The 71,126-nt window shown below is 36.9% G+C and overlaps 6 protein-coding genes, 1 long non-coding RNA gene and 1 pseudogene across 11 annotated transcripts; 4 read left to right on the top strand and 4 right to left on the bottom strand.

The window, feature by feature from the left end:
* The first annotated feature begins 948 nt into the window (after positions 1–948).
* Positions 949–5,701, top strand: LOC125253613 (oocyte zinc finger protein XlCOF26-like). The gene is made up of 2 exons (XM_048167660.1): positions 949–3,996; positions 4,182–5,701. The coding sequence occupies exons 1-2, from the start codon at positions 3,939–3,941 to the stop codon at positions 5,078–5,080; spliced, it is 957 nt and encodes a 318-aa protein (XP_048023617.1). The 5' UTR covers positions 949–3,938; the 3' UTR covers positions 5,081–5,701.
* Positions 5,702–27,904: 22,203 nt separating this feature from the next.
* On the top strand, positions 27,905–29,272 carry LOC125252117 (annotated as a pseudogene).
* Positions 29,273–34,387: 5,115 nt separating this feature from the next.
* On the bottom strand, positions 34,388–37,587 carry LOC125253149 (gastrula zinc finger protein XlCGF52.1-like). Its single transcript, XM_048166956.1, has 2 exons — positions 36,186–37,587; positions 34,388–36,080 (listed from the first exon to the last, which is right to left on the bottom strand). The coding sequence occupies exons 1-2, from the start codon at positions 36,241–36,243 to the stop codon at positions 34,930–34,932; spliced, it is 1,209 nt and encodes a 402-aa protein (XP_048022913.1). The 5' UTR covers positions 36,244–37,587; the 3' UTR covers positions 34,388–34,929.
* Positions 37,588–37,724: 137 nt separating this feature from the next.
* Positions 37,725–39,766, top strand: LOC125253171 (gastrula zinc finger protein XlCGF7.1-like). 2 transcript variants are annotated; one of them, XM_048166996.1, is made up of 3 exons: positions 37,725–37,847; positions 38,095–38,211; positions 38,363–39,766. In XM_048166996.1, the coding sequence occupies exons 2-3, from the start codon at positions 38,154–38,156 to the stop codon at positions 39,175–39,177; spliced, it is 873 nt and encodes a 290-aa protein (XP_048022953.1). In that variant the 5' UTR covers positions 37,725–37,847; positions 38,095–38,153; the 3' UTR covers positions 39,178–39,766. The 2 variants fall into 2 exon arrangements, with proteins under 2 accessions (XP_048022953.1, XP_048022952.1); XM_048166995.1 differs by having other exon boundaries at positions 37,798–38,211.
* Positions 39,767–46,119: 6,353 nt separating this feature from the next.
* LOC125253178 (gastrula zinc finger protein XlCGF49.1-like) lies at positions 46,120–47,857 on the bottom strand. Its single transcript, XM_048167004.1, has 2 exons — positions 47,730–47,857; positions 46,120–47,624 (listed from the first exon to the last, which is right to left on the bottom strand). The coding sequence occupies exons 1-2, from the start codon at positions 47,785–47,787 to the stop codon at positions 46,939–46,941; spliced, it is 744 nt and encodes a 247-aa protein (XP_048022961.1). The 5' UTR covers positions 47,788–47,857; the 3' UTR covers positions 46,120–46,938.
* A 1,440-nt stretch (positions 47,858–49,297) lies between these two features.
* LOC125253173 (gastrula zinc finger protein XlCGF7.1-like) lies at positions 49,298–58,865 on the top strand. 2 transcript variants are annotated; one of them, XM_048166997.1, is made up of 3 exons: positions 49,298–49,426; positions 49,674–49,790; positions 49,942–51,339. In XM_048166997.1, the coding sequence occupies exons 2-3, from the start codon at positions 49,733–49,735 to the stop codon at positions 50,754–50,756; spliced, it is 873 nt and encodes a 290-aa protein (XP_048022954.1). In that variant the 5' UTR covers positions 49,298–49,426; positions 49,674–49,732; the 3' UTR covers positions 50,757–51,339. The 2 variants fall into 2 exon arrangements, with proteins under 2 accessions (XP_048022954.1, XP_048022955.1); XM_048166998.1 differs by adding an exon at positions 58,303–58,865 and having other exon boundaries at positions 49,307–49,790; positions 49,942–50,685.
* A 2,394-nt stretch (positions 58,866–61,259) lies between these two features.
* Positions 61,260–64,097, bottom strand: LOC125253153 (C-type mannose receptor 2-like). The gene is made up of 5 exons (XM_048166961.1): positions 63,831–64,097; positions 63,653–63,691; positions 63,198–63,569; positions 62,248–62,595; positions 61,260–62,080 (listed from the first exon to the last, which is right to left on the bottom strand). Exons 2-5 carry the CDS (start codon positions 63,687–63,689, stop codon positions 61,716–61,718), a joined length of 1,122 nt encoding a protein of 373 aa, XP_048022918.1. The 5' UTR covers positions 63,690–63,691; positions 63,831–64,097; the 3' UTR covers positions 61,260–61,715.
* Positions 64,098–64,780: 683 nt separating this feature from the next.
* Positions 64,781–69,638, bottom strand: LOC125253179. 3 transcript variants are annotated; one of them, XR_007181372.1, is made up of 5 exons: positions 68,725–69,638; positions 68,518–68,625; positions 66,507–66,596; positions 65,591–65,705; positions 64,781–65,500 (listed from the first exon to the last, which is right to left on the bottom strand). It is a non-coding gene; the product is annotated as an uncharacterized LOC125253179 (long non-coding RNA). The 3 variants fall into 3 exon arrangements; XR_007181374.1 differs by having other exon boundaries at positions 68,518–68,592; XR_007181373.1 differs by lacking the exons at positions 68,518–68,625; positions 68,725–69,638 and adding an exon at positions 67,047–67,103 and having other exon boundaries at positions 64,786–65,500.
* Between the last annotated feature and the right edge of the window lie 1,488 nt (positions 69,639–71,126).

Below are 71,126 nucleotides of genomic sequence, written 5' to 3'. Positions count from 1 at the left end.
ACGAATTTGTTCTCGTAATTTGAGTTTATCTCAACATTTTATCTCGACTTTTTTCTCGAAATGTAACGATTTTTTTCTCGTAATTTAATGTTTATTCTCAACATTTTATTTCGACTTTTTTCTTGAAATTTAACAAGTTTTTTCTTGAAATGTAACAACTTTAATCTCGAGATGGTTTTATTTTTTTATTATTGCTTGGCCCTAATCCTCTTCCATAGCTCTACTATCTAGTACCTAATAATGAAATAAATAGAGATGCACCGATTACAGTTGTTGTTTTTTTGTTGTTGTTGTGGTTGTTGGTTTTTTGGCCGATTCCGATATTCATTCATCCATCCATATTTAACCGCTTATCCGGGATGGGGTCTCAGGAGCAGCAGCTTCAGCAGTTTTTTATTGTAAAAGTGTAAAAACATATTAAAAGCTTGGGGTAATAGGAGCGACCCAGAATTGGCACAGAAGGCCCCAACTGGCATGTTGATACCAGTGTTATTATTTGTAAATGTAATACTTATTATAATTAACTGTGTTATTTTATATTTCTGTGAATTAGATGAACGTTTCAGACATATTTGCCTTCATTAAAACCTGTAGTTTGATTTAGGGAAATTAATTTTGCATTCATTGTTATTATGGCATATCTTCAATTAAAATATGGGTTAGTAAAAACTGCCACTTGTCATTGGATTGACTATTGGAGCAAACATTTGCACATAATTAATTGAACCTGAATACTGCCTATACCAGGGGTCTCCAATCCTGCTCCTGGAGGGCCACTGTCCTGCAGAGTTTAGCTCCAACCCTACTTAAACACACCTGAACCAGCTAATCAAGGTCTTACTATAGGCAAGAAAACTCCAGGCAGGTGTGTTAAGGCAAGTTGGAGCTAAACTCTTCAGGGCAGCATTTCCCAAAAGCATCGTAAGCCTAAGTTGATCGTAGCTCCATTGGTTTCAATGGAGCTACGATCAACTTAAGCTTACGATGCTTTTGGGAAACTCTGCCCAGGACAGTTGCCCTCCAGGAGCAGGATTGGAGACCCCTGGCCTATACTGTATAATAGATATAAATGTTTCCCTATTCTATAATTCAGGAATTCAGTTTGCTGGAAAATTTCTATTTACAATTTCCCAATTTCAGTAGGAATGCTTTTTATGTTGGGGAGTAAAATGTAGTAATTATCTCCATGCTGTACAAATTAAATTTGACTGTAAAGAGGTGATGCTCTATTATTAATTCAGTCATTCATTGCATCTCTAGATACTTAAATTGTGTGTAGAATTTGTTACAACAAGAAAAACAAAACTCGTTCTTATTGAGTGATTTAAGTAATGAACACATTTACTTGTGTGCACATGTATGTTAAATGAACATGTTCCTAGACATTCCCCAGGATTCACGGACTGGAGAGGAATACACCGTTGATGCTGTAGAGAAGAGAGATGTTGTTGGCATGCTGTATTGTGAGTTACAGTGTAGTTTTCCTATGATTTGTGATCTGTAAACTGTATATTCTTTAATTCGCTAACTTTGTAAAGTGACCTCATTTTGACTTTGTGTTCCACCTGTTGTATTTTTCGTTTTGTCTCTTTATTGTGGTATTTGTGTTGCCCTTTTTTCTGTAAATATTGTATAAACATAATTTTACATTTATTACTGAAACCGTACGGATTGGGTGCCTTTTTCTTTTATTTATTGTATATTTTATTTATGGTATAGCAAGGGAGTTAGGTAAAACCCATAGATAAGACTTATAGGGTTTATTTAGTTGTAAGTGGGTTTAGTCAGTGGCTGTTTGTTTGTTTATTTATTTATTGTTTTGGCTTAGCCCAGCCCTGAAGATTTGAAGATTTACTTCATTTTTGTTTTTAATGAAACTGAAAGAAAAAGACAAATTGGTTAATGTTAAAATGTTATTTATGTTGCTTCCTTAAATCTTCAAATCTTTTTATAATGAATATAATGAACTTTAAAATGAAGTCAAGATTTATATTAAAGTCAACATCAGTAATATGCAAGTTGAAGGAGTCCAGAAAGTTATACAGTTGCAGCTGTGTATATGTTATTTTTTTAAACCGAATTAAACATGTTTGGGGAGATAAACTTGTTTTAATGTCAGTCAAGATAACAGCTTGTCGAGGTTTTGTATAATTTATGAGGTTTAAATAGTTTAATATGGTTTCCGCCAGTAGAGGGCGTTCGTGCAACCGAAGCAAAGATGCAGAATGCTTGATTTATTCATTTAGCATTTGGTTTAAAGGAAAAGAAAGCTTTTTTTAAAGATAATATTAAGTGCTCACAGAAGAGATGATTTTTCAGCTGTCTTTTGAATATTGCCAGGGATTCTGCATTCCAGATGGAGGCGGGGAAATAATTCCACAAGGACCAGTGAACAAAAACGTTCTGCTACAGCCCGCAGTCATTATGCTTCTCACATTTAATGATCGCAGGCTTCTGGTATTTCTTTGTCTCTAATTTACACACATTCACACGTTTAATCGATGTCTGATTACAGCAATCAACCCTCTTCAATATTCTTTCAGCTCCTCTCTAAACTGAATTTATAGTTGAATAGATAGTTTAACAGTGCTGGAATAGAGCTCATTTCTGATAATAACACCACTTTTGAGAAGGTAAATTCATTGTTTGTTTGCAGTGTTGGGAGTAACGCATTACAAAAGTAATGCATTACAGTAACATATTACTTTTTGCTGTAACACAGTATTGTAAGGCATTACTAATCAATTTTCAGTAAAATTTTACTGTCTAGTGAAGGCGGGTTTAGATCGGGTTTTACAGTAGAACCGCAAGGCTAATAGCCCAACAGTGGAAACGTGGCATGAATTTGGCCTCTGTGCTTGCGCTGGCCAGTGGAAAAGTGGCTAATGGGTGAAGATTCCCAAATTTCTATATATCCTAATTAATGTTAATATGTAATATGTCATCCTTTCTTCCATTGCCTTGAGCCTTCACTTTGCCAATTATAAGCTATATTGTTAGTAGCCTGGATAGCCCACAGTCATTATGCTACATCATATCGCCCTCTACTGGATGTAAAATGCTCTGCAGTACATTTCGTCATTTTAGAATGTAAAAGGGTCATGAAACCCCAAAAGACATTTTCTACTTCTGTAGTTATTTTGGTGAAAGTAACTTTGAGTAGTGTAACTTATTACAATTCTGAGACAGTAATATTGTAAGGTAAAGAATTACTTCTAAATAACAATAATAAGTAATCTATAATGTATTACAGTTTGGAAGTAACTTGGAAGCACAACACTGTTTGTTTGTCAGCCTGCTGCAAGAAAGTGTTTGAACATAAATCTATCTCTCAGATAAAACATTCTGGGAACAATTAATGTAACATTGTATCATTATTTCACACATCTGTTATGTAATTTTAATATTAGATTATTTAATATTATATAAAACTTTGTATTAAATAAATGATATGTAATATTATAAACTATGTACAAACTAGTTTTGATTAAATGTCAAGATTTATGTTCTATTGAGATACAATATAGTCACAATCTATTCTATTTGCTGTTCTAACTGAGCTTACTTCTGTCAGTGGAGTGCATTATATGATTGTGAATTTGAATGTGTATATTTATGTTTTTTCCATTTTTATGTATTTTTCCATTTAAACTTAAAAGATGTGACCAAAAAAGGTCAATTCATTCATGGAATGATTTTTGAAACAACTATTTGAATAAAACATTTCCACCTGAATAATCCAGAGCAATTGTAAGTGTGATGATCATCTGCTAAATGAGCAACAGCGACCACAATTCACACCTTCAGTCAGTGAAGCCACTCCCACAGCCGTTCATGAGAGTTTAAATGCTTGGGAATATTCCCATCTTCCCACAGGAGTAGAAGAAGCAAGCAGGAGGAATTACTCCAGGAGAAACTACTGACATACTATTGTACAGATGGAGTTTGAGGAAGAACCCTGCAGAATGAGAGATGAAGTTACAGAGGAACAAATAGGTTGGTGTTTTCCTTCATTCTCTTTAATGGCTGATAAGGGACATTAAGATGAAAACTCACATATAACAATACATCTAAAACTATATACTAGTAGACTTAGTAATAAACTAAGAATGAACTTTATTTTTTATGCTTCTCATTTGTCCTTCTTTGATTGAATTATGTGAATTAAATGTTAATTTTAGACCAGATGGAAGTGAATGAAGACAAACAGCATACATTTCAAAAACATCATTGCACAGATGAAGATGGAAATGCAGTAGTTTTACAGACTGAAAAGAATTTCAAACAAAAACTTGGAGGGAAAACTGGAGTCAATGCATCTTTCACCTGCTCTGAGTGTGGAAAGAATTTCAGACTGAAAGGAAACCTTACAGTGCACATGAAATCTCACACTGGAGAAAAACGGTTCACATGCACTCAGTGTGGAGAGAGTTTCGTACATAAATCAAAGCTCAATAGACACATGAGAATTCACACTGGAGAAAGGCCTTATACATGCTCTCAGTGTGGGAGCAGTTTCATGTACAATGGACACCTAAAGGATCACATGAGAATTCATACTGGAGAAAAACCGTTCACATGCACTCAGTGTGGAAAGAGTTTCAGGTGCAAAAACTTCCTTGAAAATCATCTGCGCATTCACACTGGAGTGAGATCATTCAGCTGTGATCAGTGTGATAAAACTTTTGTTTTTCCATCATGCTTAAGAACACACCTGAAAGTTCATGCTGCTGTGAAGCCTCACTTTTGTTCTTTTTGTGGAAAGAGTTTTACACTACTGGATACTTTAAAAGTGCATGAGAGAATTCATACTGGTGTGAGACCTTATACATGCTTTGACTGTGGGAAGAGTTGTAGTACATTGGGCAACTTAAAGTCACACCAGAGAATTCATACTGGAGAGAAACCATATAAGTGCTCACACTGTGGAAAGAATTTCACTCATAGAGGAACCTTGAAAACACATGAGAGAATTCATACTGGAGAGAAGCATCAGTGCTCTTCATGTGGGAAGAATTTCACTCACTTATCTAATTTACTGGTTCATAAGAAAAAGCATTGCTCAAATGTGTCTAAGTGAGCTTTCACAACTGAGTTTCACAATCATATCCATGATTTACAAGTAAATAATTTGATATTCAGATTAAGAAAAAGTTGGAATTGTGAGTCAATGGCAACAATAGCCGTTATCCATATCACAAAAAACAAAAAAACAAACAAAAAAAAAAAACACTTGTTTTTAGTCTTTCTTTTTAGAAGTGATGCATTAAGAACATACTTGAAGACTTTTTTGCATTGGAATCACTGAGATTCTGCCCATTGTGTGAATTATAAGTGCCCGAAAGTCCCAAATATCCTTTCTAACTGATATAGGCCTGTTATACTGCAAATTACACTATATGCCAATGCCTGTACAAGACAAGCTAAGACAAGCCCAGACTTACAGCAGGTGAACGCTGTTTATAGGAGGAGAGTCTGAATGTCATTATTAGGTTCTGGAGTTCTGCTTGTTTGTTCCTGTGAGTGATTGATTACAAAGTCATTTAACTATCTTTGGAGGGAAACAGTTCATTATATACTAATCTTGTTTATGCTGTTGAATTCTTGTACTGATTGCTAAGATCTTACATTATATGGTTATACCTATATATTTTGACAAATAATTTTGTAAAAATGCAATAGAAATTAAATCGTCAAGTTTTAAATTGATTTTGTGTACTGTCTTTATCCTCGCATTTGTTTCTAAAGTTATGACAATAGTTTGGCAGTTCCTCAGAAGTTGCTATAGATGTCGCCATTTGTTTTCATTTCAATCACGTGAAATTGAGAATCTGTACGGTTTGCCTACTGAAGCACTGTATTGATTCTTCCGGTTATGTATATTTTCAATGTGTTGTTAATAGTTGATTAGATGCCTCTTAAAATGACCATCCGCAGGATTATTTCAAAATCTGGACATTTTCATAGATAGGAGAAGTGATATTCTGATGATTAATGTGTACAGGATTTTCCAGACTAAAAGGAACTATTAGTTTTTTTAATCCAGCATAAACCGTGGCTCGTAAACATACGTGATTATTTCCCCACACGTGTCAGTGCCAAGGGGCAACCTCCCCCTGTTTCTCGGAAGTGAATTAAACTGCAATTCATCGACTGGCCGCTAGGGACAGGCTGCAGAAGTGAGCAGAATCTCATTGACCATCATGTTAAATTAGTCAAGTTTACAGCAGAAAAAAACATGTTTACAATCTGGTTCATATTGTGGTTTTGGTCTATACTGCGAATTTTGCCCTTCATGACAACTCTGAGGGGGGTGAATTTTTTTATAGCTCATCTGTTTAAATTATATTAAGCCTTAAAGTTCTGCATAATTAAGGGCGTGGTCACTTGAGTGACAGGTATGCCGCTGCTGTCTGTGAGCCGTCATGTTACCTCAGCAGCTCATTTCAGCCGCTGAATTTGGCATCTCAGTCGTATTTGTGCTTTTTTCTGTATTATTTTATACAATATATGGCTTGCTGCATACTTGAGCAGTGTTGCCAACTTAGCGACTTTGTCGCTAGATTTAGCGACTTTTCAGACCCCTTTAGCGACAATTTTTCAAAAAAGCGCCTAGCGACAAATCTAGCGACTTTTTGGACAAACCTCAGTAACTTTTCAAATGTCACCAGCACTGTCCTGTGAGCGCGAGGTCTTGCTTTCCCGCTGCCGTCATTGAGTGGCTGAGAGGAGCAGCAGCACCGTTGAGTGCACGGCATCTGACAGATGTGAATGAGCGAGTACGAGCACACAGTGTTGCCACACAGCTAAGATGGCCGCGGCCTCATTTACGCATCAAAACTGCTGTTCAGAATTCTATGGGTGACGTCACGGACACTACGTCCATATTTTTTTACAGTCTATGGTCAGTGCTCATCTAACTAGTGATCGCGACGGCAAAACTTGAGGTTGGTATGGTATGGTTGTGTGTAATTACGTTGTAAAACAAAACATCAAAGTATTGTCAAGTTTGTTTACCAAAGGCTGTATTTTACTCATAAATTGAAAAGAAAAAACAGGAAAATCTTGAGGGAACCAGGGGGCGTATGGAATTACTTTTGATCCAAAAATAATGAACGTAACTTTTCAAAAAAACTAATAAAAATATAAATTGAAACTGAATAAAATGTCTTTGAAACTTAAAAAAAAAAAAATCGCAGGCAAAATGTTTGACTTTGTTTTTAATACACTGCATGTTTTGCTAACAGTTTCTTTTCTTTCTTTCACTGATCTTTACTTACAAAAGCATTTTCAGAGTTTTCATTTATGCTTCTGAAGTTTTCGTTTACGATCCCAGAGTTTTCGTTCGTCTTTCTGGCACAAATCTCTCGCGGGGGCGGGGCCAGCAGTGGTGTGTTCTCATTGGCTACTGAGTTTTTGATTGACAGCTTCTTCTTGACCTGGAAGTGAAGACGTCAGCGTTGTGTTTACAATTACATGTGTGGAGATGAGCGTCTGTAAGCGGCTTCTTATGTCATTTAGCGCTTTTTTTGAATTTTATCTGTATTTATCTGCGGCTTCTACTTTGTCGACATAAACTTTTAGGAGCGTGAGAGATCAAACGCGAGAGAAAATGTCTTGAGTCCTCAGTCGTATTTGTGCTTTTTTCTGTATTATTTTATACAATATATGGCTTGCTGCATACTTGAGCAGTGTTGCCAACTTAGCGACTTTGTCGCTAGATTTAGCGACTTTTCAGACCCCTTTAGCGACAATTTTTCAAAAAAGCGCCTAGCGACAAATCTAGCGACTTTTTGGACAAACCTCAGTAACTTTTCAAATGTCACCAGCACTGTCCTGTGAGCGCGAGGTCTTGCTTTCCCGCTGCCGTCATTGAGTGGCTGAGAGGAGCAGCAGCACCGTTGAGTGCACGGCATCTGACAGATGTGAATGAGCGAGTACGAGCACACAGTGTTGCCACGGACCAAACACTATTTCTGATTCTCCTTTGTTTTATATTTAAAGAATTTAGTTTGATGGTTTTGATTTCCATTTTTTCTCGTGTGCTTATTATCACTTATTTTACTCACTATCACAGAGCTTTAGTTCATCCAGTTTCCGAGCTCTCTGAATTCATGTAATTTACAAATGTATAAAAATGTCATTCATTATATCATACGCGTTTTGTTGCCGGACAAAAAAATAAATTATATATATATATATGAGAACAGCTTTATTTGACATTCGGCTATATTATATTATATTGTATTAAAATACAGTAGGCTATGTGAGCACGGATTAGGAGAGAAAACACATTAGACAGGCGGAATGCAACCGACGTGATGACGTCACGAATATGCTAATTTACCCATGACGTCATCTAGCGACATTTAGCGACTTTTTGGGCAGGCTTTAGCTACTTTCCTTTGAAAATAGTTGGCAACAGTGTACTTGAGACAGATGTCAGTCTGTGTACATGTGCTCGCATGCGGAACACACGTTGTTGGATCGTCGTGGCATTGGCTAAAAGTTTTGTTCCTGAGATTTACAACAATGACAATACCAGGAGGATATACAACTCCGACAGCACTTGGATATTATAACTAAAACTGCTGCACTATTTTGAAAAATTATACTTTGGATACGTGCTCATTAGTTTGAGAGAACATTTGAGAGATATACATCTGGTACATATATATTTTACCCAAGTGCCACGGATTGGATTCATCTCGCGATCTCTATTTCATTATAAAGGTATGAAATCCCATTTGATTTGTGTTATTTGCACACCCCACACAAATTAATTAGCCTACTGGTATTGGAGCATCTATAACGTTATCATAAAAAAATCACCGTAGATTGACAGTAATCCTTTAGTAGCCTACTTTCTAATGATATTGCTATCTTTATTAATATTTTAGATAGTATCTAAGATAGATAGCTAGGGCGGGCGTGGTTTCAGCAACAAGTCGCATGGGCTCCAACTTCGTCCCGCCTCTTTGCCCATTTTCAGTTATCCGTGAGTGACGTGCGGTCACGTGCAGCTAAGATGGCCGCGGCCTCATTTACGCATCAAAACTGCTGTTCAGAATTCTATGGGTGACGTCACGGACACTACGTCCAAATTTTTTTACAGTCTATGGTCAGTGCTCATCTAACTAGTGATCGCGACGGCAAAACTTGAGGTTGGTATGGTATGGTTGTGTGTAATTACGTTGTAAAACAAAACATCAAAGTATTGTCAAGTTTGTTTACCAAAGGCTGTATTTTACTCATAAATTGAAAAGAAAAAACAGGAAAATCTTGAGGGAACCAGGGGGCGTATGGAATTACTTTTGATCCAAAAATAATGAACGTAACTTTTCAAAAAAACTAATAAAAATATAAATTGAAACTGAATAAAATGTCTTTGAAACTTAAAAAAAAAAAAATCGCAGGCAAAATGTTTGACTTTGTTTTTAATACACTGCATGTTTTGCTAACAGTTTCTTTTCTTTCTTTCACTGATCTTTACTTACAAAAGCATTTTCAGAGTTTTCATTTATGCTTCTGAAGTTTTCGTTTACGATCCCAGAGTTTTCGTTCGTCTTTCTGGCACAAATCTCTCGCGGGGGCGGGGCCAGCAGTGGTGTGTTCTCATTGGCTACTGAGTTTTTGATTGACAGCTTCTTCTTGACCTGGAAGTGAAGACGTCAGCGTTGTGTTTACAATTACATGTGTGGAGATGAGCGTCTGTAAGCGGCTTCTTATGTCATTTAGCGCTTTTTTTGAATTTTATCTGTATTTATCTGCGGCTTCTACTTTGTCGACATAAACTTTTAGGAGCGTGAGAGATCAAACGCGAGAGAAAATGTCTTGAGGTTTAATTGTACATTAAAGGTTATAATACTCAAGATATTGCATAATGTCCAATGTTTTTGGAGAATATTTGATTATTTCTGATGATTCTTATCTTTTGTTGGGTCTGATTAGGTTGTGCTGTTACAATTTAAAGAGAATACTAGTATCATATACATGTATATATTCAGCCGTCAAGAAAGTGTCACTCCAACCAGGTAATCAAGGTTGGCAACCATGGCCATCACTCTACCCATTGTTACCAATTGCACATACACCACAATCTCAACATCACAATTAATGATCACTCAATTCTGAAGGATTCAAACAATATGAAAATAACAGTCGTGGCTTGCTGTAAGACGGTATAGACCTCAAAGGGCATTTCAGTACTCCACACAAAGAATGATCTTGTTGCCATTTTTTTTATCATTCTAATAATTTTATTTAGTTATTTTATTTAATTAACATTATCATCTAACATATAAAAGTAGATTTTTTTAACAATCATCAACAGTTTCAATTGTGACATATATATAAAAAAAAAAACAGTTGAATAAATGTAAATGAAAATATGAATCAATTCAAATAAATTAAAATTCTTTATTGTCACTACAGCATACACACAAGTATCAAAGTGAAAGTGTTGGATGCAATTATGTTGTGAAAGGAACGACCAGAATCCACAAAACACTAACTGCATGTAATGCACAGTATTCTCATGATATACAGTACATTACTATAAAAATGCACAAGCACCTATTATAGAATACATGTGTATGTAGCGTGTCTGGACCGGTCACTCTCACACTCACACAAGGACCACACAACCACTTGTTGAGATTCAGCACTGTACTTCTGTAATTAAGAGAAATAATCAGTGGAGCAACGGGGCGACAGCTTCTCCCACTCTGGTACACACAGGATATTTTTCGGGGGAAGCGAAAATCACATGCGTCATCGGCTTCATACACAAGTAGACTGACATTATACAATAATGGAAAAGAATTATATAAATTTAAATCAATTATACTGCTTATAAATATATAAATATCTTGTTTTTCTTATACATCAGATCAATATTCTTATTCTATTACAATAAATATATTACAGTAGTGTATAATATAAAATAATTAGTATATTACAATAGTATATTAAATACAATATCTATATTACATTATTAACATATGCATTAATTCAAATATTTATACAATATAACTTCCTATAATAACATATAAACAATTATAATACCACTTGTATGTATAAACCCATATTTCACACATTAAACATCAAAAATGGAATAAAACATGGGATATAATCAGCACCGTACCATGCGCAGGCCGCACAAAGTGCGTCACAGACAGCATAAACAATTAAATTCGATTCTCTCTCCCATTAACACACTCTCTGTACAATATACATTCATTATCAGTCAACTAAATCTCTTTTCTTTTTGAAACAGAACTGATTGATCGAACATACCTGTAATTAAGAGAAATAATCAGTGGAGCAACGGGGCGACAGCTTCTCCCACTCTGGTACACACTAAGCATACAATGCTAATTAGTTAGCGTCATGATATACATCATTTAAACCAAATAACACATTAAACGATACATTTTCATCATAGCTAACATAATCAAATGTTACTATAAATCAATCACATTCTTCCAGCAACAAATATGCATTTTAAACAAGTAACATCATCATACCAGGATATTTTTCGGGGGAAGCGAAAAATCACATGCGTCATCGGCTTCATACACAAGTAGACTGACGCAATCGCTTGCCGTGCAAGAGGAAACCCCGCAGGTGCGTTCCACCGATAACGTTCCCTTCCCCAACAAATCCCCAAAGAAAAGTTCCGCTATTTTAACGCTATTTTCATATAACTTGTGAATGATAATATCGAAACAAAATTTCGTGAAGTTCACTATACCAATTTGTACAAATGTAGAAAAATATAAGCATTTATAAACCAATTTAAGAGAAGGGAAAAAAAATAAAATAAATAAAAATAATACAAATACAGAAGGAAATAAACAAAAGTCAGATTAAATCAATAAATTTTTCACACCAGTTACATTCTCCCCCCTGAACTTCACAAATTTTGACTATTACAGGGATAGTACACACTGGAGCGATTAGACAATCTGTTACCCAGAATATCGTGCAACAAAATATGTTTCCCACTCACAGGGAAGGCGAGTACGGCAGGTTGATCAGGCCCACTGCAATCACCCGCAAAAGGTGCCTTAAACACTATTCATCTCAGATGAAACTTCATCTCCGATCTGGAACAACAATGTACTGAGATACATTAACTCACAGATGTTTAATTGTACAACTCAAAATGATAGAAGAAAATAAAGTTCTAATGTACTGTACATTCTTATTTCAATAAAGATCTTACAACCCCACCAACTGGATTCAGAGATTTGATAGATTGAGTCATGTTCTCTATCAATCTGTTGACGGGTTTCACAATCCTACCCACTCTGGTCCGAACTCCCATTTCACCTTGACCAGGAGGTGGCTCAACAACTTCAGCAAGTGAAACATGACTATCATCATGGAGAACTGCCTCAGAAAGCAAACTGCAAGAATCACAACTTTCATCTGGATTGACTACATTGCTGCTCTCCTCGGTACAATCATCTTTTGACACAGGTTGTTCCTGTCCCGATGACTCAAGGACTATGTCCAATGATGCAGCACTATCAGGACAGCAGGACGACCTCTGAGAATCCTCAGAAGCTGCAGTCTTTTCCACCCAACTGGCAACTCGATCAGACAAAGAACACAACTCGGATGCAGGACCAACATCATCCATGGACACACTTCTACTGCTAAGGACAGATCCGCCACTATACTCGGGTAATTCAGGTTCTTCCAACTCAAGTGGCAGGAAATTCGCTTGTAACAACAAATTGCGGTGAACAGTTTTCTCCTGACCCGTTCTGGTGTTACGTATGCGGTAAATGTGGCACTGGGGGTTCAACGCAACTACCCTATAAGGCGTGGACTCCCACCTGTCTGCCAGTTTTCTCTTCCCACGTTCACCTTTGTTGGCCAGCAGAACTTGATCACCCAACTCAATGTTACGACCTTTCGTCCTTTGGTTGTACAACTCTGTCTGACGTTGCTGACTAGAGTCTATGTTCTTCTGAGCAACAGCAAGTGCCTCTTTCAGGTCAGCTTTTAATCTCTTTATGTACTTGTCGTAATCAACAACGTCACAGTCTCTCTCGATGTTGCCGAACATTACATCTACAGGCAGCTTTGGGATCCTACCAAACATTAAGAAAAAGGGAGCATAGCCGGTGGACTCATGCGCGGTACAGTTATACGCAAAGGTTAGGGTCTGAAGCAACTGTGACCACTTTTCTTTGGACCTTGGCGGGAGTGCTCTGATCATGTTGCCCAAGGTTCTGTTAAACCGCTCAACACTCCCATTTCCCATTGGATGATAGGCAGTTGTTCGTGACTTTTTTACTCCGGCAACCTGCAGCAACTCTCGAATCAGTTGGCTTTCAAAGTTGGCCCCCTGATCCGAGTGGATCCTGTCAGGAAACCCGTACACACAAAAATAACGATCCCACAATTGTTGTGCTACCTGCTTTGCGGACTGGTCACGGCAAAGGAAAGCATGAGACATTCGAGAAAAATGGTCAGTCACGACCAGCACGTCCACATTACGACCTTTTGAGCTTTCTGCTGTCCAAAAATCAATGCATACTAGCTCCATTGGACTTGATGTTTTCACGCTCTCTAAAGGGGCTCTGCCTTCGGGTTCGAGTGTTTTACTGACGACGCAGCGCTTACAACACTTAACGTACCTACGGACGTCTTGTTCCAACCCGACCCAAAAGAACCTTTGTCTGGCCAGGTGCATAGTTCTACCCTGGCCCTGGTGCCCTGCTTCATCGTGAACGCCTGTCATCACTTGCATAATTAAAGAAGATGGGACAATGTACTGTAACCGTTTCTTTCCTGTCAAGTTATCTTTGCTTACGCGATACAGCACACCATCGAGTAACTTTAATTTGTCCCACTGTTTCAAGACTCTGAGCACCTTATATGTCTCACCAGCACGCTCACGACGTGAGGCTCTCTTGCCCCTATTGACGTAAAACAGGACCCTGGACAGACAAGGATCGTTTTGTTGTCTGTCTCGAAGCTCGTCTAACGAGAAGACTGGTAACGGGCACTGCCCAGGAGGCAATAGATGTTGGGTGTCTTGGGCAATCCAGGAGATTGCCCTTGACTCAACTCCTGCTTCCCAGTCATTGTGACCCTCCAACACCGCAGACACTTCAGCACTGGAGAGTGGACAACGACTTGGTGTTACACAAGGAGAAAATTCAGCACTCTGGATACCAGCACTAAGCCTAAATGCATCCTGCACTGTGTCTCTCTCAAATTGCTCTGCTTCATTAAGCAACGCATTGTAAGGCTCATTCAGTAACCTCTGACTGACCCGGTTATGGACAAAGGGTTGACGACTTAAAGCATCGGCCACTACGTTCTTACTGCCAGGTATATACTTGATACTGAAACGATAGGGCGCCAACTTGGAAACCCATCTCTGCTCACACGCGTCGAGTTTAGGCTTTGTAAGGATGTAAGTTAAGGGATTATTGTCCGTCCAGACAACAAATTCATGGCCTTTCAGCCAGTGGCTGAATTTGTCGCAGACGGACCACTTCAAAGCCAAAAACTCTAAGCGGTGAGCAGGATACTTCACCTGAGCGCGAGTAAGGGCTTTGCTTGCAAAAGCGATCGGACGAGCTCTAGTCTCACCCTCTGCAACCTGTGATAACACAGCACCTAAACCGTCCATGGACGCGTCAGTGGACAAAATAAACGGGCGACCGAAATCAGGATGTGTGAGTACCACAGAATTGATCAAGGCAGCTTTTAACTGCTGGAAGGCCCTACTGTGCTCTTCCTTCCAGTCACCAGGACTCAACTTTCTGAATGCAGCAGCACCCTTCCCCGGAGGCTTCTTGCCCCTTGGCGCAGCGGTCAAAGCAAAAAGAGGTTTCGCGATGGTGGAGCAATTTTGGATAAACCTCTGGTAATACAGCACCATACCAAGGAACGATTTGATCTTTCTTTGGGAGGGAGTTACCCCATCTTCCATCCTTAAATCAGACTCTGTCACTGCTCCAATAACGCTGACCTTATCTGGGTCAGTCGCTACCCCTGAACTGTCAATGACATGCCCTAAAAACCGCACGCTCCTCCGGAGGAAATGACACTTTTTGGGCGCTAACTTTAAACCATGCTCTCTGAGCCTACTGAACACTAACTCGAGCCTCTTTATGGCCTCTCCCTCATCTGGGGCGTACACGAGTAGGTCATCCAGATAGCAAAGCAACGTCAGGAAGTTTTGATCGCCGAAGATGTTAGTCATTAGGCGCATAAAACTGGCGGGGCTATTGCACAACCCTTGCGGTAACCGATTAAACTCAAACAGCCCCATCGGCGTTGTGAAGGCCGTAAGCTTTTTGTCCTCCTCGGCCATTGCGATATTATAAAAGCCGGAGGTAAGATCCATCGCGCTGAAGATCGCGTTTCCACCTAAGGCCGCCAAGCAGTCTGCTTGGTGAGGTAAGGGGTGAGCGTCCTTGATGGTCCGGGCATTAAGCCAGCGGTAATCAACACAAACACGAAGATCACCGCTTTTCTTCCATACCAGGACCAGCGGAGACGCCCATTCACTACAAGACTTTCGGATAATCTCTTGCTCTTCCATATCCGAGAGCACTTTTCTCAGTGTCTGATACTGAGCTGGAGGAACGCGCCGATACGGAAGTCTAAATGGCCGGTTATCAGACAGGTGGATCCTATGGACAAATTCTTTGGCCTTACCACAGTCTAACTTATGTTTAGAAAACACATCTTGATGTTTCTGAATCAACTGCAGAAGCTGGTCTTTCCAATATGGAGTCACCTCGCAGGACTCAATGTCAAGATCACTAAGACCGAGCTTCTGCAGTGCTTCACGAATACCCAAGGAAGAACTCACCCCCGCGTCTACGCTAGAGGAGACGGACTGGCTCTGCACGTTCACATTCTCCACATCACAGTGTTCGGGCTGCACGTCCAGGTCTTCAACTGCTAAAACAGGAGACACGTCTGCTATTTTAGTGTTACGTCTCAAAGTGACAGGTTTATCGGATGGGTTAATCAACTTAATCGGTACCCATCTGTCACCAGGCAATGTGGCTATAACACGCCCAACAAGAACACCTTTCTTATGAGTTTGTGCCTTAGATGGCTCAACTAACACGGTACTACCCACAGAAATGATGGAACTGGTCGGGAGTCTGCCCCACACAAGGTGCTCTTGTTGAGGTAAAAGCGTGACAGCTTGAGTGAGCTTAGCGGTACCGACAACGGTTGGGATGCTCCCACCTTCCCATCTGTCATGCCCAGACAGCATACTCAAAAACCGCTGAATTTCTGGTTCTCCCGTTGAGTTTGGCTGGTTCATAACGCGCCAATAGCTTTGGGACTGCTTAAGTTGACCGAGAACATACTTGATGACGTTAGTACCAACAATTAATTGGTCTTTTTGCCCTGGTACAACCAAGGTAGGCACAATGACTGAGAATCCATACACACACATCTTTAGCTGATGGATACACTTGGGTTTGACCCGAACACCGCCACACCCTACAAGCAAAACATCGGCATGGGGCTGCCCAGACTCAAGAATCCCACATGTATCCAGCAACTTGCGCTCGATTCCCTCATTAATAGTACATGCCATAGAACCCGTGTCTAACAGGCCTTGGCAAGTGACTGTATCATTCACCAACACATCAGTATAAAACAAACTGTCAGCTTTTTCCAGCTTCGCGATGTTTTGGAACAAAATGATACTGCCATTTGACTCAACCTGACAAAGGTTGCTATATACGACCATTGGATCATCTTCGCTGGTGAGAGGCTGACTCTCAACACTCACACTGCCCTCTCCCCAGTGTGAGTGGTCTAGTTTCCCTGACCGTCGCTGGTCTGGGCTGCACTTTGGCCAACAACTCTGTGACACTGTTTACGCTGATGTCCAAACTCTAAACAATCAAGGCATCTTCTTTCCCTCATGCAGTGTGAACGGGTTGAATGAGATCGGTCACCACACACTGCACACGGGGATGCTCGATACCACGGTGATGTACGAGGCTTTGGTTCTGAAACAGGTAGAGTTGTGCATTCCAACACCCTTTCTAGCATTTTCAGTACACGCTCTAAAGTGCCCAATTCTGCGGCTTCACTTGTTTTAGGGTGTGGGCTTGCAGTACACGCAGCAGAGGTTACACCTACACTTTCGCTTCCCACTGCTACCTGCATGCTGACTGGCTTTTCGGCAACAACAACCTGATTTACTGCAACTTTGGGCGCAGATGGAAGAGGCTTTCGTGACTTAAAGTCTCTCTCATGCTCGTCGATGGCCTCTTGGACCTCCTCAGCTGACCATTTGCTTATGGGCTTACACCTGAAGACATTGGAAAGATCAAGATTGGGACAGTTCCTGATAAACATCATTGCTATCTCCGAGCTCATATTTTCCATCTTGCTACCACATCTTTGTAGGTGAGCATCTGCTAGCTCAGCTGCCTCGTTCAACCTGACCCAATAGTCAATAGGGTGCTCGTTATGCTTCGGATGGGTTGCATAAAAATCGGCTAGCGGCTGGCACGAGCCAGGACTCTCACTGAAATAGCGCTGCAGTACTTCGTAGACAACTTCAGGGCTAAGCACAGCAACCGGGCTACTTTTTAGTTTAACCTTGACAATGCTCTTTGCACGGCCACTGAGATGGTTCAGTATTTCCTCTACCCCGTCGACTTTGCTGCAGCCCTTTTTGGACAAATACACATTCATCTGTTCAATCCACTCTAGGATGGAACATTTGTCGCTACCATCCCCTCTGAACATTTGTGGTTCTTTAATGTCAGCTTTGACTATGAGGTTTAATTTGGACAGATCAAGGCTCGTAGAAAGGGGCATTGTGCTAGAGGGTTGCTGTTCAAATAATGGAACGGAACCAGGTGATGTTGAAGTCTGGTTTGTTAACAAACGTGTGACAATGGAGTCACCTATCTGGCTTCCGAGCTCACCAATAAGGTCACGCAGTTGCTGCGTAACACTGTCAGGACCAGCATTGGCAGGGGTGGAAGACTTTGGTTTACTCGACTCATTAAGCACAGTCGGATCAGTCGCAGAATCATAGACCAAGATACGTGGTTTGCCAACTACAGGCTCGGATACCCCAAACAACCCACGCCCCCTGCCAATGTGTGGCGTCACTAAATCTTCATTCCATCCCCCTTCGGCCATATTGCCAATTTTAGATAGTGAAAAGCATAAACAAGGGGAAAAAAAAAAAAATTAAGCTACCTCACAATTACTGTATGCTTAACCAAGCAGAAATGGGGAAAAAAAGTCAAAAAAGTGGAAAACAGTTCAATGTGCGCAAAGTGTAAAGTCCGATGTGTGTGTAATGTGGAACGAGAGCTCAGTTACTCAGTTCAGTTCAATGTCCAGACACCGCCACTAGAACGTCAACGATGAAGACCCTTCGTCCATCAGTTGCAGAAGCGTTGTGATCCAGCGTTGTGATCCAGCGTTGTCAAACCCCAGCGATCGGCTGCAGCAGATCTGGCGCATCCGGGTCACGGCACCAAATTATGTAGCGTGTCTGGACCGGTCACTCTCACACTCACACAAGGACCACACAACCACTTGTTGAGATTCAGCACTGTACTTCTGTAATTAAGAGAAATAATCAGTGGAGCAACGGGGCGACAGCTTCTCCCACTCTGGTACACACAGGATATTTTTCGGGGGAAGCGAAAATCACATGCGTCATCGGCTTCATACACAAGTAGACTGACATTATACAATAATGGAAAAGAATTATATAAATTTAAATCAATTATACTGCTTATAAATATATAAATATCTTGTTTTTCTTATACATCAGATCAATATTCTTATTCTATTACAATAAATATATTACAGTAGTGTATAATATAAAATAATTAGTATATTACAATAGTATATTAAATACAATATCTATATTACATTATTAACATATGCATTAATTCAAATATTTATACAATATAACTTCCTATAATAACATATAAACAATTATAATACCACTTGTATGTATAAACCCATATTTCACACATTAAACATCAAAAATGGAATAAAACATGGGATATAATCAGCACCGTACCATGTGCAGGCCGCACAAAGTGCGTCACAGACAGCATAAACAATTAAATTCGATTCTCTCTCCCATTAACACACTCTCTGTACAATATACATTCATTATCAGTCAACTAAATCTCTTTTCTTTTTGAAACAGAACTGATTGATCGAACATACCTGTAATTAAGAGAAATAATCAGTGGAGCAACGGGGCGACAGCTTCTCCCACTCTGGTACACACTAAGCATACAATGCTAATTAGTTAGCGTCATGATATACATCATTTAAACCAAATAACACATTAAACGATACATTTTCATCATAGCTAACATAATCAAATGTTACTATAAATCAATCACATTCTTCCAGCAACAAATATGCATTTTAAACAAGTAACATCATCATACCAGGATATTTTTCGGGGGAAGCGAAAATCACATGCGTCATCGGCTTCATACACAAGTAGACTGACGCAATCGCTTGCCGTGCAAGAGGAAACCCCGCAGGTGCGTTCCACCGATAACGTTCCCTTCCCCAACAAATCCCCAAAGAAAAGTTCCGCTATTTTAACGCTATTTTCATATAACTTGTGAATGATAATATCGAAACAAAATTTCGTGAAGTTCACTATACCAATTTGTACAAATGTAGAAAAACATAAGCATTTATAAACCAATTTAAGAGAAGGGAAAAAAAATAAAATAAATAAAAATAATACAAATACAGAAGGAAATAAACAAAAGTCAGATTAAATCAATAAATTTTTCACACCAGTTACATGTACAATTCATAAAATTCATTTTATTACCATTTTTTTTAAATATTGTGAATAAACTGTATTAATGAATGGAATGAAATGTTCATGTTGTCTGAATACATTTTGGTTTGACTGTATGACTTTCATTCTCCACATAAGCACAAATATCTTTAAGAAAATAGTCCATCTCTGTGAGCCCATAAGTGGACTGTAACCCATACACGTATGATGGTTGGTTGAAAACGATTGTTAATAATTAAAACAGTTTAAATTATTAGTATTTTTCTCATCTATTGTTTCACTTCAGAAGACATTGATTCATCCACTGGGGTCGCATGGATTACTGTCTCTTTAGGACTCAAAGACATGTATTATTTTCCTAAAAATACTAATTCATGTTTATCTGTAGAAAGAAAGTAATATGCATCATGGACGGCATGAGGGTGAATAAAATATATGAGAATTTTTTTGGGGTGAACTATCACTTTAACATTCATATGTTGTTGGTATGCTAATCCAAGATCAGTATGGACTAATAAGAATAAAGTACAACCTCTTGTGTGTTTGTGAACTGTGTCTTGTTTTAATCTAGAGCTCCAAAAAAATTAAAATATTTGCATAATATCAGGTGTCTGAAGATCAAGATCCCAGTCAGTCAAAGGTGATGTGTCTGAACAAAATAAGATTCTTGTCTGATGGGGACAGTGGATCTCTGGGGCTACCACTCCCTCCTCTGGGTCAGCATTTGAATTTTGTTAATGGAAAAATTACTCCACTCCCTGGAAAATAAGAAATCAGATGTATTATAATCTAACAATACAAACTGCTTTGAATTCCCACATAACAAATTATGCAGACTTAAAATATTTATTTCATACAAATTATACATAATTTCAGCCATAATTACTTTCATGTATTAGGTTTTGCATTTGGCCATACAGTACTGTGCAAAAGTCTTAGCTTTGTTGTTTTAGCAATGTTTTAATGACCACCCATGTTTATTTTTTGGTCTTTATTACAATGCAAACAGAAAATACAGGAAATATGCACACAAAAAAATCAGAACAAAATTGATTCTATAAGCAAAAATCAGTATTTAATGTGACCTCCTAGACTTCCAGTTTTTTTCAAAAGAGAAACTTCTGATCAGATTTTGAAAGTTATCTTGGCCTTTCAGTCATTTTCCATTCCATTTAGGTTTGAGAAAGCCAGGTTCTCACTATTACTCAAGTGTAAGGAGAGGACACTAAATACTTGCCACTTTAGCCTGTAGAAGTCTTTTTTTCTGTTTTTTAATAATGTTTACAAATTTAAAGTATTTCCTGGTCATATTCTAATAAGAAGTCTGAAAAAAAATGATATGGTCACTATACCATTGCTAAAACAACATCTAATGGTGTCCTAAGACTTTTGCACAGTACTTTATATGTATTATTATAAAATGCTACCTTTTCCCCTTTAAATATGATCTAATCCAAGGCTGTATTTACAGTACCATAACCAGATCCTGTAATGATTGGGTTAAATCAAGACAACACTGCTGTATAAAGTGGGCTCTAAATGAGCTCTAAAATACCTTTCCATTTGAAACGCAAGTAATGTTACTTATATTGATTTTGTAAACGTAAAAAATACTGACTTACCGCGAGTATCCAGATAACGACGATGATTGACGATAATGATGATTATATCATTCGTCTGTGCTAGGCCTAAGAAATCATCTCACCATTGAAGCAGCAGCTACAGATAAAATAATAAAGACGCCTATCTTTACATCACTAAAATGAAATAAGAAGCCGCTTACAGACACTCACCTCCACACATGTAAACACAACATTGACGTCTTCACTTCCAGGTCAAATAGAAGCTGTCAATCAAAATCTCAGTAGCCAATGAGAACACACCACTGCTGGCCCCGTCCCCGCGAGAGATTTGTGCCAGAAAGACGAACGAAAACTCTGGGATCGTAAACGAAAACTTCAGAAGCATAAATGAAAACTCTGGAAATGCTTTTGTAAGTAAAGATCAGTGAAAGAAAGAAAAGAAACTGTTAGCAAAACATGCAGTGTATTAAAAACAAAGTCAAACATTTTGCCTGCGATTTATTTTTTTAAGTTTCAAAGACATTTTATTCAGTTTCAATTTATATTTTTATTAGTTTTTTTACATTCATTATTTTTGGATCAAAAGTAATTCCATAGGGGCGGGGCTTTGACGTCATACCTGAACCACTCTATCCCAGTGCCCAAGGAAGTCGACCGGAAGTTGAAGTCGGCCGCGTGCCGCCATCTTGTAGCAGAACTTCACTTGCGTTAGCATCCCATTGACTCCCATTCATTTTGGCGTCACTTTGACAGCGAATAACTTTACATCTGAGGCGTTTAAAGACTCCATTTGTCCATTATTTATTTCTAAAGATACACGACAATGTATAAAGGGCTCCATTACCTTCTATGTTACATTATGGCCCCGTAGAAACAGTTTTTGTAAAAATAGGCTAACGATTGCGTCATAACCACTCGACTCTCTGTCGCACAGTAGAGAAATTACCGTACAGACAGGAGGAGAAGCTCGCAGGCAATAGTATGCATTAACTTAATATGGCGTACTGGCGTTACATTTTAAAATACTATACAAAATAATTAATCAGAATACTTACTCCTGCTCACTCACGCCAAAGAACTACCCGCTCAAGCTCGCCGTCTCTGCAAGATTAACAATGGCAGTTTGCACGCACAGCTACTAGAAGATTTACATCTGTCAGACAGGTTGCTGACGTCATCAAGCTTAGTTTGAGTCTGCGCGTCAGAAACGGAAGTGCTAAAAATCGCTAAAAATGGGCTTCACTTGTCTCAATTGAGTTCCAATGGGGTCGCTGTGTCCATTTCTTTTACTGTCTATGCTCTATCCACCTGTTTCAGCGGGGCGCTACCTTACAGTCTATGGGCGCTACTGTAAAGAGAACGTGGGTACAACTTCCGGTGAGGCATTGGAAGTAGCATACCAATGGTATTTTGTGTGCTAATTAGCGAAGAGGCTAAGTGTTTTTTGGATCATTGTTTACTTTGTAAAGTTGCAAATCTTTATGAGAGATTATGGCGCTCAGGGACATTTATTAGTTAATAATATCACAATACAATAAACAGTTTTCGTGCCCTTAATTGCCCTTTATTTTATTGACCTTCCACAAAAGTGCTGCAGCATGACAAGAGCATCCTGACCCTGCAATACATGAACAACCCGCTGTCTGTTCTTCACCTGTCACCGTATTTCCACAGTCATGAGATGCTAAAGGCTTATGTTAACCATTGCGATAATAAATACACACATTTATGGAAAATATCAGAGACTGCTTGAGGAACGAAGACAATTCTTATATGATCATAATCTTGTATTTATTTGGTTTAATGTTTTATCTGTCTCTTCCCTGTGCCTGTTGATTGAATCCTGACAAATGCATATCTCAGATTCACACACTCCGGTTAACTCGTATAACTCATAACTCCTGTTGTCTTCTCATGAGCTCCCTCTGTTGCTCTGGCTGAAAGGATCAGGATAGATAGACGGAGAGATCGCGCAAACATCCTCAGATTCCAATCGTCGCATAATTTAGAGGAAAATCAATAGAAAGGTGTTTTCTTTTTATGTCAATATAAATATCAGTTAGATGTAGCATGATTGATGTGCACTCCTGACATAAATTAATAAATTACTATTACTGTAACATTTTTTGTTCAAATATTGATGCTGGAATCTTAAATCTTTAAGTAAAAAACAAACGTTCGCAAGTTTGGATCGTTAAATCTTGAATGACTGTCAACTGTTAAATGAATGAGTGTCACGTCCAGCTTGTTTACTTTGAACCGGAAGACACTCCCACGTTTGACGCAAGGCCTCATGGGGCGTAGGAAACTTGTGGATATGCCTACTTTAAATCATTTTCAGATATAACATAGTCACGAGTCACGAGTTCTTAAAGGATGAGTTCACTTTCAAATAAAAATTTCCTGATAATTTACTCACCCCCATGTCATCCAAGATGTCCATGTCCTTCTTTCTTCAGTCTAAAAGAAATTAAGGTTTTTGATGAAAACATTCCAGGATTATTCTCCTTATAGTGGACTTCAATGGCCTCCAAACGGATGAAGGTCAAAATTACAGTTTCATTGCAGCTTCAAAGGGCTTTGAACGATACTAGACAAAGAATAAGGGTCTTATCTAGAGAAACCATCAGCCATTTTCAAAAAAAAAAATGTAAATGTATGCTTTATATAGACACATGATCGCCTTGTATGTGCTTTCGCCAAAACCGCTCTTCTGTATTCTTCAAAAAGCTTACACTGTATGTTCTACGCCTTCCCTTTTCTACTTACGGAATGAACGCAGCGCCAGTTCTGTTTTTACTGTAAGTAGAATAGGGAAGGCAGTAGCAGGTGTCTTCGTAGCAGCGTAAGCTTTTTGAAGAATATACGGAAAACGGAAGCACGTGAAAAGGCGATCATTTGTGTTTATAAAGCATATACAGTTGGTTTTTTTTTTGTTGTTTTTTTAAATGACAGATCATTTCGCTAGATAAGACCCTTATTCCTCATCTAGTATCGTTTAAAGCTCTTTGAAGCTGCACTGATACTGTAATTTTGACCTTCATCCATCTGGAGGCCACTGAAGTCCACTATAAGGAGAATAATCCTGGAATGTTTTCATACAAAACCTTAATTTCTTTTCGACTGAAGAAAGAAAGACGTGAACATCTTGGATGACATGGGGGAGAGTAAATTATCAGGAAAATTTTATTTGAAAGTGGACTAATCCTTTAAGAACTCGTGACTTGCTTGAATAAACGAACAAAATGACTTGACTTGACTTTGACTTGAGATCCAATGACTCACGACTTGACTTGAACTGTGTACAAGGGCATAGATTTGGTTTCAACTTTGGGGGGTTGAACGTTGGTATGGTTGTATTGTATTGGGGGGGTTGTAACTGATGGATTTGAATATTGAATATTGGGGGGGTTACCCCCCCCCCCCCCATCCCCCCCATCCCCCCACAAACTATGCCCCTGACTGTGTGACTCGAGAATGACTTTATAACAACTAAAGTAATTAAATTACTTTTATATAAATATTAATTGCATTAACTGATAAACAGAATATACACTACAGAATCACAGACACCAGTGATCAGAGTGCACAAGCACAGACAAAACATACAGCGCAGCAAGCACGCCAAATACAGAGGGTAGAAAAAAATATCACTAGATTGTTTCTTTAGGATATAAACACTTTGAAACTGACGATATTTATAAAAGGAGATTTGCTGTATGCATACCAACTGGAAAGGAAGATCATGACCATCACAACCTTCATTCAGCACTTCAAAAAAGTAAGCTAACATGATCGTTAGCTATAGTTTATTTGACTAAATCTAGAGGTCAAAACAGCATGCTATTTTATAAGATTATAAATGTTCATTCGTAGCTAGTCTGTCAATAGATTAAAATAATAATTAATGATTATAAATAAGATGATTAAGGTGGAAACCCAACTTAATATATATGATATTTACCATCTGAATATAACCATGTCATGTCAACAAATGGAAAAGTCAGCCGTTTATTATCTTTATCTGTTATTTTAAAATAATTTATTTTTGTTCTGATGTTTTGATCCGAAGCCATCACATCACAGAAAGTTATTTAAAACACTCGACTTGTGATATGTTGGATATTAGTAGTAAGATTGGAGCAAAAACTTGGTTTTAATCTCATAAAATTGTCATGTATTGATGGCCATTTTGAAATGTAAAGCTCACTGAAATGTTTCTTTTTTCATGAAGGGCATTGGATACAGTTTAAAAGGAAGGTGAAGCGAGAAGTTTGATGAAAGAAATGAAGGATTAAATATGCTTGAATAGTCAGCAATTATAATAGAGACAAAAGAAAACAGTAATTAGAGCCATAACTCCCACATGGAAAGAACCTATATGTGGATATATGCGCATATATGAAACCTATATGCAGTGTATATGTACATATATGCTGCATATATGCACATATATGATAATATATATGCTGCATATATGCGCATATATACTGCATATATGCTATATATATGCTGAACATATGCTATATATATGCTGCATATATGCGCATATATACTGCATATATGTGTATATATGCCACATATAGGCAAAATTGAGGTGCATATATGTGCATATACAGGAAATATAGGTCTCCTGTATTGCTTCTTCATATCCACATATAAGCCCTATACATACAAGATATGTCTTCTATATAGCTAATGGCAGGATCTGGTCATTTTGTAGCTCATATCTCATTTTTGACTGTCATACATGATGCCTAGCTCATATTTTCTATTATCAAGGCAAAAACTAAGAATTAACGAAAAAAATTATGCAAGAACTTATGTATGTGCGAATGTAGCAGTTATGTATTTAGACAATTATTTTGTGATTCCACTTGCCATGACCATATTTGGGGTTTCCTGCCGCCATGCTGACTTAGGGTGTTGACGCACTTTGCTGCTTCCCAGTCTGCATGAGACATCACAGCGGTAGGTCGCACAAAGTTTTTGCGGTGATTCAATTAAGGCCATGTTTCATGTAACAGCTGAATTCACATGATATATTTGTATGATTGTAATCCAAAACCCCTCTGTGATGTACATTCAGATGTTTCGTTGATTATTTTTCTTTACTTAAGTTACTTTTAATATCTCTCTTTCTCAGCGTTGTGCGTTGCTGCCGCATGCTGTTTGTATGCTGCACAAGTCCTCATATATTGCCATTTGTGTTATACAGAATAAAGTGAGGACCTGATGGCAAGATTTTTCGCAGTCTGTCTTTGATTACGACACAACGCAGAAAACACACCGCTACACGAACACGTGAAATTGGTCCCACATGGAAAAAACCTATATAAACATATATGTTTCAATATAGGTTTGATATAGGTTTTTAATATATGTGACATATATAAAATTGGCCGTTTTCCTATATTATGTGTACATATATGTACATATATGTGTATATATATATATATATATATATATATATATATATATATATATATATGTGTGTGTACATATATGTGTACATATATGTGTGCATATATGTACATATATGTACATATAATATAGGAAAACGGCCAATTTTATATATGTCACATATATGTAAAACCTATATCAAAACCTATATTGAAACATATATGTTTATATAGGTTTTTTCCATGTGGGCTAGGCCGGAGAGGTGCGAATGTGTGAAGGGGAGTCTGAAACTGAATGGGGCACTTAGCACCACAAAACAATAGAGACAATACACTGAATGGACGCTTAGAAAATGACAATAAACATCAGTTAGTATTTTAGAATCTTCTCAAAATAAAAGCACATGACATGGTCTTGAAAAACATTTAATAAAACTAAAAGAGTTTTAGACTTGTCATCTTCAGATTTGAAATATAACATGGTCAGGCATGTGGCTTTAGCTGCAGTGCATTTCTAGATTACAACAAGGCTGACTTCAATTTTATTGTCATACAGATATTTTATAAAAAGAAATTTCTGATAGCTTTACTTTTCTGATAGCTTTACAATACAAAACTTTGAAACTATTTATAACTATTTTTCATTATGACAATAATTAATTATGACTTTATGATAAACTGCAAAGTTTCTACTTTTAAATTAGACTATACCATGCTTTTAGTGCAAAGGCTTCATGAACTTTATCTGTTTAAGTTTGGGTATGTCATTTCTTGGGATTTTTTTTTTTCAAAAGCAGGAGTGTTGGCTAACAGGTCAAATTTAAAAGACGTGATTTTGTTTATTTCATAAATTGTGTCCTGGTTTCTCAAAAAAAAAAAAAATGGAATTTTTTCTAAACGACTATTTGAACAAAACATGTGCACCTGAATAAATGAGAGTGATTGTAAGTGTGATGATCATCTGCTAAATGAGCAACAGCGACCACAATTCACACCTTCATTCAGTGAAGCTGCTCTCCACAGCCGTTGATGAGAGTTTAAATGCTGGGGAATATTCCCATCTTCCCACAGAAGAAGAAGCAAGCAGGCAGGAGGAATTACTCCAGGAGAAACTACTGACATACTATTGTAAAGATGGAGTTTGAGGAAGAACCCTGCAGAATGAGAGATGAAGAGACAAAAGAACAAACAGGTTGGTGTTTTCCTTCATTCTCTTTAAAGATTACTACAGACCATTAAGATGAAAACTGACAACAAAACATCTAAAACTAGATAGTAGTAGACTCAGTAGTAAACTAGATTTGTGCTAAACTAAGAATGAACTTTATTTTTTTGTTTCTCATTTGTCCTACTTTGATTGAATTATGGGAATTTAATGTTGATTTTAGACCAGATGGAAGTGAATGAAGACAAACAGCATACATTTCAAAAACATCATTGCACAGATGAAGATGGAAATGCAGTAGTTTTACAAGACTGAAAAGAATTTCAAACAAAAACTTGGAGGGAAAAACTGGAGTCAATGGATCTTTCACATGCTCTGAGTGTGGAAAGAATTTCAGACTGAAAGGAAACCTTACAGTGCACATGAAATCTCACACTGGAGAAAAACAGGTTCACATGCACTCAGTGTGGAGAGAGTTTCGTACATAAATCAAAGCTCAATAGACACATGAGAATTCACACTGGAGAAAGGCCTTATACATGCTCTCAGTGTGGGAGCAGTTTCATGTACAATGGACACCTAAAGGATCACATGAGAATTCACACTGGAGAAAAACCGTTCACATGCACTCAGTGTGGAAAGAGTTTCAGGTGCAAAAACTTCCTCAAAGATCATCTGCGCATTCACACTGGAGTGAGATCATTCAGCTGTGATCAGTGTGATAAAACATTTTGTTTCTCCATCATGCTTAAGAACACACCTGAAAGTTCATGCTGCTGTGAAGCCTCACTTTTGTTCTTTTTGTGGAAAGAGTTTTACACTACTGGATACTTTAAAAGTGCATGAGAGAATTCATACTGGCGTGAGACCTTATATGTGCTTTGACTGTGGGAAGACCTGTAGTACATTCGGCAACTTAAAGTCACACCAGAGAATTCATACTGGAGAGAAACCATACAAGTGCTCACACTGTGGAAAGAGTTTCACTCATTTAGGAAACCTGAAAAGACATGAGAGAATTCATACTGGAGAGAAACCATATAAGTGCTCACACTGTGGAAAGAGTATCACTCAGTTACAAAACCTGAAAAGACATGAGAGAATTCATAATGGAGAGAAGCCCCAGTGCTCATAATGTGGGAAGAATTTCACTCACTTAACTAATTTACAGGTTCATAAGAAAAAGCATTGCCCAAATGTGTTTAAGTGAGCAAAGTTTCACATTTAGATCCATGACTTACAAGTAAATAATTTGATATTCAGATTAAGCAAAAGTTGGAATTGTGAGTCAATGGCAACAATAGCCGTTATCCATATCACAAAAAAAAAATTGTTTTTAGTCTCTCTTTTTAGAAGTGATGCATTGAGAACATACTTGAAGACTTTTTTGCATTGGAATCACTGAGATTCTGCCCATTGTGTGAATTATAAGTGTCTGAAAGTCCCAAATATCCTTTCTAACTGATATAGGCCTGTTATACTGCAAATTACACTATATGCCAATGCCTGTACAAGACAAGCTAAGACAAGCCCAGACTTCCCACATGGAAAAAACCTATATAAACATATATGTTTCAATATAGGTTTTGATATAGGTTTTACATATATGTGACATATATAAAATTGGCCGTTTTCCTATATTATATGTACATATATGTACATATATGCACACATATATGTACACATATATGTACACACATATATATATATATATATATATATATATATATATATATATATATATATATATATACAGATATATGTACATATATGTACACATAATATAGGAAAACGGCCAATTTTATATATGTCACATATATTAAAAACCTATATCAAACCTATATTGAAACATATATGTTTATATAGGTTTTTTCCATGTGGGACCAATTTCACGTGTTCGTGTAGCGGTGTGTTTTCTGCGTTGTGTCGTAATCAAAGACAGACTGCGAAAAATCTTGCCATCAGGTCCTCACTTTATTCTGTATAACACAAATGGCAATATATGAGGACTTGTGCAGCATACAAACAGCATGCGGCAGCAACGCACAACGCTGAGAAAGAGAGATATTAAAAGTAACTTAAGTAAAGAAAAATAATCAACGAAACATCTGAATGTACATCACAGAGGGGTTTTGGATTACAATCATACAAATATATCATGTGAATTCAGCTGTTACATGAAACATGGCCTTAATTGAATCACCGCAAAAACTTTGTGCGACCTACCGCTGTGATGTCTCATGCAGACTGGGAAGCAGCAAAGTGCGTCAACACCCTAAGTCAGCATGGCGGCAGGAAACCCCAAATATGGTCATGGCAAGTGGAATCACAAAATAATTGTCTAAATACATAACTGCTACATTCGCACATACATAAGTTCTTGCATAATTTTTTTCGTTAATTCTTAGTTTTTGCCTTGATAATAGAAAATATGAGCTAGGCATCATGTATGACAGTCAAAAATGAGATATGAGCTACAAAATGACCAGATCCTGCCATTAGCTATATAGAAGACATATCTTGTATGTATAGGGCATATATATGGATATGAAGAAGCAATACAGGAGACCTATATTTCCTGTATATGCACATATATGCACCTCAATTTTGCCTATATGTGGCATATATACACATATATGCAGTATATATACGCATATATGCAGCATATATATAGCATATATGCAGTATATATGCGCATATATGCAGCATATATATAGCATATATGCAGTATATATGCGCATATATGCAGCATATATATTATCATATATGTGCATATATGCAGCATATATGTACATATACACTGCATATAGGTTTCATATATGCGCATATATCCACATATAGGTTCTTTCCATGTGGGTTACAGCAGGTGAACGCTGTTTATAGGAGGAGAGTCTGAATGTCATTATTATGTTTTGGAGTTCTGCATGTTTGTTCCTGTGAGTGATTGATTACAAAGGCATTTAACTATCTTTGGAGGGAAACAGTATAATAGTATAATTATATACTATTCTTGTTTATGCTGTTGAATTCTTGTACTAATTGCTAAGATCTTACTTTTTATGGCTATACCTATATATTTTGACAAATAATTTTGTAAAAATGCAATAGAAATTAAATCGTCAAGTTTTAAATTGATTTTGTGTACTGTCTTTATCCTCGCATTTGTTTCTAAAGTTATTACAATAGTTTGGCAGTTCCTCACGTTCCTAGAAGTCGCCATTTGTTTTAATTTCAATCACGTGAAACTGAATCTGTAAGGTCCGTCCATGGTCCAAAGACGGCAGCCAATAGACCTTTATCTCCTTTTAACATTCATGATTATTTCCCCACATGGTGTAAGTGCTCATCTAACTAGAGATCGCAATGCTGCAGTGTGCAAAATGAACATATTTATTTATTTGTATTAAACATTTTAGTCATTATTCTGTCATTTTTCATGGACAATCATTTAGAAGTTACCGCGCATTTATTCATCAATTTTAATACTGCTCTTACGAAAATGAACCATGTTTTTACTACAAAAAAAAAAAAAAAATTAAAAATGGTTGGTTAAACCATGGTAACCACAAATCGATAGTTTAACCCAAAAGGGAGCAGAATCTCATTGAGTCCCATGTTAAAATAACCTACCTAATTTTACAGCAGAAAAAAACATGTACAGCCTGGTGCAAATTATGGTTTTGTTCTATACTGCGAATTTTGCCCTAAATGACAACTCTGAGGGGGGTGAATTTTTTTTTATAACTCATCCTTTCAATTATATGAAGCCTTAAAGTTCTGCCTAATTAAGGGCGTGGTCACTTGAGTGACAGGTATGCCGCTACTGTCTGTGAGCTGTCATCCTCAGCAGGTAACTTCAGCCACTGAATTTGGCATCTCAGCCGTATTTGTGCTTTTTTCTCCATTATTTTATACAATTATAAAATATGGCTTGCTGCATTAATAGTCGAGACTGATGTGCGTCTGTGTAGGCATGTGCACACATGCGCAAGATAAACAGAACAACTGGTTGTTGGATCTTCTTGAGATTTACTTCAATGACAATAGCAGCTATAAAACTCAGACAGTACTGCTTGGATATTATAACTAAAACTGCTGCACTATTTTTAAAAATTATACTTTGCACACATGATCATTTGTTTGAGAGAACATTTGAGAAATATACAGATATATAGGTACATATACAGTTTTACATCATAAACGTTGCTCTGATTGCATCATTTCTTGAAGATCGATGATGGAGAGCAGATCATTCCGAAGAAATGTGATGCAAACAATGGATAATATATCAATATTTCATGGATTTAACACTTTCTTGGACAAAAAGTATACGGACATTTTACCCAAGTGCCACAGACTGGACTCATCTTGCGATCTCTATTTCACAAAGCCCCGTTTGATTTTTCGTGTTGTTATTTGCAGACCCTACACAAATTAATTACTGGTGTTGGAGCATCTATATCGTAATAATACACCGTAGATTGACAGTAAACCTTTATAACTTTCTAATGCTATAACTATCTTTATTAATATTTTAGATAGCTCATTTGCCTGCTAACATGATCACGTCGCGCTAGGCGGGCGTGGTTTCAGCAACCAGTCACATCATGGGGCTCCAACCACGTCCCGCCTCTTTGCCCATTTTCAGTTATCCGGGAGTGAGTGCAGTGACACTCTGCTAAGATGGCAGCGGCCTCATTTTCGCTTCAAAACCACTCTTCAGAACTCTATGGGTGACGTCATGGACACTACGTCCATATTTTTTTACAGTCTATGGTTTTTGTAGTAAAACTGTAATACAGATGGTAATCAATCAGTGCAAAAAAAAAAAACATGGTTACTACATCTTTACTATAACGAAAACATAGTTAATTTTCGTAAGTTTAGCAGTCAAATTAATTAAAAATGTAAATTCAACAGGTATGACCAGTAAGAGAAAAACACTGTTAACGAGAAGACGAGCAATGGACTGTGACAGGCTAGTTAGGAAATACATTTATTTATTATTCAGAACGCATATTTGGAATGGAAATATATTTCAGTAGGTAAAACATAAGTATGGTGTGCATTTTAGGACAACCTCAAACCAGGAAAAGGCATCATGCCTCATACTTAAAGGCTTCAGACATTGGACAAAACAGCATCGTGCCTCAGACTGAAAGGCTTAAGGTCTCATATAATTAGGCATCAGACACAACAGCCTCAGAAAAGGTATCAGACGAAATGGACTTAGATAAAAAGGCATTAGACATAAAGGCATCAGATGAAAGGGAAGCAAATTGCCCCACCACAATGTGACGTCACATGCACGCAGTTTTCTAAATGTTACACTAAGTTGTATAAAACATAAACATATTTATATAAAACATATTTACAATTTTTTTTTTGTACATTTGTATTATTTGCTAGTTTTATTTGCATGTATAAAACGTTAGCTAAATAACACATTGCAACTAGCTTGCATTGCAAACTATCGTGAACACTTATGAAAATTAACCATGGTTTTATTATAGTAAAAATTTGTTTTTTGTCAGATTGATAATATTTGTACTTTTACTACAAATTGGAGGTTACCATTGTTAACTACAATAACCATGTTTTTTTTGGTTTTTTTTGGTTGTTGTAGTTTTTTTTTTATTTGTAGTAAAACCATGGTTAATTTTCATAAGGGAAGTAAAAAATCTTTCGAGCTATTAGACTAGGTTGTTATAAGCACAGATACTTTGTGTACAGAGGTTACCAAGGAAACAGCTTTATTTCTGCTGTTCCAGTGCCACCTACTGTCAAAGAGTCGATTTGCTTTTTTTCTGCAGAGCAATGTGAAAACCGCCATGTTCTTTTCTGTATAGAACCTAAAACCTAACTAGTCTAATATTTAATTAAAGCTGCAAGAATAAAATATCATCAGGTAGCCTATACCTTAACACCTTTCCACCTCATTTTTGTGTAAAATTATTTTCAGTCTGTGAAAATAGTTTTTTGAAGAATATGCCCTTTGTCTTCCATCTGGTCTGAAATCAGCATATTAAATTATCATTATTCATTTAAAGGATACATGTGCAACAAAAAGGATTGCAACTGAACCTTAATTTAGCAAAAAACTTTTAAAAAAAACGTAAAAAAAAAAAAAAAATGTAACCATGCACCAAACCCTGCTAAGGCAAAAATGGATGCCCACTGCTCTGGTTGTGTGTGTTCACTATTGTGTGTGTGGACTTGGATAGGCAGAGCACAAATTCTGAGTATGGAACACCACACTTGGCCACACATCACTTTCACTAACAGAAAGGCTCCAGTTATAGGTGTCACTTAAGTCTGTTTGTCATTTACAACAGTGCAATTAAAAAAATGATGTTAAATAAAACAATCTAGAGAAAAAATATTTATGTCTGAAATAAATGATTAATTTATTCATTATATAGAGGAATTACAGTTGGACCCCATAAAGAGATCAAAATGCTCAATGAAGACCAGGAGTCAAAAGTTTCAACAAGTTAAAAGAGACTTTATTGAAGACAAAGTTCTGCACATTTCCATAGGCCATAGAAATGAGAAAGAGGATCTTGCCTTGAACTAACAAGGATACAGAAACACTAGTACTTATGGATAATCAGCTGACATAATTTCTACAGGTTCTTATAGGTTCATTTGACAATGTCACATGTGTCTCATAATAATAAACAACCCCTGTAAACACCATTTGATAAAACACAATATATTTTCACTTCAAGGCTGAGTTTTGTCAGGACTTCACTGGAACAGAATATCCACACAGACACATTTCCTTCATATACTATGACCCTGCCAAAACATCCTTTGTTAAATGATCAACCTTCACTACTAATTTTAGTAAATTACCCCATTAGACTGAATCACTATGGAAACAAGCTTTTGCTTAATCTGAATGACAAATTATTCACTTACTCGTGAGTGATGGATCTGAACATTAACTTTTGCTTAGTGAGGCAACTTCAGGCAATGCTTTTTCTTATGAGTCTGTAGATTAGATATATGGGTGAAACTCTTTCCACACGAAGAGCACTGGTGCGACTTCTCTCCAGTATGAATTCTCTGGTGAGATTTTAAGTGACTGGGTGTAGTGAAGGTCTTCCCACAGTCAAAGCACATATAAGGTCTCACACCAGTATGAATTCTCTCGTGGACTTTTAAATTCTGCAGTTGTGAAAAACTCTTTCCACAAAAAGAGCAAAAGTGAGGCTTGACACCAGCATGGATTTTAAGGTGTTTTTTGAAGCTTGATTCAAAAACAAATGTTTTATCACACTGATCACAGCTGAAAGACTTTACTCCAGAGTGAGAGCGCAGATGCTCTTTGAGAGTGTTTTTCTGAGTGAAACTCTTTCCACACTGAGTGCATGTGAACGTTTTTTCTCCAGTGTGAACTCTCATGTGCACAATTAAGTTTGCTTTACATATGAAACTCCTTCCACACTGAGTGCATGTGAATGGGTTTTCTCCAGTATGAATTCTCTGGTGTTGTTTTAAGGCACTGGGTGTAGTGAAGGTCTTCCCACAGTCAAAGCACATATAAGGTCTCACACCAGTATGAATTCTCTCATGTTCTTTTAAATTCTGGAGTCGTAAAAAACTCTTTCCACAAAAAGAGCAAAAGTTAGGCTTCACACCAGCATGTATTTTAAGGTGTTTTTTGAAGCTTGATTCAAAAACAAATGTTTTATCACACTGATCACAGCTGAAAGACTTTACTCCAGAGTGAGAGCGCAGATGCTCTTTGAGAGTGTTTTTCTGAGTGAAACTCTTTCCACACTGAGTGCATGTGAACATTTTTTCTCCAGTGTGAATTCTCATGTGCACAATTAAGTTTGCTTTACATATGAAACTCTTTCCACACTGAGTGCATGTAAACGGTTTTTCTCCAGTGTGAATTCTCATGTGCACATTAAGGTTTCCTTTCTGAGTGAAACTCTTTCCACACTCAGAGCAGGTGAAAGATCCTTTGATTCCAGTTTTTCCAGCTTGTTTCTGTATGAAATTCTTTTTAGTCTGTGAAATGACTATGTTTCCATCTTCATTTTCTATACTCTTTTGAAACTGATGCCTTTTGTCTTCATTCACTTCCATCGAGTCTAAAAAATTAGAAACTAAAATAAATTCAGCGATCCCCAAATTATCAAACTTTTCATCTTAATGTTCCTCATCAGTCATTAAAGAGAATAAATAGAAACACCAACCTATTAGATCCTTTGTCTCTTTATCTCTCATTCTGCAGGGTTCTTCCTCAAACTCCATCTTTACTATAGTATGTCAGTAATTTCTCCTGGAGTAATTCCTCTTGCTTGCTGCTTCTCCTGTGGGAAGATGGGAATATTCCCCAACATTTAAACTCTCATGAATAGCTGTGGGAGTGGCTTCACTGACTGAAAGTGTGAATTGTGGTCGCTGTTGCTCATTTAACAGATGACCATCACACTTACAATCACTCTGGATTTTTCAGGTACAAATGTTTGCTCAAATAGTCATTTAGAAACAATTTAGTTTTTTGAGTTTTTACTTATAACTCATCTAGCTAAATTTTGTGTTGCTTTGTGTCATACATGAGATATGGTTTATCATGGATTGATTAAATTGAAGATGCTGTGAGATTTATGTTCAAACATTTTTTTTTTTTATAAAAGAATGTAGTTCAGGCTTTTTAAATGACAAAACAATATGCAAGTATTTTCTCAAAAGTGCTGTCAATTAAATGTGTGCAAAGAGACAAAGTTCTAGTTACAAAAATATACACATGTATTTCTAAAACTATAGCATGTATTTATTTAACATTCATTTAACCAGGCAAGTGATTAAAACAGGTTCTTATTTTCAATAACAGCCTGGCAGGAGAGTAAAGTCTCCTGAAAACATACAACCATACTATAGATAAACTATAGATAAGATATACCAATGTATTTCCCGTCTTGTATGCAATGATGTCCGATTCAAAAAAGGGTATAATTCACAATGATGCGTTCTATTAGATAAAATAGTATCAGTCTAATCAGTCTAATTACTGCATGATACAACACATTTAGTTGTCCTTTCTCCATCTTTATGCGCATTTCTATATACCACATCACCATTGTCAAACAAGTGTAAAAAAAATGAAAAATGGTTTCAACAAGATATTTCTTGGCTGTTTTTTGAGTTAAGTTCTGATTGTAAATAGGTATTTATTGAATTATTTTGTTTAGTGAGCCTCTACTGATCATCAGGTAGGATTATTTAATCAATTGCCCTGTTTAATGAAGAAAACAACAGTATCCTTGAAAAACTATCAGTAGTCATATAATTATTTAGGCCTACTGAGTATGAGAATGTTAATATGTTTTACATTTGTGTTCAATTCAACCACATGATGAGCTGGTTGAATCTGTCGTTGTTCACGAAACTAGTCAACTGATTCAATTTGCCATGTGTTGCAGAATGTGAGGACATTAAATTTATTTTTATTGGGAGAAATCTAAATCAGACAATTTATGTATGCATTAATCTATTTCGGACCAAACTGCAGTGTTAATTCTTCCTGTCTGGTGAACTATTCCTTTGTCTTTATTTTGACATAATATTTTGGAAACCAAAAAAGTTTTCTCCATTTGTCTAGGAACTATTTTTGCAATTTTGTTTGAATCCTAAAGCTTTGATTGATTTATTTTATTGTATTTTTTTTTTGGCACTAATTGGTTTGTCCACAAGGTGGCAACACTGTCCCGAGCCGTTGTTTCACAGTTGGAAAAGGCGAAGACAGCAGGACAAAAACAATACTATGGAAATAAAACAATCTCGCTCGCATTGACGCATTCACGAGTTCCTGTGAGGGGATTAAAAGCTGTTTATACCGCTGTGTTTTTCAGACGGTAAATACATTTATTGTATTATTTATCATAAATATACATCGAAATGTTTGGTGAATCAAAAGTGGTTGCCCCATTAATCAGTTTAAAAATTTAGCTAGATTAGTAAAATTAGCAAAACACTTACACCTGGATAATTGTGAGTGATTGTGAGTGTGATGATCATCTGCTAAATGAGCTACAGCGACCACAATTCACACTTTCAGTCAGTGAAGCCGCTCCCACAGCTGTTCATGGAATATTCCCACAGGAGAAGAACAAGCAAGCAGGAGGAATTACTGCAGAATAAACTAGCTACTGACTTGTAAAATGGAGTTTAAGGAAGAACCCTGCAGAATAAAAGATGAAGATACAGAGGAACAAATAGGTTGGTGTTTCCTTCATTCTCTTTAATGACTGATGAGAAACATTAAGATGAAAACTGACATATTAAAATAATTTTAGCAAAACTGAAAAGAATTTTATTTTTTTTGTCTAGATTGTCTTTTAATTAAAATATAAAAATATGTTGTTTTTAGACCCGATGGAAGTGAATGAAGACAAACGGCATCATTTCAAAAATGAAGATGGAAACATAATTTCACAGACTGAAAAGAATTTGACACAGAAAAGCACTGGTGAAAAAGATTCTTTGACCTGCTCTGAGTGTGGAAAGAGTTTAACGCATATATCAAACCTAAAGAGGCACATGAAATTTCACACTGGAGAGAAGCCTTATACATGCACTCTGTGTGGGAAGAGTTTTGTTCTGAAAGCACACTTGACTAGGCACCTGCGAGTTCACACTGGAGAAAAACCGTTCACATGCACTCAGTGTGGAAAGAATTTCACTCACAAAACCTCTCTCAACGCTCATCTGCGCTCACATGCTGGAGTGAGATCATTCAGCTGTGATTTGTGCGACAAAACATTTGTTTTTGACCAAAACTTAAGAGAACACCTAAAACTTCATGCTGGTTTGAAGCCTCATGTTTGCTCTCTTTGTGGAAAGAGTTTTTCAGTACTGAAAAGTTTACAAGTTCACCAGACCATTCACACTGGTGTGAGACCTTATATGTGCTTTGACTGTGGAAAGAGCTTTAGTACACTGAGCAACTTTAAAAGACACCTGAGAATTCATACTGGAGAGAAACCGTACAAGTGCTCACACTGTGGGAAGAGTTTCTCTCATTCATCATCCTTGAAAGCTCACAAGAGTGTTCACACTGGAGAGAAGCCGCACCAGTGCTCTTCATGTGGGAAGAGTTTCACCTGCTCCTCTAATCTAGTGACTCATAAGAAAAAGCGTTGTTGTCTAAGTGAGCGAAAGCTCTTTGAAACAATGCCGGGGTAAGTCCATTAAAACTCTGCGAATGTTCATGATGTGTTCATTGATGTTAGTAACTCGGTCTTGGAGTGTGGATGAAAATTATTTGCTTTGATTCTCTTTCTTATTTTGGGGTAGATTACATCTCTTTTTTTTGTTTGTTTTTCTATATGAATTTATAAAAATTGGCAGTACTACAAATTTGACAGTTGATGGCGCCTGTTTTATTGTAAAGTAAATTTCAGCTTATTGACGCAGATCAGCAAACATCTCTAAATCTGCTGTTTCAGTACATTTGTTTGAGGAAAGTTGGAAAAAAAAAAAGCTCAGTTTAAGCATCTGAAATGTGTTTAATTTCCTTCTATTAAATGACGGGTTAATCTCCTCTGATTGTTTTCATGTTGTTAGATACAGAAGCTGAATGTTCTAGATTAGGATCGGTTACATATTCATTTAAATGTGAGATTTTAGTGAAAGTTTGTTTCTATATGCAGTTTCATCTGACAAGCTTTATTTGTCTTGATCCACTGGCTTGAGACCCTCTTTTTCTGCTCTCATTTAAATATTGAAAGTAAATGTACACTTCAGTTAAATGTTTAATAAAAACTAAAAACAATTCATTGAACTTTGACTTTTATTCTATTAAAATCTAACACACTGCCAACAGCAATAGCCTTCACAATTTTTTTTTTTTTTTTTTTTTTTTTTCTTCTTTCCAAATATATTGTTTTATAAGTTCCTTTGAGATAAATTTGAGTAAAATAAAGCCTATATGCATAACTTGACGATACTTGGACATCTACAATGTACTTGTTCAAAAATGAATAACTGCAAAACTAGTGTTAGTATGGGTGTGTGTAATTTACGTTGTGAAAAAAAGAAAAAAAAAAGTATTGTCAAGTTTGTTTAGCCAAAGGCTGTATTTTACTCTTAAATTGAAAAGAAAAAAAACATAGGAAAATCTTGAGGGAACCAGGGGGCGGGGCTTTGATGTCATACCTGCACTACTCTATATGCCTACTTTAAATCATTTTCAAATATAACATATAACAAAGGAATGTTCTATATTCAGCTTTGTTCTAACCTTCTGTTTTCCTGTAAATTATTATGCAACAATCTGACACACAACTGGAATATTAAAGTTAAAAGTCTGTATCTCTGAATTGCAAACTATTCCTTTCTCTAATTTTCAAACCTTCACATGTTTAATCAATGTCGGATTGTAGCAATCAACCCTCATCAATATTCTTTCAGCTTCTCTGAACTGAATTGAAGAATTGATAGTTTAACAGTGCTGGAAATGTAGAGCTCATTTCTGATAACACCACTTTCGAGGAGAAAAAATTATTTGTTTGTCATTATTTAGAGGCTGTTGCAAGAAATTGTTTGAACGTAAATTTGTGTGTCTTTCTTTTATTCACCCTCAAGTTATTGCAAAACTGTAAGAATTTCTTTTCTCTGCTGAACACAAAGGAAGATATTTTGAAGAATATGAAGAAAGGAAAATCCAATGGAAGTCAATGATGCCCCACAACTTTGGTTACAAACAATCTTAAAAATATCTCCCTTTGTGTTCAGTAAAACTAAGAAATTAATACAGGTTTGGAGTAAATTATGACAGAATTTCATTTTTGGGTGAACTATCCCTTAAAACCTGTCATATTGTATCGATTTCTTCTCAACTGTATAAAATATTATGATTGCACATAATTAGATTTGTGAAATAAAAAGCAACACAACTAATTACATGCATGACTGATTTAATGAATAAGTTTTCATGATATTAAGGTGTTTAACATAGTATTCAGCATTGCTAATCAACTCTGTAGTAATGTCATTTTTAAACAAAAAATTGATGTTTTTCCATTTTTATATTTAATACTCGATTGTTCTCATAATATGGATTCTGACACTGACACACACACCACTGAGAGAAGATGAAATTGTTTTGGATTACTTTTACAAGAAGAGTTTGTTAAATACTGTCTTGGTTAAAATTAACTAACTTTTAAGATAATTTAAGCTCTTGGTGTATATATCTTTTAACTATTTGGTAAAATACAAATGAATAAAATTATTTTATTGCCTTTATCATTTTAAGCAGATTTTGTGTGGTTTTGATACTTAGAATAAGATGAGTTTCTATATTAAATGATGATAATAATTTGTCAGTACAACAGATGTTCCTCTAGATGGCGACATTTGTTTAATTTTTACCACGTGATCTTGAGTTCACCGTGGTTCACCAAAAGACTTGAATAGATAGTTCAAACAACTATTTAATAAATAACGACGTAGTTCCCAAAGATTATGCAGTGGTGTAATGTAACGAAGTAATAATGCTTCGTTACAGTACGGAGAATCTGTAGGCTACTTTACTTGAGTTTTTATATTTGTCAACTTTTACCTTTACTCCACTACATTTCCTAAATAAAATGTATACTTTTACTCCGATACATTTTCCCAAAGCATTTTCGTTACTTACTACAAAATAAAGAAGAATACAGACTGCAAACAAGTGCTCGGGCATTTTCCGGGTTGAGTCCGTTGCTGCGCGGCTGAGAAGAGTGCGCTGTCATTATACAGCACGAGAGCGACCTCTAGAGGCGAAATAAAAACTATCACTGATGCCTCCTAGTTTATTTTGACACGTGACGTGAGGCTGAGCGCTGCACAGAGCGGGACACTTCAAAAACGGCTTTAAAACGGACAACAAAACGGTATGTTAAACAGTGCATGTTTTCATATCATTATAAAGTAATTAGTTTGTTGACTAGATGCTGCATTATTGGAGAACAGCAGTATGTTTGCTGTCGAGGCTGAGAGGATGCTAACATTAGTAGTACCTCAAGCGGTTAAAACAATGTGACAAAAACAGCAACTGTTTAATGACACGATTGTTACCATTCATTTGCATCAGTTTATATCCATTTGTTCGCTGTTATGCATTCATTATCCATTGAAGTTGCATATTTAAACTGTATCCTCATCATGCAGCGACAGAAACATAACAAATCAGAAATGTATTCGATTTCAGTTCTTTTTTTTATAGGTACTATAACACATATTTTGATTAGATAATATACATGAAAGTGTACATATAATAGACCCATGCTATGCTATGCTATGTGTGTAAAGATGGTAATTTTTAAGCATGACTTTGGATTTATATGAAATGGTAACACTTTACAATAAGAGTCCATTTGTAACATTAAATAAGGTTAATAAAAGTATTGTTCATTGTTAATTTCAACATTTACATTTTAAGATTTTAAAGTCTCTTACATTAGTTATAATGCACTATGAATTAACATGAACGATCAGTGTATAATTAATATATTAGTATGTTTTATATTTAAAAATTACAATAAACATTTAGCCATTTTTTTTAATTCAAAGAAACAAAATGTAAGAAAGAGTTAAAACTGAACACAATCTTGCTGCTCAAACTGTGTATAGAACAATTTTTAATTATATGTTTTTTGCTCCTTTTGTATTTTACACTTACTTGTACTTTTACTTTCAATGCTTAAGTATGTTTAATATAAAAAAATACTTTTCATACTTAAGTACAAAAAATATCACATACTTTAAAACTTTTACTCAAGTAGCATTCTAAACAGTGACTTTGACTTCTATCAAAGTCATTTTCTGGTAGGATATCTATACTTTTATTCAAGTATGGTTTTCGAGTACTTTATACACCACTGAGATTATTCGTTATGTTTTTATTTTAAGTAATGAACAAATGAAACCTGGTAAACAGAGTTTTTAATGATAAATCATATCTAATGTAAGCAGGGCTTGATTTAAGGATTGAATTGAATTGAGAGAGAGAAAGAAGGGGGGATGCATGCGTTCCATTCAGAAATGATCATTCTTTTCATCTTTACCGTCCACTGTTAGAGCTTTGAAGCCCTGAAAAGTGTTGTTGGGCTCAAACACTATTGTCATTTTGAACTAAATTATATAGTTTTTTTAATCTGTTGATAATGATTAGACACTTAGACACAGATAAACACTTCAGTGCAGGGATTGTGGGTGTGTGTGCGTGTGTGTGTGTGAAAGAGAGAGAGAGAGTCTGGTGCTCAATCATACAGTTACATTTTATTATTTAGCAGATGCTTTTATCCAAAGTGACTTACACATGAGGACAACAATAGAAGCAATCAAACCAACATTAGTGCAACAACAATATGCAAGTGCTGTGACTAGTCCCAGTTTTTTAAAATAGATATGTAGAATAGTATGTGTTAGTATTATTGTCTTTAGCCATCTTAACGAAATGGCTGCAAGACGGAATCTTTTTCATCAACAGCAGCTCGGGTTGAGTTAAGCAGGTCATTCCACCAGCAGGGAACAGGCCAGGTAAAGGCCTGTGAAAGTTATTTTGTGCCTCTTTGGGATGACACCACAAGGCTCACTTGCAGAAAGCAAGCAAAATCTTAAGTAGTGAGTGTAGGTATAGGGGTGCAGAGCCTGTGGTTGATCTGTAGGCAAACATCTGCCTTGAATTTGAAAAGAGCACCAATTAGCAACCAGTGCTGGTTTATGAAGAGAGGTGTGACATGCTCTTTCTTCGGCTCGTAGGTTGATGAATATAGCTGAATGGAGAAGTGGTGATGAAGTGTTGGGTTGGCTGAAATCACCAAGCAGTTCTGTCTTCGCACGGTTGAGTTGAAGGTGGTGGTCCTTCATCCAGCAAGAAATGTCTGTCAGGCAGGCTGAGGCATGAGCAGCTACCGTCTGATCATCTGGCTGGAATAAGAGTTAGAGCAGGGGTGCCCAATCCTGTTCCTGGAGATCTACCTACCTGCAAAGTTTAACTCCAGCCTTGCTCAATACACCTGTCTGTAATTATCAAGTGCTCCTGAAGAAATTAATTATCTGATTCAGGTGTGTTTTATCAGGGTTGGAGCTAAACTTTGCAGGTAGATAGATCTCCAGGAACAGGTTTGGGCACCCCTGCGTTAGAGTTTTGTGTCATCAGCATAGCAGTGACAGGAAAAACCATGTTCATGAATGACAGATCCTAGTGATGACATGTAGATAGAAAAGAGAAGTGGTCCAAGCACTGAGCCCTGAGGCACCCCAGTAGCTAGATGTTGCGACTTAGAAACCTCAACTTTCCACGACACCCTGAAGGACCTACTTGAGAGGTAAGACTTGAACCACTGGAGTGCAGTTTTTGAGATGCTTTTTATCATGAGGGTTGACAGGAGGTTTTGGTGGTAACGGTGTCAAAAATACTGATTAGGGGCTTTTGCACCGAATAGTTATAGGAACTAATTTACAGGGACTAGCCACTAATATAGTTCCCCGAGAACTAATTTCTCCCCCGGACCATGTTCCTGGTTACAATCGTACCAGGAATAGGAAACTCCGAAGCAGCCGACAGTGGCGTCTTTAAGCGCAGCAGTTGTGTTTTTCTTGTGTCGTGGGTTTCTTGATAATGGAGATGGAATGTAAAAGCATAATTTATGTGACTGAAAGAGCAAAAAGTGGGGCTAAGAGATTAAATATCCTATGAAAAACTTTACGTATTACATATATCATCGAGGTAGAGAAAAGAACACAACCCTGCAGACAACATGTAAATGCTGTTATCATTGTTTTCCATCTTCATGAAGTAAATATGTTTACACAGATTTTTAAAAATGCTGGGTGCCAGTGTTTCAAGGCAGGAACACACCAAGCTGAAGTTGGTCCTCGTCTGCTTTTTTCGGCCGATTCGAAATGTTGAATTGGCGTTGGAGCTCGTCGGTCCGTCTGGCCATCTGATCATTCTGATTGGCTGTTCAGATACTGCCACCTGCTGGTTCGGAAAGGCATTCTATCTCACGCAGGCGCAGAACTGACATGCTACTTGGCCATCGGCTGTTTAGCGTCGGTTTGGTGTGTCAGGGCAACTTTGGACACAGACACTGTCGACGTGAGCCAACCCCGCAGTCTGCTTTCGTCACCACTAGTTCGTTGGCATCGGCTTGGTGTGTTCTGGCCTTCACATGCGTTTGACCAATCAATATACACTTACATCACTGATAGTTCCTATAGTGCTGGTTTAGACCCGACTCTGAAGTTGGAGATAGTTTATTTCCCTCAAAAGGAGTTGCTAGAACTAAAATCGTTCCTGCGGTGTGAACACAGCAAAGTCCGGGTACTATCAGTCAATAGTTCTAGGAACAATGAAAATGTTCCTCTGGTGAGAAAGCACCTATTGTTTCTAAAGGACTATTTGAGCAAACATTTGTATCTGAATAATTCAGAGTGATTGTAAGTGTGATGATCGTCTGCTAAATGAGCAACAATGACTACAATTCACACCTTCAGTCAGTGAAGCCGCTCCCACAGCCATTCATCAGTTTAAATGCTGGGGAATATTCCCATCTTCCCATAAATATCCAATAAAATATCATCAGGTAGCCTATACCTTAACACCTTTCCACCTCATTTTTGTGTAACATTATTTTCAGTCTGTGAAAATAGGTTTTTGAAGAATATGCCTTTTGTCTTCCATCTGGTCTGAAATCAGCATATTAAATTATCATTATTCATTTAAAGGACACGTGTGCAACAAAAAGGATTGCAACTGAACCTTAATTTTTCAAAAAAAAAAAAAAAAAAAAAAAAAAACTATTTCTTAGTACCGGTAGGAAATGTCCTTGAGCCATGCACCAAACCCTGCCGCAGCAAAAAATGGATGCCCACTGCTCTGGTTGTGTGTGTTCACTATTGTGTGTGTGGACTTGGATAGGCAGAGCACAAATTCTGAGTATGGAACACCACACTTGGCCACACATCACTTTCACTAACAGAAAGGCTCCAGTTATAGGTGTCACTTAAGTCTGTTTGTCATTTGCAATTAAAAAATGACGTTAAATAAAACAATCTAGAGAAAAAAATATTTATGTCGAAATAAATGATTAATTTATTCATTATATAGAGGAATTACAGTTAGACCTCATAAAGAGAACAAAATGCTCAATGAAGACCAGGAGTCAAAAGTTTCAACAAGTTAAAAGAGACTTTATTGAAGAAAAAGTTCTGCACACTTCTATAGGCCATAGAAATGAGAAAGAGGATCTTGCCTTGAACTAACAAGGATACAGAAACACTAGTACTTATAGTCATGGATAATCAGCTGACATCACATCTACAGGTTCTGATAGGTTCATTTGACAATGTCACATGCGTCTCATAATAATAAACAACCTCTGTAAACACAATTTGATAAAACACAATATATTTTCACTTCAAGGCTGAGTTTTGTCAGGACTTCACTGGAACAGAATATCCACACAGACACATTTCCTTCATATACTATGACCCTGCCAAAACATCCTTTGTTAAATGATCAACCTTCACTACTAATTTTAGTAAATTACCCCATTAGACTGAATCACTATGGAAACAAGCTTTTGCTTAATCTGAATGACAAATTATTCACTTACTCGTGAGTGATGGATCTGAACATTAACTTTTGCTTAGTGAGGCAACTTCAGGCAATGCTTTTTCTTATGAGTCTGTAGATTAGATATATGGGTGAAACTCTTTCCACATGAAGAGCACTGGTGCGACTTCTCTCCAGTATGAATTCTCTGGTGAGATTTTAAGTGACTGGGTGTAGTGAAGATCTTTTGAATTCTCTCGTGGACTTTTAAATTCTGAAGTTGTAAAAATTCTTTCCACAAAAAAGAGCAAAAGTGACACCAGCATGGATTTTAAGGTGTTTTTTGAAGCTTGATTCAAAAACAAATGTTTTATCACACTGATCACAGCGGAACGACTTTACTCCAGAGTGAGAGCGCAGATGCTCTTTGAGAGTGTTTTTCTGAGTGAAACTCCAGTGTGAACTCTCTGGTGTTGTTTTAAGGCACTGGATTTAGCGAAGGTCTTCCCACAGTCAAAGCACATATAAGGTCTCACACCAGTATGAATACGCTCATGGTGTTTTAAATGCTCCAGTCGTAAAAAACTCTTTCCACAAAAAGAGCAAAAGTGAGGCTTGACACCAGCATGGATTTTAAGGTGTTTTTTGAAGCTTGATTCTAAAACAAATGTTTTATCACACTGATCACAGCGGAAAGACTTTACTCCAGAGTGAGAGCGCAGATGCTCTTTGAGAGTGTTTTTCTGAGTGAAACTCTTTCCACACTGAGTGCATGTGAACGTTTTTTCTCCAGTGTGAACTCTCATGTGCACAATTAAATTTGCTTTACATATGAAACTCTTTCCACACTGAGTGCATGTAAACGGTTTTTCTCCAGTGTGAATTCTCATGTGCACATTAAGGTTTCCTTTCTGAGTGAAACTCTTTCCACACTCAGAGCAGGTGAAAGATCCTTTGATTCCAGTTTTTCCAGCTTGTTTCTGTATGAAATTCTTTTTAGTCTGTGAAATGACTATGTTTCCATCTTCATTTTCTATATTCTTTTGAAACTGATGCCTTTTGTCTTCATTCACTTCCATCAGGTCTACAAAATTAGAAACTAAAATAAATTCAGGGATCCCCAAATTATCAAACTTTTCATCTTAATGTTCCTCATCAGTCATTAAAGAGAATAAATAAAAACACAAACCTATTAGTTCCTTTGTCTCTTTATCTCTCATTCTGCAGGGTTCTTCCTCAAACTCCATCTTTACTATAGTATGTCAGTAGTTTCTCCTGCAGTAATTCCTCCTGCTTGCTTCTTCTTCTCCACTGTGAAGATGGGAATATTCCCCAGCATTTAGACTCTCATGAACAGCTGTGGGAGCGGCTTCACTGACTGAAGGTGTGAATTGTGGTCGCTGTTGCTCATTTAGCAGATGATCATCAAATTTACAATCTAAAGCTGGATTTTGTGTTGCTCTTGGTTTATTGTGGATTGATTAAATTAAAGATGCTGTGAGATTCATGTTCAAACATTTTGCAAAAGAATGTCATTGAGGCTTTGTAAATGACAAAACATCAGATGAGTGTTGAGTTCACCTAACTGTTATTTCTTCGTGGTATTTTAGTCTTTTCTCAAAAGTGGTGTGATTATCAGAAATGATGTCTCCATTTTATCCAGCACTGTTAAACTATCAATTCTTCAATTTAGTTCGGAGAGACGCTGAAAGAATATTGATGAGGGTTGATTGCTGTCAGTTAAATGTGTGCAAAGAGACAAAGTTCTAGTTACAAAAATATACACATGTATTTCTAAAACTATAGCATGTATTTATTTAACATTCATTTAACCAGGCAAGTGATTAAAACAGGTTCTTATTTTCAATAACAGCCTGGCAGGAGAGTAAAGTCTCCTGAAAACATACAACCATACTATAGATAAACTATAGATAAGATATACCAATGTATTTCCCGTCTTGTATGCAATGATGTCCGATTCAAAAAAGGGTATAATTCACAATGATGCGTTCTATTAGATAAAATAGTATCAGTCTAATCAGTCTAATTACTGCATGATACAACACATTTAGTTGTCCTTTCTCCATCTTTATGCGCATTTCTATATACCACATCACCATTGTCAAACAAGTGTAAAAAAAATGAAAAATGGTTTCAACAAGATATTTCTTGGCTGTTTTTTGAGTTAAGTGCTGATTGTAAATAGGTATTTATTGAATTATTTTGTTTAGTGAGCCTCTACTGATCATCAGGTAGGATTATTTAATCAATTGCCCTGTTTAATGAAGAAAACAACAGTATCCTTGAAAAACTATCAGTAGTCATATAATTATTTAGGCCTACTGAGTATGAGAATGTTAATATGTTTTACATTTGTGTTCAATTCAACCACATGATGAGCTGGTTGAATCTGTCGTTGTTCACGAAACTAGTCAACTGATTCAATTTGCCATGTGTTTCAGAATGTGAGGACATTAAATTTATTTTTATTGGGAGAAATCTAAATCAGACAATTTATGTATGCATTAATCTATTTCGGACCAAACTGCAGTGTTAATTCTTCCTGTCTGGTGAACTATTCCTTTGTCTTTATTTTGACATAATATTTTGGAAACCAAAAAAGTTTTCTCCATTTGTCTAGGAACTATTTTTGCAATTCTGTTTTAATCCTAAAGCTTTGATTGATTGATTGATTTTTTTTGGCACTAATTGGTTTGTCCACAAGGTGGCAACACTGTCCCGAGCCGTTGTTTCACAGTTGGATAAGGCGAAGACAGCAGGACAAAAACAATACTATGGAAATAAAACAATCTCGCTCGCATTGACGCATTCACGAGTTCCTGTGAGGGGATTAAAAGCTGTTTATACCGCTGTGTTTTTCAGACGGTAAATACATTTATTGTATTATTTATCATAAATATACATCGAAATGTTTGGTGAATCAAAAGTGGTTGCCCCATTAATCAGTTTAAAAATTTAGCTAGATTAGTAAAATTAGCAAAACACTTACACCTGGATAATTGGGAGTGATTGTAAGTGTGATGATCATCTGCTAAATGAGCTACAGCGACCACAATTCACACTTTCAGTCAGTGAAGCCGCTCCCACAGCCATTCATGGAATATTCCCACAGGAGAAGAACAAGCAAGCAGGAGGAATTACTGCAGAATAAACTAGCTACTGACTTGTAAAATGGAGTTTAAGGAAGAACCCTGCAGAATAAAAGATGAAGATACAGAGGAACAAATAGGTTGGTGTTTCCTTCATTCTCTTTAATGACTGATGAGAAACATTAAGATGAAAACTGACATATTAAAATAATTTTAGCAAAACTGAAAAGAATTTTATTTTTTTTGTCTAGATTGTCTTTTAATTAAAATATAAAAATATGTTGTTTTTAGACCCGATGGAAGTGAATGAAGACAAACGGCATCATTTCAAAAATGAAGATGGAAACATAATTTCACAGACTGAAAAGAATTTGACACAGAAAAGCACTGGTGAAAAAGATTCTTTGACCTGCTCTGAGTGTGGAAAGAGTTTAACGCATATATCAAACCTAAAGAGGCACATGAAATTTCACACTGGAGAGAAGCCTTATACATGCACTCTGTGTGGGAAGAGCTTTGTTCTGAAAGCACACTTGACTAGGCACCTGCGAGTTCACACTGGAGAAAAACCGTTCACATGCACTCAGTGTGGAAAGAATTTCACTCACAAAACCTCTCTCAACGCTCATCTGCGCTCACATGCTGGAGTGAGATCATTCAGCTGTGATTTGTGCGACAAAACATTTGTTTTTGACCAAAACTTAAGAGAACACCTTAAACTTCATGCTGGTTTGAAGCCTCATGTTTGCTCTCTTTGTGGAAAGAGTTTTTCAGTACTGAAAAGTTTACAAGTTCACCAGACCATTCACACTGGTGTGAGACCTTATATGTGCTTTGACTGTGGAAAGAGCTTTAGTACACTGAGCAACTTTAAAAGACACCTGAGAATTCATACTGGAGAGAAACCGTACAAGTGCTCACACTGTGGGAAGAGTTTCTCTCATTCATCATCCTTGAAAGCTCACAAGAGTGTTCACACTGGAGAGAAGCCGCACCAGTGCTCTTCATGTGGGAAGAGTTTCACCTGCTCCTCTAATCTAGTGACTCATAAGAAAAAGCGCTGTTGTCTAAGTGAGCGAAAGCTCTTTGAAACAATGCCGGGGTAAGTCCATTAAAACTCTGCGAATGTTCATGATGTGTTCATTGATGTTAGTAACTCGGTCTTGGAGTGTGGATGAAAATTATTTGCTTTGATTCTCTTTCTTATTTTGGGGTAGATTACATCTCTTTTTTTTTTTTGTTTTTCTATATGAACAGTACTACAAATTTGACTGTTGATGGCGCCTGTTTTATTGTAAAGTAAATAATTTCAGCTTATTGACGCAGATCAGCAAACATCTCTAAATCTGCTGTTTCAGTACATTTGTTTGAGGAAAGTTGGGGAAAAAAAGCTCAGTTTAAGCATCTGAAATGTTTAATTTCCTTCTATTAAATGACGGCTTGATCTCCTCTTATTGTTTTCATGTTGTTAGATACAGAAGCTGAATGTTCTAGATTAGAATCGGTTACATATTCATTTAAATGTGAGATTTTAGTGAAAGTTTGTTTCTATATGCAGTTTCATCTGACAAGCTTTGTCTGTCTTGATCCACTGGCTTGAGACCCTCTTTTTCTGCTCTCATTTAAATATTGAAAGTAAATGTACACTTCAGTTAAATGTTTAATAAAAACTAAAAACAATTCATTGAACTTTGACTTTTATTCTATTAAAATCTAACACACTGCCAACAGCAATAGCCTTCATTATTTTATTTTTTCTTTCCAAATATATTGTTTTATAAGTTCCTTTGAGATAAATTTGAGTAAAAAAAAAAGCCTATATGCATAACTTGACGATACTTGGACGTCTACAATGTACTTGTAAAATGTAAAAATGAATAACTGCAAAACTAGTGTTCGTATGGGTGTGTGTAATTTACGTTGTGAAAAAAAACAAAGTATTGTCAAGTTTGTTTAGCCAAAGGCTGTATTTTACTCTTATATTGAAAAAGAAAAAAAACATAGGAAAATCTTGAGGGAACCAGGGGGCGGGGCTTTGATGTCATACCTGCACCACTCTATATGCCTACTTTTAAATCATTTTCAGATATAACATATAACAAAGGAATGTTCTATATTCAGCTTTGTTCTAACCTTCTGTTTTCCTGTAAATTATGCAACAATCTGACACACAACTGAAATATTAAAGTTAAATGTCTGCGTCTCTGAATTGCAAACTATTCCTTTCTCTAATTTTCAAACATTCACATGTTTAATCAATGTCGGACTGTAGCAATCAACCCTCATCAATATTCTTTCAGCTTCTCTGAACTGAATTGAAGAATTGATAGTTTAACAGTGCTGGAAATGTAGAGCTCATTTCTGATAATAACACCACTTTTGAGAAAAATTATTTGTTTGTCATTATTTAGAGGCTGTTGCAAGAAATTGTTTGAACATAAATTTGTGTGTCTTTCATTTATTCACCCTCAAGTTATTGCAAAACTGTAAGAATTTCTTTTCTCTGCTGAACACAAAGGAAGATATTTTGAAGAATATGAAGAAAGGAAAATCCAATGGAAGTCAATGATGCCCCACAACTTTGGTTACAAACAATCTTAAAAATATCTCCCTTTGTGTTCAGTAAATCTAAGAAATTAATACAGGTTTGGAGTAAATTATGACAGAATTTCATTTTTGGGTGAACTATCCCTTAAAACCTGTCATATTGTATCGATTTCTTCTCAACTGTATAAAATATTCTGATTGCACATAATTAGATTTGTGAAATAAAAAGCAACAAAACTAATTACATGCATGACTGATTTAATGAATAAGTTTGCATGATATTAAGGTGTTTAACATAGTATTCAGCATTGCTAATCAGCTCTGTAGTAATGTCATTTTTAAACTAAAAATTGATGTTTTTCCATTTTTATATTTAATACTCGATTGTTCTCATAATATGGATTCTGACACTGACACACACACCACTGAGAGAAGATGAAATAGTTTTGGATTAGTTTTACAAGAAGAGTTTGTGAAATGCTGTCTTGGTTAAAATTAACTAACTTTTAAGATAATTTAAGCTCTTGGTGTATATATCTTTTAACTATTTGGTAAAATACAACTGAATAAAATTATTATTTTATTGCCTTTATCATTTTAAGCAGATTTTGTGTGGTTTTGATACTTTAATAACATGAGTTTCTATATTAAAGGTGATAGAGAGGATTTTTTTGTCGACTGAGAATCCAAAGACTGTTACTGAGTTTTTGAAATGAGCGCATGCGTAAGAACAACCCCCCTCCTTCAGAACACATTTCAAAGGAACGCCTCCCAAAACTCGTAAACACTCGTATTGGAACACGAGTGTTTACCACCGGCATTCGCTGTGTCGTGTTTTTTTTATTCATTATGTCGGACTCACCGCAGGTAACTCATAATCTGGAGTTGTTACTCCTGTCTCCTGACAAAAACATTGCATGCGGCGCCTGTAGAGTGTGGAAAGTTAATGGAGAGCGCAGCCGCGCTCGTCTCTCAAAAGGAACGTCACGGCAGTGATTGACAAGCCAGAGGGCCAATCGTTTACGCGATGTTGGCTGATGGCTGATGTTTTTAAGGCCCTACCTCATGCACAGATGATGTATATTAATATTATTACTTTCAGTGCACCTGATAAATAGTCTTTTATCAGTTAGTAAAGACAGTTTCAAGTAATATTGCAAAAATGTATAAAACAAAACATCCTCTTTAGCACCTTTAAATGATGATTTATCAGTAAATAAATAAATAATTTGTCAGTACAACAGATGTTCCTCTAGATGGCGACATTTGTTTAATTTTTACCACGTGATCTTGTTGAGTTCACCGTGGTTCACCAAAAGACTTGAATATTTAATCAATAACGACGTAGTTCCCAAAGAAGATTATGCAGTGGTGTAATGTAACGAAGTAATAATACTTTGTTACAGTACGGAGAATCTGTAGGCTACTTTACTTGAGTTTTTATATTTGTAAACTTTTACCTTTACTCCACTACATTTCCTAAATAAAATGTATACTTTTACTCCGATACATTTTCCCAAAGCATTTTCGTTACTTACTACAAAATAAAGAAGAACACAGACTGCAAGCAAGCATGTGCAAACAAGTGCTCGGGCATTTTCCGGGTTGCGTCCGTTGCTGCGCGGCTGAGAAGACTGCGCTGTCACAGCACGAGAGCGACCTCTAGAGGCGACATAAAAACTATCACTGATGCCTCCTAGTTTATTTTGACACGTGACGTGAGGCTGCGCTGCACAGAGCGGGACACTTCAAAAACGGATTCAAAACGGACAACAAAACGGTATGTTATACAGTGTACACTACAGTGCATGTTTTCATATCATTATAAAGTAATTCGTTTGTTGACTAGATGCTGTATTAGTGGAGAACAGCAGTATACATTGCCGTCGAGGCTGAGAGGATGCTACCTCAAGCGGTTAAAACAATGTGACAAAAACACCAACTGTTACCATTGTTACCATTCATGTGCATTAGTTTATATCCATTTGTTCGCTGTTATGCATTCATTATCCATCGAAGTTGTATATTTAAACTGTATCCTCATCATGCAGCGACAGAAACATAACAAATCAGAAATGAATTCAATTTCAGTTATTTTTTATCAGCACTGTAACACATATTTTGATTAGATATTAGATGTTAATTCAAATAAACAAAATGTAAGGAAGAGTTAAAACTGAATACAATCTTGCTGCTCAAACTGTGTATAGAACCATTTTTAATTATATTTTTTTGCTCCTTTTGTATTTTACATTTACTTGTACTTTTACTTTCAATACTTAAGTACGTTTAATATATAAAAAAAAAAAAATACTTTTCATACTTAAAGGTTCTCTAAGCGATCCTGGGAGGAGTAACTTCCTGTTGATATTCGAAGTGTTGCCAAACAAAACAGAGGCTAGCTAGACCCTCCCCTCCGTGCTTCCTGAAACAGTCATGAACGCGCATTTAAAATCATTCTTGTCGGTTATTGGCTGGAGCGTGTTTATTATGATTCGTGGTCCAGGCTGCACCAGTTTGTTTTTATTGCCATTTTCGGAGCTTGTGGCGACTACAGAGACCGCGTTTTTTTACTGTGTGTTCAGGGGACAGGCAGCTAGCGGATAGTGAGGAGATGTTTGCTGTATGTGACAAAAAATGTTTTGGCCTAAAAACGCGTGACATCACTTAAAAAAAATATCACATACTTTAAAACTTTTACCCAAGTAACATTCTAAACAGTGACTTTGACTTCTACCAAAGTCACTTTCTGGTTGGATATCTATACTTTTACTCAAGTATGGTTTTCGAGTACTTTATAGTACTTATAGTAATGAACAAATGAAACCTGGTAAACAGAGTTTTTAATGATAAATCATATCTAATGTAAGCAGGGCTTGATTTAAGGATTGAATTGAATTGAGAGAGAGAAAGAAGGGGGGATGCATGCGTTCCATTCAGAAATGATCATTCTTTTCATCTTTACCATCCACTGTTGGAGCTTTGAAGCCCTGAAAAGTGTTGTTGGGCTCAAACACTATTGTCATTTTGAACTAAATTATATAGTTTTTTTTTAAATCTGTTGATAATGATTAGACTATAAACACTTCAGTGCCCTTTGAAGACATCATTTAGGTAGTTTGGCACACAGGGATTGTGGGTGTGTGTGTGTTTGTGTGAGAGAGAGAGAGTCTGGTGCTCAGTCATACAGTTACATTTAATTATTAGATGCTTTTATCCAAAGTGACTTACAAGTGAGGACAACAGCAATAGAAGCAATCAAACCAACATTAGTGCAACAACAATATGCAAGTGCTGTGACTAGTCCCAGTTTTTTTTAAATAGATATGTAGAATAGTATGTGTTAGTATTATGTCATATATTGATGAAACAGATGCATGGTTAGTCTTTAGCCATCTTAAGGAAATGGCTGCAAGACACATCTTTTTCATCAACAGCAGCTCGGGTTGAGTTAAGCAGGTCATTCCACCAGCAGGGAACAGGCCAGGTAAAGACCTGTGAAAGTGATTTTGTTCCTCTTTTGGATGAAACCACAAGGCTCACTTGCAGAAAGCAAGCAAAATCTTAAGTAGTGAGTGTAGGTGTAGGGGTGCAGAGCCTGTGGTTGATCTGTAGGCAAACATCCTTGAATTTGAAAAGAGTGCCAATTAGCAACCAGTGCTGGTTTATGAAGAGAGGTGTGACATGCGCTGTCTTCGGCTCATTGGTTGATGAATATAGCTGAATGGAGAAGTGGTGATGAAGTGTTGGGTTGGCTGAAATCACCAAGCAGTTCTGTCTTCGCACTGTTGAGTTGAAGGTGGTGGTCCTTCATCCAGCAAGAAATGTCTGTCAGGCAGGCTGAGGCATGAGCAGCTACCGTCTGATCATCTGGCTGGAATAAGAGTTAGAGCAGGGGTGCCCAATCCTGTTCCTGGAGATCTACCTACCTGCAAAGTTTAACTCCAGCCTTGCTCAATACACCTGTCTGTAATTATCAAGTGCTCCTGAAGAAATGAATTATCTGATTCGGGTGTGTTTTATCAGGGTTGGAGCTAAACTTTGCAGGTAGATAGATCTCCAGGAACAGGTTTGGGCACCCCTGCGTTAGAGTTTTGTGTCATCAGCATAGCAGTGACAGGAAAAACCATGTTCATGAATGACAGATCCTATGACATGTAGATAGAAAAGAGAAGTGGTCCAAGCACTGAGCCCTGAGGCACCCCAGTAGCTAGATGTTGCAACTTAGACACCTCAACTTTCCACGACACCCTGAAGGACCTACTTGAGAGGTAAGACTTGAACCACTGGAGTGCAGTTTTTGAGATGCTTTTTATCATGAGGGTTGACAGGAGGTTTTGGTGGTAACGGTGTCAAAAATACTGATTAGGGGCTTTTGCACCGAATAGTTATAGGAACTAATTTACAGGGACTAGCCACTAATACAGTTCCCTGAGAACTAATTTCTCCCCTGGACCATGTTCCTGGTTGCAATCGTACCAGGAATAGGAAACTCCGAAGCAGCCGACAGTGGCGTCTTTGTGTCGTGGGTTTCTTGATAATGGAGATGGAATGTAAAAGCATAATTTATGTGACTGAAAGAGCAAAAAGTGGGGCTAAGAGATTAAATATCCTATGAAAATTTTCCGCATTACATCGATGTAGAGGAAAGAACACAACCCTGCAGACAACATGTAAATGCTGTTATCATTGTTTTCCATCTTCATGAAGTAAATATGTTTACACAGATTTTTAAAAATGCTGGGTGCCAGTGTTTCAAGGCAGGAACACACCAAGCCGACGGTCGGCCGTCTGACAGTTTTTGTTCGTCGGCCAACTAAGTTTTCCCAGTGTGTTCCACACCGTAGGCTGAAGTTGGTCCTCGTCGGCTTTTTTCGGCCGATTCGAAATGTTGAATTGGCATTGGAGCTCGTCGGTCCGTCGGGCCATCTGATCATTCTGATTGGCTGTTCAGATACTGCCACCTGCTGGTTCGGAAAGGCATTTTATCTCACGCAGGCGCAGAACTGACATGCTACTTGGCCATCGGCTGTTTAGCGTCGGTTTGGTGTGTCAGGGCAACTTTGGACACAGACGCTGCCGACGTGAGCCAACCCCACAGTCTGCTTTCGTCGCCACTAGTTCGTTGGCATCGGCTTGGTGTGTTCTGGCCTTCACATGCGTTTGACCAATCAATATACACTTACATCACTGATAGTTCCTATAGTGCTGGTTTAGACCCGACTCTGAAGTTGGAGATAGTTTATTTCCCTCAAAAGGAGTTGCTAGAACTAAAATCGTTCCTGCGGTGTGAACACAGCAAAGTCCGGGTACTATCAGTCAATAGTTCTAGGAACAATGAAAATGTTCCTCTGGTGAGAAAGCACCTATTGTTTCTGAAGGACTATTTGAGCAAACATTTGTATCTGAATAATTCAGAGTGATTGTAAGTGTGATGATCGTCTGTTAAATGAGGAACAGTGACCACAATTCACACCTTCAGTCAGTGAAGCCGCTCCCACAGCCATTCATCAGTTTAAATGCTGGGGAATATTCCCATCTTCCCACAGGAGAAGAAGCAGCAAGCAGGAGGAATTACTCCAGGAGAAACTACTGACATACTATTGTAAAGATGGAGATTAAAGAAGAACCCTGCAGAGTAAAAGATGAAGATACAGAGGAACAAATAAGTTGGTGTTTTCCTTCATTCTCTTTAAATACTACTGAGGAACATTAAGTTGAAAACTGACATAATACATCTAAAACTAGATACTAGTAGACTCAGTAGTAAACTAGATTTTTGTGCTAAATTAAGAATGAATTTTATTTCTTTGTTTCTCATTTGTCCTTTTTAATTGAATTTAATGTTGATTTTAGACCCGATGGAAGTGAATGAAGACAAAAACCATCATTTCAAAAATGAAGATGGAAAAAATGAAGATGAACAATATCATATTTCAAATCCTCATCTTTTCAAAAATGAAGATGGAAATGGAGCCGTTTCAAAGACTGAAGAGAATTTCACAGAAAAACAACCTGGAAACTTAAGAAAACACCTTAAAGTTCATGCTGCTGTTAAGCCTCACTTTTGTTCTTTTTGTGGAAAGGGTTTTTCACTACTGACACTTTTAAAAGTGCACGAGCGTATTCATACAGGTGTGAAACCTTATGTGTGCTCTGACTGTGGGAAGAGCTTCACTACATCAAGCTACTTAAAAACACACCAGAGAATTCATACTGGAGAGAAACCGTACGAGTGCTCGCACTGTGAAAAGAGTTTCACTCAGTCTGGAAACCTGAAAGATCATGAGAGAGTTCATACTGGAGAGAAGCCGCACCAGTGCTCTTCATGTGGGAATAGATTCACCCAATCATCTTCTCTACAGTCGCATAAGAAAAAGCATTGTCTGAAGTTGTGTAAGTGAGCAAAGTTCACATTCACATCCATGATTTACAAATATTGTACCTAAAAATAATTTGACTTGTCAGATTGTTTCAATAGAGTGATTTAATCTAAGAGGGTAATTTGCTAAAATCAGTTGTGAAATTTGAATCTGGTAACAGTTTGGTCAAGCATTGCCCTTCTCTGTTCACAACCGCTGTTACATGATTTATATTGATATGATTCTACTTTACTGGACATGAACACTTGTTTTGCTGCATTAAAATATATTTTTTTATCAGGTGAACTGTGGGGTGATTTTTTTTTTTCTTCAGTTTTTGCTTAAAGGTGCCCTAGAACTTTTTTTTAAAGATGTAATATAAGTCTAAGGTGTCCCCTGAATGTGTCTGTGAAGTTTCAGTTCAAAATACCCCATAGATTTTAGATTTTTAATTCATTTTTTTAACTGCCTATTTTGGGGCATCATTATAAATGAGCCGATTCAGGGTGTGTGGCCCTTTAATTAGTTCGCGCTTGCCTTAAACAGCATAAAAAAAAGTTCAAACAGCTAATATAACCCTCAAAATGGATCTTTACAAAGTGTTCGTCATGCAGCATGTCTAATCGCGTAAGTACAGTGTTTATTTTGATGTTTACATTGATTCTGAATGAGTTTGAGGCTATGCTCCATGGCTAACGGGCTAATGCTACACTGTTGGAGAGATTTATAAAGAATGAAATTGTGTTTATGCATTATACAGACTGCAAGTGTTTAAAAATGAAATAGCGACGGCTCTTGTCTCCGTGAATACAGTAAGAAACGATGGTAACTTTAACCACATTTAACAGTACATTAGCAACATGCTAACGAAACATTTAGAAAGACAATTTACAAATATCACTAAAAATATAATGTAATCATGAATCATGTCAGTTATTATTGCTCCATCTGCCATTTTTTGCTGTTGTTCTTGCTTGCTTACCTAGTCTGTTTATTCAGCTGTGCACAGATCCAGATGTTAATACTGGCTGCCCTTGTCTAATGTCTTTCATAATGTTGGGAACATGGGCTGGCATATGCAAATATTGGGGCGTTCACCCTGACTGTTACGTAACAGTTGGTGTTATGTTGAGATTCGCCTGTTCTTCGGAGGTCTTTTAAACAAATGAAATTTATATAAGAAGTAGGAATCAATGGAGTTCGAGACTCACTGTATGTCTTTTCCATGTACTGAACTCTTGTTATTTAACTATGCCGAGGTAAATTCAATTTTTGAATCTAGGGCACCTTTAATAACTAGTCCGGGTTCATCTTTTGTGAGGTCATAATTGCAAAATGTTTTTTTTTTACTTTAACAAAATCAAAAGCAGGAATTACTGATGTATTTTATGTTGTAGAATTATGCAGGTAAAATGTACTATACCTGCAGAACTCTTCTTATTTTTTTTAAATGTAATTAAACAAATACACAGAAACACAAAATGAAGACAGACATAAACCTTTAGATGTAATGCACCTCACAGATATAACAACTATATAAAAGTCATATACAATTACAAATACAAAAATAAACAGAAAAGGAGTGAAGTAGTGTCACAGTGTACAGTCAAAATGTCTTTTGTTTCTACAGGGTTTTTTAATAATACCAACAGAAATACCAACGACCTTTAGTCACTGCCTACAACATGAAGGATCCTTCACTGGGAACCCAAAGTAACTCACTCCCGCTTTTGATTTTTTTTCAGTTTTTTAATTGCGTGACTATTCTCTTTTTTTCTCTTTTCTGTTTTTATTGTTTCTCTTTCCTTCAGTGAGTCTGCTTGTTGACAGCAGGTGTTCATCACTAATGCGCAATCATCACTTAATTAATCACATAATTATCTCATTAAATATGACAATTCTGTCATCATTTACTCACCCTCATGTTTTTCCAAACTGTATGAGTTTCTTTCCTCTGTTGAACACAAAAGAAGACATTTTGAAGAATGTTGGTAACCAGACAGACAGACCATTGACTTACATAGTAGGGAAGAAATACTGTGGAAGTCAATTGCTACCATCAACTTTCTGGCTACCAACATTCTTCAAAATATCTTCTTTTGTGTTCAACAGAAGATAGAAACTCATACAGGTTAGAAACAACATGAGGGTGAGTAAATAATGACAGAATTGTCATTTTTGGTTGAACTATCCCATCAACACTGGTTTAGTGTTACTTTAACACTCTGTAGTGTGGATTATATAAATACTCAGTAATGCTTTTACACTGTGTGGCTCTTAAATGGACATGGCCGTAGTTTTGGTCTAAATCTGCGTCTCGGTTTTCATCTGTGACTTAGATGTTCTGGTCTTGACCACACCTCTGGCCTTGACTGGACTTGGTTTTGATCTGGGTCACGTCAGTTAGTTTTGGTCTGTCTCAGGTCAGTTAGCAGACCTTAAGAACTCTGTCCCCCTTTAAAATTCACTCTGCGGACCCTGATTTAGCCCTTTCTTCTTTATTGGTCAGTGTCAGATGTGTTATTTTATTTATTTAAAAAAAAAACTCTACCTACAGACCAGTAGCATCTCAGTGTCTTGACTGATGCAGATGAATGAGCTAAAATGATTAATTAAATTATGTAGATTTCTCGATTACTATTAACATGTGTAATTAAACAGTCATTGTGAAATTGATGTGAAATCAGAAAGTAACCAGGAGATGAGAATATAATTTATTTGAGCTGATGTTCTGTTATCATGTGTTTATCTCATGGTTTTCATCTTTCCTGTTTGGATCAAACACAACATTTTATACCCCAACTTTCACTTCTGCCTTTATGAAGTAGATTTTATTTTGAGACACAGACAATATTATTATTATTAACTGCTGCTCACAGATTCACATTCAACCAGTTATTACTGTAGATAAGATTAGTAAAAACAAAGAGAAATGTAATCATATGTTAGTATTTTAAATGTCTAAAGAATATTAAACATTGTTTTTAGAAAATGTTGATAAGATCACATTCTTATGCATGCTACTTAAAATACAGAAATAAAACAGATGTTTAAAACACATATAGTACTAAGTTAATAAGATAAAATAATGAAGTATGAAAACAGTGAATGTAAGTAATCACACAAACATTACATTTTCACAAAACATTTCACTTTTCACTCATAATTACTGCAGATGAAGTTAAGTTTGTGAGATTCAGGAAGGCTGATCCAGCGCTGATCTCCTCCAGACTGAACTGCTCCTTTTCTCTTCTCGAGGCGGCAGTTTTCCGGTGTCGTTCCGTTCCCTGGAGCCCAGTTCTGATAGCACACGATCTCTCCGCTCAGCCAGAGCCACATGTTCATGCTGCAGTAGTTGTGTAAACCCAACCACACCGCCGCAGTAGACGCCCGTTTAACCACATTCATCACACGACGCTGCATCTCTTCTGAATGAACAGAGACCAGATCCACATGATTCTGTCTGCAGTATCTCAGAGCTTCAGACCACGTCAGATTCTCTTTGATCAGGATCAGTTTATCTGGAGAGAAAACAAATCACAATGAAAAAAAATAGAGAGAGGCTGATCAAAAACAACATGCAGAACAAACACAGTGGTTGAATTTGTCATGTCAGACATGTAACATGAACTTTAAGATATATGGAGGTGATGGATGGATATTGTGTGTTTTGTGAGGATCTGCTCACCTTCATGACACACAAAAGGAAACTGGCCTTTGCCAGAGATGTCATGCCACCGTCCTACATTGCCGTACTGCTGACTGACACCTGTACAGTCTTGAATACCTCCAGCATTATTAGGTTCACCAGTATTCCAGTATCTGAATGAAGAGTTACTCTGATCTGACCACTGCCATGGGTCTCTGAACAGACCAATCCAGACTTCAGATATGTTACTATCATTCATGATCTTCTCAACCTGTTGATTCTCATTCTGGTTTCTCACTCTGACCAGATCAATGTGATACTGTCTACAGTGACTCTGAGCGCTTCTCCAGTTCTTTGTCTGACTGACAAAGACAAGGCTTGTGTTTGCTTTAGGAAAAACAATTGGAAACAGATTGATGAATCAGTGTGTACAATATTCTTGCACTGCATGCTTTATGGTTTGATATGAACAGAACCAGAAGGGGAAGCATCAGAAACACGTCATTCAAAGACCTGAGCTGTTTCTACAGCTGGTGATATATTGAAGAAACTATATTTGAAAATGTGACAAATATCCCCATTCTCCCTTTATGATCAAATTAAAACATAGTAGTGATTAGTATTGCATTTAACGTTTTAACAGTACATTAGGGGTGTAATGGTACGAGTCTTTCGGTTTGGTTTCAGTTTTCAACCGTGGAAAGACGTCAATTAAACAGCTTGTAAAAAATGTCACGCAGCATTACATTAACTTCATTCAAGCTAGAGAAATGAACCGAGAGGAACATTTCGTTAAAATGTCCATTATATTAGCCTATATATTCATTATAATGTTTGTATAATGTATGTATTAATGTATGTTTAAATCCATTACCAGAACCATGACTTCAAAACGGAGGTATGTACTGAACAATCATCCTCGTGTACCGTTAGTACATGGTGTTTTTTAATAAATTAATATTTGTTGTCATTTAGGTAGCTGCACTCACCTTTAGATGAACTGCAGATGAAATTCAGGCTGTTACCACATGACTGAGTCTCCCATCGCCCATTTCTCATCATAGCACATTCATCTGAGCCTCCAGGTTGTCCAGTAGCCCAGTTCAGATAGAGTGCAGGTTCACCTGAAGACCACTGCCATTTATTATGAACTGACCTCTGCAACCCAATCCAGACAAACTCAACAACTCCGACATTCGCACTCTTGATCAGCTCGTTCACGTCATTCTTGTCATTCATGTTGTCAATGGTGGCCAGATCTGTGTAATTCTCTCTGCAGTATCTCTGAGCTTCATACCAGGTCTTGTGTTCATTTACAACATAATACTGATGCTGAACACATTCAGATATGGAGCAGAGAGCTGTGAAAAGGAGGGTTTATTTGAATGCTTTTCATAAAAGGATCAAAAATTTAAACCATAAATAAAACAACAGACACACTCACCAATGAGAAGAAGAATGAAATATACAGTTTGGTCCATTTCTGAGGAAGAAAAAGCAGAGTAGAACATATATGTAATAAAAGTTAAACATAAAATTAATAATTTAGCAGCATAACACGATTCACAATCATTCAGACAAGAATAACATCTCAAAGTCTAATGAACGTGAGTTGTTCTTACTTTAGGTGTGGTTCTGTCCTTAGCCTGATGTTTCTGTATGCAGCTTTAATCTCTGTGATTTTTATATCTGCTCTCATCCCTCATTCCATGTATCACATCATTTGTGTATTTCTCTAAACAAAAGCCTTTTTCATTGTTGTTCCTCATTTCTGTGTGTATCTATATCATTTTGGTCATTGCTGATGTAATTGGAAACATGTTAATTTGAATGTGCTAGAGAGTCTGTACTGTACTGTATTTCCATAGTGGTTTCAGCATTTGCATTTTCTTTGCATATTTGTTTTCCCTATGAAAAAGATACTATTAAATATATTAAAAATGTACTTGAAGTTCCAGTATATGTTTACATTTGTATTTGAAGTACATTAAAATATATTGTATTGCATTTCTAGTATACTAGAAGTGCATTGGTAATATGCTTAGTTAAGCTTTTAAGAAATATGCTAAAACACAAGCATAATTTAAGTGAAATTTTAAAGAAAACATACTCATTTTACTCTTACTTAAAGTATATTTTATGTGTACTTTAAAAAAAAAAAAAAAAAAAAAAATTTATAACCCTCCTATTAACCTCAAAAACCAGCTACACCGTTTCCCCACTGGGGTTAATTAAAAACCTCCAGAATATAATTTTATTTTCAAAGTTTTATGTGTCAGGTACTTTATGTTTCTTCATTGAATACTCAAATAGCTCTTTAAATAAAACACATTTGTACCTTAATCCACTGGTACAAAAATGTACCCCATTAGATGGTACCAATTTGTTCTCGTTAGGGGTACCACCCCAGCGACGATGCCATTGTACCTATAAAGTGGCAAAAATGTCCTTGATAAATAGAAAAGAATGAGAGCAAAAGAAAGCAATGTTTTGTTTTCCCACAATCAATGATTTAAAAGAAGTTAAACTGTACAAATTAAAATACTGGAAAGAGAATAACGACCGCACACTACAATCTTCATTTGCAATAAACTTTAATAAACAAAGTTTTTCACATTTAAACAACTTTAATAGAGAATCACTTTATGAATGCATTACTTACTGCAGTGTAAGAACATAACATAACATAAGATAACATAACGCTTTATATTGACTAAAAGCTACTGTGAGTGTTCATTGTATGCTTAAAGGATTAGTTCACCCCAAAAAGAAAATTTCCTAATAATTTACTCACCCAATGCCATCCAAGATATCCATGTCTTTCTTTCCTCAGTGGGAGAGAAATTTTGTTTTTTGAGGAAAACATTTCTGGATTTTTCTTCTAACAATGGAGTTCATTGGTTACCATCGTTTTTAAGTCCAAATCAATGCAGTTTCAAAAGTCTTTGAAGTGTTTAAACGGGCTGTACACGATCACAGCTGAAGAAGAGGTTGTTTTCCAGCGAAACGATGTCAGTTTTAAAAAGAAGAGAATGTGGTGTTTCAATATTAGATGCTCCAGTCTTAGAAAGAAAAGACCAAACTAATCTGTGGTGGACAGGACAAGTTTCACACCTAGAATATATTGTCCACAGCACATCAGGCCCTCATCCACAGGAATGGTTACTCTGTCAATCCTCGTAATGATGTACTGTCATGTTGTGCTCTTCAAACTTCCAATGTAGATCGGCTGTGGTCTGGTCTTTGATGCGGTCTCAAAACTGCTGCAGAGGGATGCAATAGTGGCTCCACGCTAAGAGTTAAGGGAAAAAATAAATACATTTTAGGAGTTTATAATGCATCAAGACATCATTACAAAAATAACGGTCCATGTAAAACTTACCGGTACAAAATTAAATTGAAAGAAATGAAATTTCAGATTTAACATTGCATCGACTTCCAGGCAACGGTGGCAGAAGATATGCAAGAACAACCATCATTGTGTAGCACTTTTTAATCTGAAAATTAATGAAAACAGATTAGAGATGCAACAAATGTTTAAGTGTAGGATTAAGAGTAGGGCTGCACGATTAATCGCATGCGATTGTCAGGCGCATTTCGTCAGTAAAGCCGGTTCCCTGATTACCGCTAAATCGCCATCACCTGCTTTCAAATGGAGCGGCATTTAATAGACAGAGCCGTAGTTCACTGACAAGCCACACAATATCACGTTCATTATCGAAGGCGATTCATCTGCGATATGAACGCGATATTGCGTGGCTTGTCAGTGATCTACGGTTCTGTCTATTAAATGCCGCTTCATTTGAAAGCAGGTGATGGCGATTTAGCGGTAATCAGGGAACCGGTTTTACTGACGAAATGCGCGTGACAATCGCATGCAATTAATCGTGCAGCCCTAATTAAGAGCAGCCTATGGGCCTAGGGTTGTTGTGATAACCACAATATTACAATACTGAGAAGCCAGCCACAGAGGATGGCAACCATGAAGTTTATTTTATTTATTTTTTAAGACTAAACTGTCCACATTTTACACTCAATCCATGTGTTTTTAAGGTTAAATAAGTTAGTAAGGGTGAAGAGGTTTTTTTTTTTTTTCATTAAGACTTGAATGTGTACCATTACCATTATTATGTATTTACAGCAGCTCCATAGATTTGCACTAAAGAAACCTAAACAGTCAGAGATCAACATGTGCAATTACCTGCATCTGTCCTCCTTCACGTCAAGTCATATTAATGAATATTTGTTATGATAAATTAATCAAGAGATGTGCGTGTAAGTAAAGACTTCACACTTACATAGTATCTGCTTGGTCTTCCATCCCCTCTAAAAGAGAAAATTACTCCTTTCCAGGGTAGAATCAGCTTTCAACTCCTCAGTCTTTCCATCTGTTATTTATCCAAAAGAGGAAACATTTTCAAAATATATCAGTATCAGCAAATATATCAACTTTTTCATTGTCTATTAAAATATCTTAAAGGGATATTACACCAAAAATTTAAAATGTTATTGTTACCCCCCCTCATGTTCCAAACCTGCATGAGTTTCTTTCTTCTGCTGAACATAAAAGATATTTTTAAAGAATGCTGGTAACCAGACAGTTGACGGTAGCCTGTGACTTACATAGTTGGGAAAAAAATATATAAAAATACTATAAGTCAATGGATAGCATCAAGTGTCCTGTTACCAACATTCTTCAGAACGTCTTCTTGTGTGTTCAACAGAAGAAACTCACACAGGTTTGTAACAGTATGAGGGTGAGTAGAATTATTTTTTTATAACTTTATGTAAAAGAAGAAAATAAGTAACGTTAAACACTGAAATGCAATGAGACCTACACACACAGCATATCCGAGCAGCATTAGTACTCAAGCCATTGTGGGAGTCCCCTTAGATCAGGGCTATTCAATTGGCGGCCCGCGGGCCACATGCGGCCCCGAAGCAACCTCCAAGTGGCCCAGCCTGTGGTCCCGCCAAAAATGTGCATTCATAAGTAAATTCATACCACGTAGTCTAGCAACACACAAACAATGCAGAGTGTGCCGGTAGTAGCCTAGATTACTATCATGTGACTTTCTCAACAGTGAAACGTAAAATTGTCAATGAAATCCAGTGAAGGAGGGATAGGCGGAATTGCGCTGAACGACACACAACAGAAGCGCTCTCTCGCGTGCGATCAGTTCTCCTCGCGCCTGAATAGTCAAATACACGTGCACACAGATGTCTAAATATCCATCGTATGGAGTATCTCACGTGAATACAGTCGGATATGGCTTAAGTGGACGTAAACAGGTGGGTAATAACTGGATATGCGTCAGTTACGTCCATGCATTCAGCAGCCCAATTAAATACCTGTCTGTCATTAATGTTAATCAAACAACAGAAAATGTTAAATAAATGTAGGCTATTTGTTAAATAAACCCACTGTATCTGAAAAAAAAAAAAAAGATTATTTTGAATTTACTACTGTTTTTGTAATTTGCTTCTTTGTTCTTTTATATAGCCTAACAAAATTTCTCATATTAGCCCATGCTCATATTGTCCACCTCTTGCCCACCTGTACATACCAGCTGATATACAGTGTAGTCTTGATTTGGGTGGTCAATCTGCATTTAAAAGTTTGAAAGGGTTTTAAATCTTCTAAATCAAGTAAAATGACTCAAAATAAAGTAATTTAAGTATAACAAAGTCAACTTTAATCATATAAAATGTAATTTACCGACATCAAAATTGTGGCCAGTGAAAATGCTGAGTGGCTAGTAACTTTGGAAAACCTATAGCCACTGTGGCTGGTGAGCAAAAAAGTTAATGTCAAGCCCTGATTGCACCTTACAACCGGAGCTGTGCAAACTTAAAAGAGAAACAATGAATAAACCTTATGTTTTTCAAAAAATTTGTTTGTGTTGGTTTTAAAATTTGTCGTCACGAGCTGCTTCGCCGCTGAAATGACTGGCCCAGCTAACCTTCTTGGTTTGAAAATCTGGCCCAACTGAATTTGTAATTGAATAGCCCTGCCTTAGATGTTCATCTTCACTGCTGATTAAATCAAAGAACAAAAAATTTAAGAACAAAGTATTGATCTCAACAAAATACATTCATTTCTAATATCTATCAAACAGTCAGATGATGTTGTAAGCTGCATGTTAACAAGTTATATCATGAGAAATTTAGAGGCCAGCTGACAACAACCAAGGCATAAGATAGATTGACAGACAGAACATAGATTGCAAATGATATTGCCTAAAAAAGTCATCTAAAATATCCTCACATTAAAAATACATTTACTATACAAAAAACAAAATACGTTACCTGGATTTGACGGCACTCTCCAGCATTTGTGGTAGGGCTCCTGTGCTTGACGTGAAATCGGTCAAACCTTCATCTCTGTCAACATCAAATCAAATTCTTGACAACGTCCTTGAAGAAAATTCATACCGTAGAAAGTAATGCGATGAGAACAGACAACATTTCACTCGGTCAACCGCAAAACACATCACAGGAGCACTGTGAACGTACCTGATGCAGCAAAGCAAACGCTCCACGTTAAATCCTTCACTTATAATGCACTCTTTTAGTTGTTTATAATGATCTGGTGTGCTGGACAGCTTGTCGTGCGCTCTGCCTGGCTAACACTTCACTAACGCTACACTCTCCAACTAATTAACAACATATTTGTTAGCTAACTATTTCTATGATCGTTTTTTTTTAGCACTACGCATTTTAACAAGTATTATTTACCGTAACTTACGGAACGGTCCAAAGCATCGCGATTCCCCTCAAACCAGGCCGGAGTGAAAAGAGCGCGATCCGCCGCAGTTTGAAAAGACGAGAGGCGTGACGTGATTGGCCGACAAAAAACAGCCGTTAACGTTTCGTGTAATAAATTGAAATATATATAATGTATATTTATTTTTATAAATGATTATTCATTATTTATAGAGCTTTTTATGTGCTACCATATGAAATATATGTATTGTTTTTATTTTCATAAACACAAACTGCCCGCCCAGGAGATAACACATTTATTGTGTCAATCTGTCCAAGGCATACCACATTTACAAATTATGACAAAGGCTCTATCAGTCTTAGAAAAGGCACGCATAAGTAGCTGCTACCCCAGAGGATTGTGTACCCTGTAACTTGAAAAGTACTTCTTAGTACCCCACAGGAAGTGTACCCTTTGACTTGAATAAGGTACTTTTTTGTACCCTACAGGATGTGTACCCAAAAGGTACTTCTAGTACCCCATGGGAACACGATAGGACCTTTAATGGTACATTTGTGAATGTTGTACCTTAACTATTACTTTATATGACAATGTACCTTTTCAAAGGGTACATATATGTACCTTTCACCATGCATATTTCATTGTGTACCCCTTTTCTTTGGAAAGGTACTTTTTGGTACTCAGCTTGATACATGTTTGTTCCTTTGCTGGCACATTTGTGAAATTTGTACCTTAAAGTACTTAATTGTACCCTCACTGTACCTTTATTTCTGAGAGTGTACACTATTATAATGTAATACTACAGGTACGGTTATGATAGGTTAGGGCCGCAAAGCAGATGAAAGTTGTTTGAAGTTTATAAAATTGCATTTTATAATGACCTCAGTATTTTATAATAATATAATATAATATAATATAATATAATTCCTATCAAGGGTAATAACATGCAGTATGTTTGGAGGCAAATTTGACACTCCCTTGGGACTGCCCCACTCATGGGTGGTCTCAGGATGCTTGGCATGACACAGGACTCATCATGGTAGCGTTCACCTTTTATTTCCCTGGACTATTCATTTTCCAGATGTCCCAAACAGTCGGAAGGGGGCTTCATCAGAAAAAATAACTTCTTTCAGTCTTCTGCTGTCCAATCCTTGCTGTACTTGCAGAATTCTAGTCTGTTCTTGATGTTTTTCTTGGAGAAAAGTGGCTTCTTTGCTGCCCTTCTTCACCAAGCCACTGTCCAAAAGTCTTGAGCTCACTGTGCCTACAGATGCACACCTGCTGCCAATATTGAGCTCTGCACATGGTTCAGGATTGACTCTTCAGGAGGTGACCGTCCTGCCCCTTGCTGGACACTCTGGGATGTTCTGAAGGCTTCTTCATTGCAGTTGAATTTCTCAACTTGAAGTTCTTGATGATCCACTAAATGGTTCTTTCAGATGCTTTGCATCAAAATGGCCTCACATGCAAAGAAATTGCTGCAAAGCGATGATGGGTACATGTCTTTCTTTAGAGGTAACCACTGAAGACGCAAGAACACAATGACTGGAAGCACTTTTTCCTCCTGACTAGAACTTGTTTGCACTTTCCCATGTGCTGATGTGATTAGTGAAATTATTCTAGCTGGTCACTTTTTGTTTGTTTGTTTGTTTGTTTGTTTGTTTGAAGCATTATGCAAATATTGTATGTAAAATGCATCTGATCAACACCACAACTGAAGCAGCAAACTTTTAACAAGCAGTTCATCTAATGAGGGTTTCTGAGACTACAACCCACTGCAGAGAACCACCAAAACTTTTGGCCATGGCTTTACCCTATCATTCAAGTAATAAATAATAATAAATAAATTGCCATAATAAATTGCCTTTTTTGAAATGTAATGTACCTCCTTGTGGTTGAGAGACAACAGGAGAGGCAACACTAAGAATCTCATTCTGAGCAGGATGTCTCAAAATTAGGATTCTCCTCATCTATGTTTTCGTGAGAATTATGACGCCCCTGACTGAAATATACAGTTTGGTCCAACACATTCAGATATGGAGCAGAGAGCTGTGAAAAGGAGGGTTTATTTGAATGCTTTTCATAAAAGGATCAAAAATTTAAACCATAAATAAAACAACAAACACACTCACCAATGAGAAGAAGAATGAAATATACAGTTTGGTCCATTTCTGAGGAAGAAATAGGAGAG

The sequence above is a fragment of the Megalobrama amblycephala genome, linkage group LG18, assembly GCF_018812025.1.
Source record: "Megalobrama amblycephala isolate DHTTF-2021 linkage group LG18, ASM1881202v1, whole genome shotgun sequence".
NCBI classification, from domain to species: Eukaryota; Metazoa; Chordata; class Actinopteri; order Cypriniformes; family Xenocyprididae; genus Megalobrama; species Megalobrama amblycephala.
Note: the sequence above shows the minus strand (reverse complement) of the source record. Positions and strands in the feature narration are given on the sequence as shown.

Coding starts and splice junctions, on each gene's coding strand:
- LOC125253178 (XM_048167004.1), bottom strand. CDS start 47,787: ATGGAGTTTGAGGAAGAACCCTGCAGAATGAGAGATAAAGAGACAAAG. Junction 47,625..47,729: donor AGAGACAAAGGAACTAATAG/GTTTGTGTTTTT, acceptor CTAATTTTGTAG/ACCTGATGGAAGTGAATGAA.
- LOC125253613 (XM_048167660.1), top strand. CDS start 3,939: ATGGAGTTTGAGGAAGAACCCTGCAGAATGAGAGATGAAGTTACAGAG. Junction 3,997..4,181: donor AGTTACAGAGGAACAAATAG/GTTGGTGTTTTC, acceptor TGTTAATTTTAG/ACCAGATGGAAGTGAATGAA.
- LOC125253149 (XM_048166956.1), bottom strand. CDS start 36,243: ATGGAGTTTGAGGAAGAACCCTGCAGAATGAGAGATAAAGAGACAAAG. Junction 36,081..36,185: donor AGAGACAAAGGATCTAATAG/GTTGGTGTTTCT, acceptor CTAATTTTTTAG/ACTCGATGGAAGTGAATGAA.
- LOC125253173 (XM_048166998.1), top strand. CDS start 49,733: ATGGAGTTTAAGGAAGAACCCTGCAGAATAAAAGATGAAGATACAGAG. Junction 49,791..49,941: donor AGATACAGAGGAACAAATAG/GTTGGTGTTTCC, acceptor TGTTGTTTTTAG/ACCCGATGGAAGTGAATGAA. Junction 50,686..58,302: donor GAGTTTCACCTGCTCCTCTA/ATCTAGTGACTC, acceptor CACTACTGACAC/TTTTAAAAGTGCACGAGCGT.
- LOC125253153 (XM_048166961.1), bottom strand. CDS start 63,689: ATGGACCAAACTGTATATTTCATTCTTCTTCTCATTG. Junction 63,570..63,652: donor TTTCATTCTTCTTCTCATTG/GTGAGTGTGTCT, acceptor TCCTTTTCACAG/CTCTCTGCTCCATATCTGAA. Junction 62,081..62,247: donor TCCTTTTGTGTGTCATGAAG/GTGAGCAGATCC, acceptor TTTTCTCTCCAG/ATAAACTGATCCTGATCAAA.
- LOC125253171 (XM_048166996.1), top strand. CDS start 38,154: ATGGAGTTTAAGGAAGAACCCTGCAGAATAAAAGATGAAGATACAGAG. Junction 38,212..38,362: donor AGATACAGAGGAACAAATAG/GTTGGTGTTTCC, acceptor TGTTGTTTTTAG/ACCCGATGGAAGTGAATGAA.